Genomic DNA, 72,089 nt, shown 5'->3' with positions numbered 1-72,089 from the left:
TTGCAGGTCTACAGACAATCATGGACTACAAAGGGAAAACCAGCAACGTCGTAGACATCGATGTCTTGCTTCCGGACAAGCTAAACACCTTCTTCACCCGCTTTGAGGATAACACAGCACCACTGACGTAGCCCACTACCAAGGTCTGTGGGCTCTCCTTCTCCGTGTCCGACGTGAGTAAGACATTTAAGCGCATTAACCCTCGCAAGGCTGCCGGCCCAGACGGCATCTGTAGCCGTGTCCTCAGAGTATGAGCAGACCAGCTGGCTGGAGTGTTTACGGACATATCCAATCTCTCCCTATCCCAGTCTGCTGTCCCCACTTGCTTCAAGATGTCCACCATGTTTTAATTTTTTTATTTCACCTTTATTTAACCAGGTAGGCTAGTTGAGAACAAGTTCTCATTTGCAACTGCGACCTGGCCAAGATAAAGCCTAGCAATTCGACACATACAACAACACAGAGTTACACATGGAATAAACAAAACATACAGTCAATAATACAGTAGAACAAAAGAAAACAAAAAGTCTATATACAGTGAGTGCAAATGAGGTAAGTTAAGGCACCCAAGAAAGCAAAGGTAACTGAACTAATGACTATCGCCTTGTAGCACTCACTTCTGTCATCATGAAGTCCTTTGAGAGGCTAGTTAAGTATTATATCACCTCTACCTTACCTGCCATCCTAGACCCGCTTCAATTTGCTTACAGCACCAATAGATCCACAGACGATGTAATCGCCATTGCACTGCACACTGCCCTATCCCATCTGGACAAGAGGAATACCTATGTCCAGTGGTTGAAAGTTGCGTCACACTGCAGCACACCGTATGGGCTGCCACAGAATTCTATGGCACGTTATTTAATTGTCAGCCATTGTTGCCATTAATGCTAGTTAGTGCTAGTTTGACCACCAGAGGGCATCCTTGAGAAGCATTTGAGTTTTGTAATATTGGCTGTACTAGAGGTTTTCTTTGTTTCGGCCGTGTATGGCTCTCAATCAGGAACAGGTGTAGATCGTTGTTGCTGATTGGGAGTCATACATAGGCAGCCTGTTTTTCCTTTGGGGTTTGTGGGTGAATGTTTTCTGTCTAGGTTTGTTAATCCTGACAGGACTGTTTGGCTGTCATTCCTTGTCGTGTTTTCTTTTTGTATAGTGTTCATTCGTTTATTAAAATCCTTAATATGAACACATCCTCCGCTGCACCTTGGACTCAATCTGACGACGGCCGTTACACTATGTCTATTAAATTATTATTTTTGTCTATTTCTCTAGGCGTTGATCGGTGGTCTACGTAGCCTACTGTAGGCTACACTACTTTTTTTAATGTCAACATTTGTTCAGAACGATATGCTTGACAACAAGATAAAATGTCACTCTCAAAATGTATCAAGAAGAAATGTGGAAAATGAAATTCAAAGATTCAGAGAATGTACAGCAATATATGCATTCATCTCTCCATCTTTTCCCAATGCCAAGCCAGTATTTATTATTTGCTATGAAAATATCGCTGTTTGCAAATAATTCAATCTCAGACTAATTATGAATCTAAGCATAGAACTTTCAGTGGCCTTCCCGCCCCATATAGAGGCCCGATGCAGAAACATTGAATCGTTAACTGCAAGTTGCAAACACAGCTTTTTTCGCAGACATATTGTGTAACTTAAACGGGTTAAATCTGCAGTTAGAAGGAAGAGGGAAACAGACGTGGACATGGTGGAGAAATGTGAGGCCTTTACTAGGAAGCTTGAGTTGTTCGATTTTGATTTGTCATCTGGAAGGCTACTGCACTTCAGCACACTGAAGAAACGACAGGCAGAGGGACCAGGCCGCAGCATTGTCACAGAGGTGATGTAAGATTTCATCAAGCAGCTGAGGGACAACTTCTCCACCAGATTTGAAGACTACAGCATGCCCAAGGATATCATTGCGTTTGTACATGATCCTCTCACAGTCCGCCCAGGTAGAGAATTCTCCTACCTAGCTAAGAAAACAATACCTTCCCTGGATGAGGTTTTTTCAATTTCAATATAACCATTATTTAATAAAATGCCTCCAGCTGTCTATCACTACTGTGAATAAAAACAGAATAAGGGTCTTTTATATAATTATAATGCAGGGTTAATAAAAATATTATTCATACTTTTTCCCCCTTCCACTTGTTAAAGGTTTCAATTGATAAAGTTATTTTTTATGAATTAGTATATCTGAGTTGAACCACAATATTTGTTGTATTATTTGTCTTTTCTAGTGGATTAAACTGAAATTGCAACCAACTTTCTATGACATGTTAAAAAACTAAGATATTTTGGAAATAATTTTGTTTTAAAATAACCGAAAGTGAGCAAGAAAAAGGCCATTCTTGAACATGGGGTGAGACATTATTACTGATTTGTAAATAAAGACAGTTTGTTATTACTGGAGCGACGAACCACCCTTGCTGTCTCTGCCTAGCCAGTTCCCCTCTCTCTATTAGGATTCTCTGCTTCTAACCCTATTACAGGGCCTGAGTCACTGGCTTACTGGTGCTCTTCCATGCCGTCCCTAGGAGGGGTGCATCACTTGAGTGGGTTGAGTCACTGATGTGATCTTCCTGTCCTGGTTGGCACCCCCCTCGGATTTGTGCCATGGGGGAGATCTTCGTGGGCTATACTCAGCCTTGTCTCAGGGTAGTAAGTTGGTGGTTGAAGATATCCCTCTTGTGGTGTGGGGGCTGTGCTTTGGCAAAGTGGGTGGGGTTATATCCTGCCCGGTTGGCCATGTCCAGGGGTATCATCGGATGGGGCCACAGTGTCTCCCAACCCTTCCTGTCTCAGCCTCCAGTAATTATGCTGCAATAGTTTATGTGTCGGGGGGCTACAGTTAGTCTGTTATATCTGGAGTATTTCTCCTGTCTTATCCGGTGTCCTGTGTGAATTTAAATATGCTCCATCTAATTCTCTCTCTTTCTCTCTTTCTTTCTTTCTTTCTTTCTCGCTCTCTCTTTCTCTTTTTCTTCTCTTGGAGGACCTGAGCCCTAGGACCATGCTTCAAGACTACCTGGCCTGATGACTCCTTGCTGTCCCCAGTCCACCTGGTCGTGCTGCTGCTCCAGTTTCAACTCTTCTGCCTGCAGCTATGGAACCCTGACCTGTTCACCGGACATGCTACCTTGTCTCGGACCTGCTGTTTTCAACTCTCTCTCTCTACCACACCTGCTGTCTAACTCTGAATGATGAGCTATGAAAAGCCAACTGACATTTACTCCTGAGGTGCTGACCTGTTGCATCCTCTACAACCACTGGGATTATTATTATTTCACCCTGCTGGTCATCTATGAACATTTAAACATCTTGGCCATGTACTGTTATAATCTCCACCCAGCACAGCCAGAAGAGGACTGACCACCCCTCAGAGCCTGGTTCCTCTCTAAGTTTCTTCCCAGGTTCCTGCCTTTCTTGGGTGTGTTTCCTAGCCACCATGCTTCTACATCTGCATTGCTTGCAGTTTGGGGTTTTAGGCTGGGTTTCTGTATTGCACTTTGTGACATCAGTTGATGTAAAAAAGGGCTTTATAAATACATTTGATTGATTGATTTATTTCTGTTTTTAGAGGGAGAGAAACCAAAAGCCCACCGTCACATCATGGGTCTCCCGGTCACGTAACAACACAGTTTGCACTGTGATGCAGTGTCTTAGACCACTGCGCCAATCGGGAGGCCCCATCCTGAAAGTTTTTAATGTTGATCAATTGCCTTGCACAAAGTATCTACTGTCCTGCTAATAGCCCATAATGGCGCTGTACAACGTGGCCGGTAGGAAGTAGGCTACAGTACTACAGTAAGAGCAAAATAATCCTAACATTTCCACGCCCTAATTATAGTCTAACTAATACCCAAACGGAGATTCAGTGAAAATAAAAATCTCATTTATTTATCAAGACCAGTCCCCATGCTTGTCTCAGAGCAGCGCTGTCTTGACATCTGAATGCTGTCTTTTCCCCCTTCCACTTCAAATCAAATCAAATTTTATTTGTCACATACACATGGTTAGCAGATGGTAATGTGAGTGTAGCGAAAAGCTTGTGCTTCTACTTCCGACAATGCAGTAATATCCAACGAGTAATCTAACCTAACAATTTCACCACAATTACCTTATACACACAAGTGTAAAGGAATGAATAAGAATATGTACATTAAAAACATATGAATGAGTGATGGTATAGAACGGCATAGGCAAGATGCAGTGGATGGTATAGAGTACAGTATATACATATGAGATGAGTAATGTAGGATATGTAAACATATAAAAGCGGCATTGTTTAAAGTGGCTAGTGATACATTACATCAAGATGGCAAGATGCAGCAGATGGTATAGAGTACAGTTTATACATATGAGATGAGTAATGTAGGGTATGTAAACATTATATGAAGTGGCATTGTTTAAAGTGGCTAGTGATACATTTATTACATACATTTTTCCATTATTAAAGTGGCTGGAGTTGAGTCAGTATGTTGGTAGCAGGCACTCAATGTTAGTGATGGCTGTTTAACAGTCTGATGGCCTTGAGATAGAAGCTGTTTTTCAGTCTCTCGGTCCCTGCTTTGACGCACCAACTCAATCATCAAGTTTGCAGACTACACAACAGTAGTAGGCCTGATTACCAACAATGACGAGATAGCCTACAGGGAGGAGGTGAGGGCCCTGGGAGTGTGGTGCCAGGAAAATAACCTCTCACTCAACGTCAACAAATTGAAGGAGTTGATCGTGGACTTTAGGAAACAGCAGAGGGAGTACGCCCCTATCCACATCGATGGGACCGCAGTGGAGAAGGTGTAAAGCTACAAGTTCCTCGATGTACAATGAGGGAAAAAAGTATTTCATCCCCTGCTGATTTTGTACATTTTCCCACTAACAAAGAAATAATCAGTCTATAATTTTAATGGTAGGTTTATTTGAAAGGTGAGAGACAGAATAACAACAAAAAAATCCAGAAAAACGCAAGTCAAAAATGTTATAAATTGATTTGCATTTTAATGAGGGAAATAAGTATTTGACCCCTCTGCAAAACATGACTTAGTACTTGGTGGCAAAACCCAGAGGTCAGACGTTTCTTGTAGTTGGCCACCAGGTTTGCACACATCTCAGGAGGGATTTTGTCCCACTCCTCTTTGCAGATCTTCTCCAAGTCATTAAGGTTTCGAGGGTGACGTTTGGCAACTCGAATCTTCAGCTCCCTTCACTGATTTTCCATTGGATTAAGGTCTGGAGACTGGCTAGGTCACTCCAGGACCTTAATGTGCTTCTTCTTGAGCCACTCCTTTGTTGCCTTGGCTGTGTGTTTTGGGTCATTGTCATGCTGGAATACCCATCCACGACCCATTTTCAATGCCCTGGCTGAGGGAAGGAGGTTCTCACCCAAGATTTGATGGTACATGGCCCCGTCCATCGTCCCTTTGATGCGGTGAAGTTGTCATGTCCCCTTAACAGAAAAACACCCCCAAAGCATAATGTTTCCACCTCCATGTTTGATGGTGGGGATGGCATTCTTGGGGTCATAGGCAGCATTCCTCCTCCTCCGAACACGGCGAGTTGAGTTGATGCCAAAGAGCTCCATTTTGGTCTCATCTGACCACAACACTTTCACCCAGTTGTCCTCTGTATCATTCAGATGTTCATTGGCAAACTTCAGATGGGCATGAATATGTGCTTTCTTGAGCAGGGGGACCTTGCGGGCGCTGCAGGATTTCAGTCCTTCACGGCATAGTGTGTTACCAATTGTTTTCTTGGTGACATGGTCCCAGCTGCCTTGAGATCATTGACAAGATCATCCCGTGTAGTTCTGGGCTGATTCCTCACTGTTCTCATCATCATTGCAACTCCACGAGGTGAGATCTTGCATGGAGCCCCAGGCCGAGGGAGATTGACAGTTCTTTTGTGTTTCTTCCATTTGCGAATAATCGCACCAACTGTTGTCACCTTCTCACCAAGCTGCTTGGCGATGGTCTTGTAGCCCATTCCAGCCTTGTGTAGGTCTACAATCTTGTCCCTGACATCCTTGGGGAGCTCTTTGTTCTTGGCCATGGTGGAGAGTTTGGAATCTGATTGATTGATTGCTTCTGTGGACAGGTGTCTTTTATACAGGAAACAAACTGAGATTAGGAGCACTCCCTTTAAGAGTGTGCTCCTAATCTCAGCTCGTTACCTGTGTAAAAGACACCTGGGAGCCAGAAATCTTTCTGATTGAGAGGGGGTCAAATACTTATTTCCCTCATTAAAATGCAAATCAATTTATAACATTTTTGACATGTGTTTTTCTGGATTTTTTTGTTGTTATTCTGTCTCTCACTGTTCAAATAAACCTACCATTAAAATTATAGACTGACAATTTCTTTGTCAGTGGGCAAATGTACAAAATCAGCAGGGGATCAAATAATTTTTTCCCTCACTGTATACATCACTGACGATCTGACATGGTCCACCCACACAGACAGGAGGCCTCAGGAGGCTGACGAAATTTGGCTTGGCCCCTAAAACCCTCACAAACTTTTACAGATGCACAACTGCACTGCCCGCAACTGCAGGGCTCTCCAAAGGGTGGTGTGGTCTGACCAATGCATCACCGGGGTCAAACTACCAGCCCTGCAGAACACCTACAGCACCCGATGTCACAGGAAAGCCAAAAAGATCATCAAGGACCTCAACCACCCGAGCCGTGGCCTATTAACCCCTTTATCATCCAGAAGGCGAGGTCAGTACAGATGCATCAAATCTTGAACCAAGAGACTGAAATACAGGTTATATATCAAGGCCATCAGACTGTTAAATGGCCATCACTAGCCGGCTTCCACCCGGTTATGTAACCCTGCACCTTAGAGGCTGCTGCCCTATAGACACTGCTCCAAAAAATAAAGGGAACACTAAAATAACACATCCTAGATCTGAATGAATGAAATAATCTTATTAAATACTTTTTTCTTTACATAGTTGAATGTGCTGACAACAAAATCACACAAAAATAATCAATGGAAATCCAATTTATCAACCCATGGAGGTCTGGATTTGGAGTCACACTCAAAATTAAAGTGGAAAACCACACTACAGGCTGATCCAACTTTGATGTAATGTCCTTAAAACAAGTCAAATGAGGCTCAGTAGTGTGTGTGGCCTCCACGTGCCTGTATGACCTCCCTACAACGCCTGGGCATGCTCCTGATGAGGTGGCGGATGGTCTCCTGAGGGATCTCCTCCCAGACCTGGACTAAAGCATCCGCCAACTCCTGGACAGTCTGTGGTGCAACGTGGCGTTGGTGGATTCAGGTCTGGGGAACGGGCGGGCCAGTCCATATCATCAATGCCTTCCTCTTGCAGGAACTGCTGACACACTCCAGCCACATGAGGTCTAGCATTGTCTTGCATTAGGAGGAACCCAGGGCCAACCGCACCAGCATATGGTCTCACAAGGGGTCTGAGGATCTCATCTCGGTACCTAATGGCAGTCAGGCTACCTCTGGCGAGCACATGGAGGGCTGTGCGGCCCCCCAAAGAAATGCCACCCCACACCATGACTGACCCACCGCCAAACCGGTCATGCTGGAGGATGTTGCAGGCAGCAGAACGTTCTCCACGGCGTCTCCAGACTCTGTCACGTCTGTCACATGTGCTCAGTGTGAACCTGCTTTCATCTGTGAAGAGCACAGGGCGCCAGTGGCGAATTTGCCAATCTTGGTGTTCTCTGGCAAATGCCAAACGTCCTGCACGGTGTTGGGCTGTCAGCACAACCCCCACCTGTGGACGTTGGGCCCTCATACCACCCTCATGGAGTCTGTTTCTGACCGTTTGAGTAGACACATGCACATTTGTGGCCTGCTGGAGGTCATTTTGCAGGGCTCTGGCAGTGCTCCTCCTGCTCCTCCTTGCACAAAGGCGGCGGTAGCGGTCCTGCTGCTGGGTTGTTGCCCTCCTACGGCCTCCTCCACGTCTCCTGATGTACTGGCCTGTCTTCTGGTAGCGCCTCCATGCTCTGGACACTACGCTGACAGACACAGCAAACCTTCTTGCCACAGCTCGCATTGATGTGCCATCCTGGATGAGCTGCACTACCTGAGCCACTTGTGTGGGTTGTAGACTCCGTCTCATGCTACCACTAGAGTGAAAGCACCGCCAGCATTCAAAAGTGACCAAAACATCAGCCAGGAAGCATAGGAACTGAGAAGTGGTCTGTGGTCACCACCTGCAGAACCACTCCTTTATTGGGGGTATCTTGCTAATTGCCTATAATTTCCACCTGTTGTCTATTCCATTTGCACAACAGCATGTGAAATGTATTGTCCATCAGTGTTGCTTCCTAAGTGGACAGTTTGATTTCACAGAAGTGTGATTGACTTGGAGTTACATTGTGTTGTTTAAGTGTTCCCTTTATTTTTTTGAGCAGTGTGCATAGACTTGGAATCAGTGGTCAATTTAATAATGTAATACTAGTCACTTTAATAATGTTTAAATTATGTTTACATACTGCTTTACTCATCTCATATGTGTATACTGTATTCTATTCTACTGTATTTTAGTCAATGCCACTCTGACACTGCTCAATCTAATATTTATCTATTTCTTAATTCAATTTTTTTACTTTTAGATTTGTGTGTATTGTTGTGAACTGTTAGATACTACTGCACTGTTAGAGGCCTCAGGCTCAGACACCTCCTCACACAGCCAACACAGCTTTGTCTGGAACACACACACAAAACACTCAAGGCGTCCGCATGCTTTCCAGCCAAAACATTTCAGAAGAGTTTGTGCATATATTATGATGACATTTTGTGATGTTTTTGTAAGTTTTGAACTTCGGTAACAGTTTTTCATCTGTTTGGGCACACAAAGTTGGTAGCCGAAGTCTACACCCCTTTGTATGTGATTTGTAGGGATTCTTCAATAAAGTCTATGTTGTCATTCAATGAGGGATAACTCGTTTCATGCACATTTTTTCATTGTTAAAAACAGCACCAAACATTTAAAAAAAATGTAATGGGTAGATGGGCTTTAATAATGTAGATAGATTGTAGCTTCTATCAATGTAGTTTCGACAGATTCAAAATTAAACTTTTTTGCTAAGAGTATTATTATATTATTGTTCGATTGACTATGACTTTTCAAATCACCCAGCAGTGCTATTTGCAGAGTTAGCTCCAAGTAAATGTTGAAATTTGTCAGCCAGTACTGAATCTGCAACCAAAACCAAGACACATATGGACAGTGCTCCTTCGCACCCCAGTATCTTTACTTGCACATTGATCTTCTGCACATCTATCACTCCAGTGTTTAATTGCTCAATTGTAATTACTTCGCCACCATGGCCTATTTATTGCCTTACCTCCCTTATCTTAGCTCATTCGCACACACTGTATATAGACCTTTTTTCCTATTGTGTTATAGACTGTACGTTTGTTTATTTCATGTGTAACTCTGTGTTGTTGTTTGTGTCGCACTGCTTTGCTTTATCTTGGCCAGGTCACAGTTGTAAATGAGAACTTGTTCTCAACTGGCCTACCTGGTTAAATAAAGGTGAAATAAAAAAAATGTAAATAAAAAAATTCATCCCAAACCATCTCAATTGGGTTGAGATCGGGTGATTGTGATTGTGGAGGCCAGGTCATCTGATGCAGTACTCCATCACTCTCCTTCTTGGTCAAATAGCCCTTACACAGCCTGGAGGTGTGTTGGGTCATTGTCCTGTTGAAAAACAAATGATTGTCCCACTAAGTGCAAACCAGATGCGGCGTATGGCGGCAGAATGCTGTGGTAGCCTTGAACAAAAAAAAAATCACAGACAGTGTCACCAGCAAGGCACCCCCACACCATCACACCTCATCAATCTGCCGTTGTTCACAAAACATCTTAGTTAGATCTTAGTAAAATTTCACGACTACGATGTCCTCAGCAAAAATGTACAAATTAATGACGGATTTCTTGAGTTATCTATTTTGAGGAAGTGGCTATGGTGTCTCAAAATGGGCAAACGGTGCTATTGGAATAGAATATTGGAATAGGTCAAAGTTAATGTGTTTGTACAGAATAGGTAAAGGTTAAAGTGTTTGTATGGAATAGGTGTGTATGTGTGTGTGTGTGTGTGTGTGTGTGTGTGTGTGTGTGTGTGTGTGTGTGTGTGTGTGTGTGTGTGTGTGTGTTTTTGTGTGCCTTACCTTGAGTTTGTCATGTGCGTCCTTGGGGAGTGCTCTATGTCCTATCCTACAGAGGTGAGGATGAACTCCTGTTCTGCTTCTAGATGAGACAGTCTGTCCTCTAGACCAGCTACAGCCTCCTCAGACCCTCTACTACACTCTCTCGCAGCCACACACTTCACCTGGAGAGAGAGAGAAGAGAGAAAAGAGAAAGAATTAAAATGTGCACATCTTTGGAACCCCAGGACCAGGATTGAGAAACACTGTTCTAGACCAGCCACAACTTTCTCTGTCCTTTGGTCCTCTTCTCTGACCCTGTTCTTTGGCCCTGTCTTTTGACCCCCTGCTTTGGTCCTCTCCTCTGACCCCCTCCTTTAGTCCTCTACTCTGACCCCCTCCTTTGGTCCTCTCCTCTGACCCCCTCCTTTAGTCCTCTACTCTGACCCCCTCCTTTGGTCCTCTCCTCTGACCCCCTCCTTTGGTCCTCTCCTCTGACCCCCTCCTTTGGTCCCCACTCTGACCCCCTCCTTTGGTCCTCTCCTCTGACCCCCTCCTTTGGTCCTCTCCTCTGACCCCCTCCTTTGGTCCTCTCCTCTGACCCCCTCCTTTGGGCCTCTCCTCTGACCCCCTCCTATGGTCCTCTCCTCTGGCCACCTATTTTGGTCCTCTCTTCTGACCCCCTCCTTTGGTCCTCTCCTCTGACCCCCTCCTTTGGTCCTCTCCTCTGACCCTCTCCTTTGGTCCTCTCCTCTGACCCCCTATTTTGGTCCTCTCCTCTGAACCCCTATTTTGGTCCTCTCCTCTGACCCTCTCCTTTGGTCCTCTCCTCTGACCCCCTATTTTGGTCCTCTCCTCTGACCCCCTCCTTTTGTCCTCTCCTCTGATCCCCTCCTATGGTCCTCTACTCTGACCACTTATTTTGGTCCTCTCCTCTGACCCCCTCCTTTGGTCCTCTCCTCTGACCCCCTCCTTTGGTCCTCTCCTCTGACCCCCTCCTTTGGTCCTCTCCTCTGATCCCCTCCTATGGTCCTCTACTCTGACCACTTATTTTGGTCCTCTCCTTCTGACCCTCTCCTTTGGTCCTCTCCCTCTGACCCTCTCTTTTGGTCCTCTTCTCTGACCCCCTCCTTTCGTTCTCTCCTAGAGCCATGCACTTCACCTGGAGGGTGACAGAGTCAGAGTCAGAACAACTCTATGGCAACAGCATTATCAGTCAGAACAACTCCATGGCAACAGCATTATCAGTCAGAACAACTCTATGACAACAGCATTATCAGTCAGAACAACTCCATGGCAACAGCATTATCAGTCAGAACAACTCTATGACAACAGCATTATCAGTCAGAACAACTCTATGGCAACAGCATTATCAGTCAGAACAACTCTATGGCAACAGCATTATCAGTCAGAACAACTCTATGGCAACAGCATTATCAGTCAGAACAACTCTATGGCAACAGCATTATCAGTCAGAACAACTCTATGGCAACAGCATTATCAGTCAGAACAACTCTATGGCAACAGCATTATCAGTCAGAACAACTCTATGGCAACAGCATTATCAGTCAGAACAACTCTATGGCAACAGCATTATCAGCTGCAGTTCATTATCTAAAGCTACTAATCCAAGGCATTGTGACTATTTCATTGTGATCAATATCTCTATCGATTCAAAACTGTGGAAGAAGATTCAAGAAGAGGTTAGGCTATGCTCCCAGTTACAATAACGTTCCAGTCATAATAGACCAGAGACTGACCATCTTACCGAGAGCTAGACACACAACCTTAAACGTCTGACCTCTCTCTCTTTTCCATTTAACCCCCTTCTGAACCATTCTAGTGTCAACTCTTCTTCCCCTCCATAGTGAACTGAATCCATACTCTCAGGGTCTCTATGGGGACACATGAATCAATACAGACATGTGTGTGTATCTATCTGGGACAATACATGGAGTGTGGTAAGGGCTAATAAGGCCTGGAGCGCTCAGTCAGTACATTGACCTTGAGATAGTTCAGTCAGATAAATAAACTGAGGCCCTGACAGAGGGGTTCTTTTGTACACTGTATAATACAGCGGTCATCAAGGGTGTGTAACCCAGCACGGACACATCTGATTCAGCCACTCAGCTGATGGAGTCAGGTGTGTTAGTGCTGGGCTGGAAGAAATGCCTGCACACCATGTAGTTCTCTAGGGGCCTCATTTAGAAACCTTTTGCTACGTACAAAATATGCCCCAAAACATGCGTGTGTGTAATGCCCTGGCCATAGAGAGGGATTTTTGTTCTTTATTTTGGTTAGGCCAGGGTGTTACATTGGGTGGGCGTTCTATGTTCCTTTTTCTATGTTTTTGTATTTCTTTGTTTTGGGCCGTGTGTGTGGCTCCCAATCAGGCACAGCTGAAGCTCGTTGTTGCTGATTGGGAGTCACACATAAGGAGCATGTTTTTCCTTTGGGTTTTGTGGGTAATTGTTTCTGTTTAGAGTAATTTCCAACAGGACTGTTCTGCTGTCGTGTATTTGTTATTTTTGTAGTGTTCTCTTCATTGTAATTAAAATTCTAATGATGAACACATCCTCTGCTGCACCTTGGTCTAATTCTGACGACGGCCGTTACAGTGTGCCAGTTCACGCAAAAGTTGGCATCTATTAAAACTAAACTTGACGTGAGGATGTACTTATCCTCCCGCTAACTTTAGACCATGCATGCACACCGTTTCCAGTGGTTGAAGTATTGCATTGCAAGATGGGCAAAATCAGCCCAAAAGCCTTGAGCAGGAGTATATGGTGACACTATACATATACAGAACAAAAGGACAGGAATCCTAACTAAATATAATAACAAGATGCATTCATTTGCCGTTATCGAGAAGAGCAAGCGTTCTAAAATAACTAAAAACAGCGATCTATTTCTATCGTTTATTTAATTCACATGATCATTGCAGAATAAATTCCTCACCTTTTCTGACTGTGATGGTTTCATCCTGGTGAAATAGCTTATAGGCCTATAACAAGGTAAGATAGGCTACCATTCATCCCACCTGTCATTTAATTGGACCCACTTCACAGTAGTAAATAGATAAACTATTTCAAGCAGCCTATTTTGCTTGATCCGAAGTACCGTTTAGAACAGACAGTTCACCTTTTCCATAGACGTTTGTAGGCTACGTCTGAATACTGAAGTAGAAATTACCATCAGCATCTCTCATTATATTGTGCCCATTAGAAGGGCTATTATAATTTCAAGCTTTTTCTCTATGCAGATGACAGGGTGAGCCGTTTATAACATACAGGTGAACAGAGTTGATATTTTGCATTGAAGTGTGTAGGCTACCACTACAAGCAGACCTACTGTAGTAAAACATTTTCAGAGTAGACAATGTTTCGGAATTCATGGCAGTGCAGCATACAGGAAAAGGAGGAAGGAGCACGCCCCCATTCTCATCGACGGGGCTGTAGTGGAGCAGGTTGAGAGCTTGAAGTTCCTTGGCTTCCACATCACCAACAAACTAACATAGCCCAAGCACACCAAGACAGTCTTGAAGAGAGCACGACAAAACCTATTCCCCCTCAGGAGACTGAAAAGATTTGTCATGGGTCCTCAGATCCTCAAAAGGTTTTACAGCTGCACCATCGAGAGCATCCTGACGGGTTGCATCACAGCCTGGTATGGTAAACGCTCAGCCTCCAATCGCGAGGCACTACAGAGGGCAGTGGGTATGGCCCAGTACATCACTGGGGCCAAGCTTCCTGCCATCCAGGACCTTTATACCAGACGGTGTCAGAGGAAGGCCCTAAAAATTGTCAAAGACTCCAGTCACCCTAGTCATAGACTGTTCTCTCTGCTACTGCATGGTAAGCGGTACCGGAGCGCCAAGTCTAGGTCCAAGAGGCTTCTAAACTGCTTCTACCCCCAAACCATAAGACTCCTGAACAGCTAATCAAATGGCTACCCAGACTATTTGCATTGCCCCCCCCCCCCCCCCAATGCTGCTGCTACTCTCTGTTATTATCTTTGCATAGTCACTTTAATAATTCCTACATGTAGATATTACCTCAATTACCTCGACACCGGTGCCCCGGCACATTGACACTGTACCGGTACCGCCTGTACATAGCCCCGCTATTGTTGTTTACTGCTACTCTTTAATTATTTGTTATTCTTAGCTTGAATTTTTTTATTTTGGTATTTTCTTAAAACTGCATTGTTGGTTAAGGGCTTAAGGGAAGTAAGCATTTCACTGATAGGTCTACACTTGTTGTATTCGGCGCATGTGACAAATACGATTTGATTTGATTTGATCTACGTTCGGGAAATAGTGAATGCAAAACATTGCATTAAACAATCTGTTCAATGGTCCACAACAATTTGTCTTGGCCTAATTCCAATATTTCCAAAGTATTCAGCAAATAAGGGCCTACGGTACGTGTAGAAAGGGGCGTGTGTGTTCTGTGCTGTCCATGCATGTATGCATACCTTGTCTTCCATTTCCTGTTTGAGCAGTGTGTACTTCCTGTTGAGGTGTGAGTGTTGCTCCTGTCCTCCGCTCAGTTCCACTGTCATCCTGTTCAGCTTCCCACACAGAGCCCTCACCAGCTCCTTGTCCCCCTTGGAGAGGACCACGCAGGGCCATACCATAGATGGAGGATGGGAGAACACTATGTCCAGATAGTGTTTTATAACCCAGGCTAATGTTGGCTGAAGGGTGCTCCATTAATTCACAGAGATGTGTTCACATTTAAATCACCTAGGATGTGAACATGAACCAATTTAAACAGAAGAAAAGGAAGGAGTTCTCTTACAGCTAAAAGATTGAAGAGTTTGAATGAGGCTCATTGGACAATAGAGAGATGTGTTCAAATTGGATGAGGTGGGCCACTGCGTCTGGAGTGGACCATGAAGATGGAATTGTTTTATCACTATGGTCTGGAAATCTGTCTTCCAAGGCGTGTTCTAAGGAAGATTCCAGCCTTGTTCTAGGGGAGATTTCAACCTTGCCCTAAGGCAGATTTCAGCCTTTTTGTAAGGGACATTTCAGCCTTGTTCTAAGGTACATTTCAGCCTTGTTCTAAGGAACATTTTAGCCTTGTTCTAAGGGACATTCCAGCCTTGTTCTAAGGGACATTCCAGCCTTGTTCTAAGGAACATTTCAGCCTTATTCTAAGGTACATTTCAGCCTTGTTCTAAGGGACATTCCAGCCTTGTTCTAAGGAACATTTCAGCCTTGTTCTAAGGAACATTTTAGCCTTGTTCTAAGGGACATTCCAGCCTTGTTCTAAGGGACATTATAGCCTTGTTCTAAGGAACATTTCAGCCTTGTTCTAAGGGACATTCCAGCCTTGTTCTAAGGGACATTTTAGCCTTGTTCTAAGGGACATTCCAGCCTTGTTATAAAGAACATTTCAGCCTTGTTCTAAGAGAGATTTCAGCCTTGTTCTAAGGGAGTTCAGCTTTGTTCAAAGGGAGATTTCAGCCTTGTTCTAAGGGATTTCAGGTTTGTTCTAATGGCGATTTCAGCCTTGTTCTAAGGAAGATTTCAGCCTTGTTCTAAGTGAGTTCAGCTTTGTTCTAAGTGAGATTTAAGCTTTACTCTACAGGAGATTTAATCTTTGCTCTAAGAGAGGTTTCAGCATTGCTCTAAGAAAGATTTCAGCTTTGCTCTAAGAGAGATTTGCTCTAAGGGAGATTTAAGCTTTGCCCTAAGGGAGATTTCAGCTTTGCTCTAAGGGAGTTTTCAGCCTTGGTGTGTGTGTGTGTGTGTGTGTGTGTGTGTGTGTGTGTGTGTGTGTGTGTGTGTGTGTGTGTGTGTGTGTGTGTGTGTGTGTGTGTATTCAGGGTGCCCAAGCACCTATCTGAGCAGCCTTGCCCTGATAAGCCAGTCACACTGAAGGGAAGGGAGATAGGAGTAGTGTTTAAATATTCAGGCCTGGAGGGAGCCCCCCTGTCAATCTCTAACCTGTAGGAGCCTACTGGGTTAGCTAACCACATTAGGAGAGAGGGGAGGCTGTCCTAGATTCACCCTAGCTCAAAGCACTTTGAGGTCTGGGACTGCATGGGTAGAGGAGTAAATTGAAATGACAATAAAGGAAAAGGGAGCCGAACATTTTCCTTGAGAAATTCCCACTTCCACCTCATGGGACCAATGCCAGATAATTATTAAAAACTTTACAGTTGGGTTACTTACCTTTACTTTTTCATAAAACATTTTTGAACCACCAAGTTCCACCAAGGTTAATTACATGGACTCTTAGATGTTAAATAAAAATACTGCTGCATACAACCCCAATCCCAATGTACTTGAAAATGTATCAATTTACCAATTAGGCACATTTAGGCAGACTTGATACAAAATATTGTCCAGTATTGCCATGCTTTACTGGATCGAGCTGACACTTTGCACACACACTGCTTCCATCTAGTGGAAACATCTATATTGCGCCTAAACGGCAATATTATATTATGGCCTTTCTCTTGCATTTCAAAGATGATGGAACAAAAAATTTTTTGTTTGTATTATCTTTTACCAGATCTAATGTGTTATATTCTCCTACATTCATTTCACATTTACACAATCTTCAAAATCAAATCAAATCAAATGTATTTATATAGCCCTTCGTACATCAGCTGATATCTCAAAGTGCTGTACAGAAACCCAGCCTAACACCCCAAACAGCAAGCAATGCATGTGAAAGAAGCACGGTGGCTAGGAAAAACTCCCTAGGAAAAACTCCCTAGAAAGGCAAAAACCTAGGAAGAAACCTAGAGAGGAACCAGGCTATGAGGGGTGGCCAGTCCTCTTCTGGCTGTGCCGGGTGGATATTATAACAGAACATGGTCAAGATGTTAAAATGTTCATAAATGACCAGCATGGTCAAATAATAATAATCATAGTAGTTGTCGAGGGTGCAACAAGCACGTCCGGTGAACAGGTCAGGGTTCCATAGCCGAGGGCAGAACAGTTTAAACTGGAGCAGCAGCACGGCCAGGTGGACTGGGGACAGCAAGGAGTCATCATGCCAGGTAGTCCTGAGGCATGGTCCTAGGGCTCAGGTCCTCGGAGAGAAAGACAGAAAGAGAGAAAGAGAGAATCAGAGAGAGCATATTTAAATTCACACAGAACACCGGATAAGACAAGAGAAATACTCCAGATGTAACAGACTGACCCTAGCCCCCCGACACATAAACTACTGCAGCATAAATACTGGAGGCTGAGACAGGAGAGATCAGAAGACACTGTGGCCCCATCCGATGATACCCCCGGACAGGGCCAAACAGGCAGGATATAACCCCACCCACTTTGCCAAAGCACAGCCCCCACACCACTAGAGGGATGTCTACAACCACCAACTTACCGTCCTAGGACAAGGCCGAGTATAGCCCACAAAGATCTCCGCCATGGCACAACCCAAGGGGGGGCGCCAACCCAGACAGGAAGACCACGTCAGTGACTCAACCCACTCAAGTGACGCACCCCTCCCATGGACGGCATGGAAGAACACCAGTAAGCCAGTGACTCAGCCCCTGTAATAGGGTTAGAGGCAGTGAATCTCAGTGGAAAGAGGGGAACCGGCAAGGCAGAGACAGCAAGGGCGGTTCGTTGCTCCAGCCTTTCTGTTCACCTTCACACTCCTGGGCCAGACTATACTTAATCATAGGACCTACTGAAGAGATAAGTCTTCAGTAAAGACTTAAAGGTTGAGACTGAGTCTGCGTCTCTCACATGGGTAGGCAGACCATTCCATAAAAATGGAGCTCTATAGGAGAAAGCCCTACCTCCAGCCATTTGCTTAGAAATTTTAGGGACAATTAGGAGGCCTGCGTCTTGTGATCATAGCGTACGTGTAGGTATGTACGGCAGGACCAAATCGGAAAGATAGGTAGGAGCAAGCCCATGTAATGCTTTGTAGGTTTAGCAGTAAAACCTTGAAATCAGCCCTTGCCTTAACAGGAAGCCAGTGTAGGGAGGCTAGCACTGGAGTAATATGATAAAAAAATTTGGTTCTAGTCAGGATTCTAGCAGCCGTATTTAGCACTAACTGAAGTTTGTTTAGTGCTTTATCCGGGTAGCCGGAAAGTAGAGCATTGCAGTAGTCCAGCCTAGAAGTAACAAAAGCATGGATTAATTTTTCTGCGTCACTTTTGGACAGAAAGTTTCTGATTTTTGCAATGTTACGTAGATGGAAAAAAGCTGTCCTTGAAACAGTCTTGATATGTTCTTCAAAGGAGAGATCAGGGTCCAGAGTAACGCCGAGGTCCTTCACAGTTTTATTTGAGACGACTGTACAACCATCCAGATTAATTGTCAGATTCAACAGAAGATCTCTTTGTTTCTTGGGACCTAGAACAAGCATCTCTGTTTTGTCCGAGTTTAAAAGTAGAAAGTTTGCAGCCATCCACTTCTTTATGTCTGAAACACAGGCTTCTAGCGAGAGCAATTTTGGGGGGTCACCGAAATTTACAATTGATTTGTCAGAGGACAAACCATTCACAGAGAAAAACTGATATCTTTCCGACAGATAAGATCTAAACCAGGCCAGAACTTGTCCATGTAGACCAATTTGGGTTTCCAATCTCTCCAAAAGAATGTGGTGATCGATGGTATCAAAAGCGGCACTAAGATCTAGGAGCACGAGGACAGATGCAGAGCCTCGGTCTGACGTCATTAAAAGGTATTTTACCACCTTCACAAGTGCAGTCTCAGTGCTATGATGGGGTCTAAAACCAGACTGAAGCGTTTCGTATACATTGTTTGTCTTCAGGAAGGCAGTGATGTTTCCTTTCAAATGGTACCAAGAATATGCATATCCTTGCTTCAGGTCCTGAGCTACAGGCAGTTAGATTTGGGTATGTCATTTCAGGCGAAAATTGAAAAAAAGGGTCCGATCCTTAAGCCTAATTTCTGCTCTGAAAATTGACCCCTGACCATAAGCGCTCAGAAATATCCACAGCTATTATAAGCTAAAAAGGAGAAATGGAGAGTACAGTATACATGAACTATGAGATTAACCCCTACCTCTATCACATCCCTCTCCTTCTTACAGAGCCGTAGTGTCTCCTGTATCTCTCTGTCCTTATTGGCCCTGCCATCCTGCATCCTGGCTCTGAGACTGGCCAGCTCTCTCTGGTGCACCTCCCACTCCAGCTGCTACCCCAGGGAAGTCCTCCGCCCCACTCCTATGCAGCTCCCTATAGGTCGCCTCCTCTACGGCCAGCCTGGAGGTTAGCTGGCCGTAGTTGAAAATGCGGGGAAAACACAGAGGCAGGGAGAAAGGACTTCGGATCTTTTCCTCCAATGCCATTTTAGAAATTGTAGAAGAGATGGGCGCAATGAATCGTGGAAAGATGAATTGAGAATAAGCAAGTACCTCCTCGTGCCATGGCCTCAGTTTTCTCCTACCGACCCTGGTTCTACTCTCTGAGCCAGGCCTGCAGGACAGACTGCCGCTGGGCCTCCTCTTCCAGGGCCTCCTCCATTACCTCCTGCTTCAGGCCCAGGTTGCCCACGTCTCCGACAGCTCGACGTCTTTACGATGCACCTCCTTCCTTGCATTAGGCCAGATGCCCTAGCAACTCTGCAAGCTCCCTACACACCCCCTCAGCCTGCTGGGTGAGGTCCTTCAGCTGGGCCTGGGACAGCTCTATGTCCTTACACACCTGGGGGATGGAGAGGGAGGAGAGGAAGGGAGAGAGAAAAGAAGGAGACGAGAGTAGGAGAAGATGGAGGGAGGGAGGACAGGAAGGGAGGAGAGGGAGGAGAAGGAGGAGGAGGAAGAGGAAGAGGAGGGCAATGAGAGCAGGAGGCAAGGAGAAAGATGAGGAGGAGGAGGGCAGTGAAAGCAGGAGGCGAGGAGAAAGGCAGAGGAGGGAAGTGAAAGCAGGAGTCAAGGAGAAAGAGGAGGAGGAAGAGGAGGGCAGTGAGAGCAAGAGGCAAAAATAAAGGAGGAGGAAGAAGAGGGCAGTGAGAGCAGGAGGCGAGGAGAAAGGAGGAGGAAGAGATGAAGAGAGGAATGAGAAAATTAAGAAAGGTATGTGAAGAGGACAAACACCAGATTGAACATAGATAGTAAAAAGCCAGGTCTCAGTTCAGCTCAGTATTAAGGATATAGTCCAGGTTTGTTTAAGGCAGATTGCTTCTCATTGCCTTTGCTGATACCACTCTAAGCCTGCTGTCTAGCCTACGAGGGACTGACTCCGCAAGGCTTTGTCCCAGCTCAGAGCTCTACGTCTAATCAGTTAATTGAGCACTTAATTCTTTGCATCCTAATTTATTATTTTAGAGGAGAAATTATTTGGGGTATTCATTCACATCACATAGTCAGAGAGCCAGGTGTGAGTCAGTCAGTCAGTCAGCTGCTGCTGATGGGAAGAGAGTTTGGAGGTGACAGACTCATTTAGCAGGAACAACAGGGAGGTGACTTTCACACTAATAATGACTGGATGACTGACTACAGCTAATCACTTGTTAACCTTTTTAACAGTCACTGAGAGGAGTACATTTTATCACCTTTCAACTCGCCAACACGTCACCCACAATAGATACTTTCAAGTATCTTTACATACCTCTCACAGTACATCTCACTGCCACTGTCCTCAGTTCCTCCATCTCCCTCTCCATCCTCTTACACTTGGCCCTCCACCGTGGGCCCTCTCCGCAGAACCCTGATCAGGGCATGGGCCCTCTCCGCAGCACCCTGAGCAGGGCATGGGCCCTCTCCGGCGCACCCTGAGCAGGGCATGGGCCCTCTCCGAAGCACCCTGAGCAGGGCATGGGCCCTCTCCGCAGCACCCTGAGCAGGGCATGGGCCCTCTCCGCAGCACCCTGTGCCGGGCATGGAAAACAGATATTTCTGTATACTGTTAAACAGTATACAGTGCATTCGTAAAGTATTCAGACCCCAAGAAATTTTCAAAATTTTGTTAGGTTCCTGCCTTATTTTAAAATTAGATTAAATTGTTTTTTTTCCCTCATCAATCTACACAGAATACCCCATAATGACCAAGCAAAAACATTTTTTTTTTACATTTGTGCTAATTTACAAAAAACATGTAAACAGAAATATCACATTTACATAAGTATTCAGACGATTTACTCAGTACTTTGTTGAAGCACCTTTGGCAGTGATTACAACATCAAGTCTTCTTGGGTATGATGCTACAAGCTTGGCACACCTGTATTTGGTGAGTTTCTCCCATTCTTCTCTGCAGATCCTCTCAAGCTCTGTCAGTTTGGATGGGGAGCGTCGCTGCACAGCTATTTTCAGGTCTCTCCAGAGATGTTCGATTGGGTTAAAGTCCGGGCTCTGGCTGGGCCACTCAAGGACATTCAGAAACTTGTCCAAAAGCCACTCCTGCATTGTCTTGGCTGTGTGCTTAGGGTCACTGTCATGTTGGAAGGGGAACCTTCACCCCAGTCTGAGGTCCTGAGCGCTCTGGAGCAGGTTTTCATCAAAGATCTCTCTGTACTTTGTTCCGTTCATCTTTCCCTCAAATGGAGTATTGTGTGTAGATTAATGATGAAAAAAAATATTTAATCATTTTTAGAATAAGGCTGTAACGTAACAAAATGTGGAAAAAGTCAAGGGTTCTGAATGCTTTCCAAATGCACTGTATATAAATGTATATACTATATATACACACAACTGTTCAAAAGTTTTGAGTCACTTAGAAATGTCCTTGTTTTTTTAAGAAAAAAAAAATGTTGTCCATTAAAATAACACCAAATTGATCATCAAATTGAACATTGTTAATGTTGTAAATTACTATTGTAACTGGAAATGGCTGATTTTTTACAGAATATCTACATAGGCGTACAGAGGCCCATTATCAGCAACCATCACTCCTGTGTTCCAATGGCATGTTGTGTTAGCTAATCCAAGTTTATAATTTTAAGAGGCTAATTGATCATTAGAAAACCCTTTTGCAATTATGTTAAAACAGCAAAAATATTTTGTTCTGATTAAAGAAGCAATAAAACTGGCCTTCTTTAGACTAGTTGAGTATCTGGAGCATCAGCATTTGTGGGTTCGATTACAGACTCAGAATGGCCAGAAACAAATAACTTTCTTCTGAAACTCGTCAGTCTATTCTTGTTCTGAGAAATGAACGCTATTCCATGCAAGAAATTGACAAGAAACTGAAGATCTCATACAACTCTGTGTACTACTCCCTTCAGAGCGCAAACTGGCTCTAACCCGAATAGAAGGAGGAGTGGGAGGCCACGGTGCACAACTGAGCAAGAGGACAAGTACATTGGAGTGTCTAGTTTGAGAAACAGACGTCTCACAAGTCCTCAACTGACAGCTTCATGAAATAGTACACGCAAAACACCAATCTCAAAGTCGACAGTGAAGAGGCGACTCTGTGATGCTGGCCTTCTAGGCAGAGTTCCTCTGTCCAGTGTCTGTGTTCTTCTGCCCATCTTAATATTTAATTTTTATTGGCCAGTCTGACATATGTATTTTTCTTTGCATCTCTGCCTAGAAGGCACATTCATGAGATCCCTTTAGGAAGAAAGTACCTCAGCTCTTGTGTGGTGTCTGGTCAGAAAACCTTTGGCTTTGAAAAGGAAGGAAGTTGAATACAGAATACATGACTAAGGAAGAATTCACATGCACACACTTCAAAGCGTTCCAGGGCTCTACAGTGCTAGCATTTTGGGGGAATATGCATCTAAACATGTTGCTGCGCTACCTGGAATTATAATTTGGGAGCACAAGTGCCCCTAAATAAATTAAATAATAATCACCAAGGTAATAATTATTGTAATTTATTCGCTGTCCCACAGCCTCAGTAGTATCCAAACAGAAAGAAAGGAAAAGGGAGAGCTTCTTCAGGACATGAGCTCCAAAGTAGTTAGGATTCATATAGGGCCAATTTTAAAAATAAATTTTTCTGGTGCTCCTAAACCCTGTATTTTGTAATTGGTGGCAATTATTATTATTAAAAGGAGCAATCTGCAATTACTACATACATTTTTTGACTTATAAATTAATAATATAAACCCATTGATTCCTGAAGAGTATAACTTATAAATGCCCCATGGACTTAGTGCCATGGACTTAGTACCCCATCAGAAGCAAATATATAAAATACTGTTTTTCCAATGTTTGTAAACAAAATAAATGTAAACAAACACTGTATAGCCTCAAAACATGGCTAAAACTATAACTTTCATATTATGATGGTCAGTCCCTGCATCCATAGTTCTGTCTTCAGCTTTTTACCGAAACAGTGGCGACGATGATGCTTTGTTATCAATTTCAACAGCAGATTGATGCCTTATTGCCTCAAATTTTTCAATCTGGTTCTAAATGTATTTGTGTTCTCTTAGATTTTTCAATTTAGGAGCACATATGCTCATTGTAAAAAATGTCACTGTAGAGCTCTGCATTTGCACACACACACACACACACACACACACACACACACACACACCACACACACACACACACACACACACACACACACCTTAATCTTCTCAATCTCTGATCTCAGCAGTTTGTTCTTGAGGGCCTCCTCAGTGTCCAGGGCCTGAGCATCCTGTCTCATCAGGGAACACACAAAGACACACACACATACAGAGTAATGAATGATACATACACACATCCCATCCTGCAGCACTCTACATGTAGTATGTACCACATTCAAACTACATGAGTCTTTAGGTCAGTTGATAAGCGAACACAGGAGGAGAATATGACTAATGATGTTACAGTAGCTAGCGGCAGGTAGCCTAGTGGTTAGAGCGTTGGGCCAGTAACCAAAAGGTTGCTGCATCGGTTCCCCAAGCTGACAAGGTAAAAATCTGTCGTTCTGCCCATGAACACGGTAGTTAACCCACTGTTCCCTGGTAGGCCATCATTGTATATAAGAATTTGTTCTTAACTGACTTGCCTAGTTATAAAGGTTACATTCCATCTCCTCTCAAATAGATCTTTGGGTTTCTAATAGGGCTTAGCATCCAATCCCACACACTCCTGTTACTGGTCTGTCCTGTGAAGGCTTAGTGATGTATTACTGGCTTGTAAGACACCGTCCATCATTTCCATCCATTCATATCATCACTCTAAGTCGAGTAGACCCACCGGATTGGAGCCTCAGAATCAAACTAACCAGGACCTCTCCCTTCAGTAGTAAAAGAGATGATTTCCATCTTCCTTTCCTCTTTTATTTAGCCTTAATTTGGGAAAAAATGACATTATTTCCCATAGCCCCGAGGGCAGCCTGGATTCTCAATTGAAGAAGCTCCCTGCTCAGTGGATAAAGATACACATGACTTAAACACCTCTCGTGTCACTGCTTCTCTCAGTGGAGAGGAGAGAGGAGGGGATGGCTAGAGTTGAAACTCAGCTAAACGCTGCATCCCGGTGGTAGCTTTCTGAACTGGTCGTAAAGAACAAAATAATCAAATCATGACATGGATAATTGCAAGTGGGATGAGTTGATGTGAGAACAGCTAACGTGGTTTGTGTTAATGATAAGAGCAGTGGTGGAAAAAGCACTTAATTGTAATACTTGAGTAAAAGTAAAGACGCCTTAATAGAAAATGACAAGTAAAAGTGAAAGTCACCCAGTGAGTACTTGAGTAAAAGTCTAAAAGTATTTGGTTTTAAATATATTTAATTATCAAAAGTAAATGGAATTGCTAAAATGTACTTAAGTATCAAAAGTACAAGTAAAAATAATTTCAAATTCCTTATATAAAGCAAACCAGATGGCACAATTTTCTTGTATTTATTGTTGACGGATAGCCAGGGGCACACTCCAACACTCAGACATAATTTACAAACAAAGCATTTGTGTTTAATGAGTCTGCCAGATCAGAGGCAGTAGGGATGACCAGGGATGTTCTCTTGATAAGTTTGTGAATTGGACCATTTTCCTGTCAAAATGTAACTTACTTTTGGGTGTCAGAGAAAATATATGGAGTAAAAAGTACATTATTTTCTTTAGGAATGTAGTGAAGTAAAAGTAGGCAAAAATATAAATAGTAAAGTAAAGTACAAAAAACACTTCAAGTGGTGCTTTAAACAATTTTTACTTAAGAACCATACACCACTGTATAAGAGGGTGAGATGGGGTTAATATTGGAGAATGGTGGAGGTGGAGTTGGTGGGACGGTGCGATGTGGGATGAATGAGGGTTATGTCAGGGAATGTTAGCAGAGGTTTACTGTGTGTGGGTATGTATTAGCTAGCGAGTAGGTGGTGGTGGTGTGAGGATGATAACTATAATGAAGGTTCCGTTAGAGAAGGGTAGAAGAGGTGGGGTGGGTGTGGGCATGTATTAACCAAAGAGAGAGGGATGGGACTGGGAGAAGTGTCACCTCCTGCAGTTTGTCAGACATGTTCCCACACTGTTCTGGTCGTCTCGCTGACACGCTCTGTCGCTCCGAACTCATCTCCCTCTCAATCTCCTGCAGACACTTCTCCACATGAGGCGACACCTGGAGGGCGACGGGGGGGGGGGGGGGGGGGGGGGGTCACTGTAGGTTACAGCACTAAGCTTTCATCTTCAGAGTGCAGCAGCTAAGGTTAGAGTCATGTTTTATGGTAACTTATGTAATGTGGAAGTAAAGTATTTAAAGTGATGTAGATAACTCACTGAGTCCTGTCTCTGAAGTCGACAGCAGCTTTGAGTGATTCTCCATGACTCAGACCTTAGAAAGAGAAAAATAGAAATGAATGAATGAATACACACACAACATATTTGCACAGTCTACCTGTTCCTCCTGAGGATCTCTGTCCATGTCATCTCCCAGTCTCAGCTGGTCACTGCGCAGGTCTCTGAATGACTGGTGTAGGACGAGGGCCTGAGAAGGAGGTGAGGGGCACAGGGAGTACAATCACTACTTGAAACATCGACAAGGACTGAATAATGCTGTTATAACACAGGCATAACTGTTTTAAACTGTCACTGTGAAAATGGACCCAAAGGGCCCTCTACTGGTTAAAGTCTCTAACTGCACTACAATGGTGAGTTGAACGTTTTAAAGATAGCATAGCTTTGACAGGTCTTACATCCTATTCTGGCAGACTGGGGTCTCTGCAGCGGACTGTAACCGATCTGGCCCTCCTCCTATCTCCTCCTCCAGCAGACTCAGCGCTCCCACAGACCTTCAGGAGAGACGTGGGGTCAAAGCGCTGGCCCTCTACACAAACCTACACAGATATGTAATAAACTATGTAACTGTTTTAGAACTGTAGCCCACCACCATCTCTTGACCATCTGACAGAGGAGCAAGGTGTACGGGTACAGTTGCTTATAGTGTTGGACAACTGACTAGATGTTTTTTATAGTTGAGATCAAGTTTATAACTTCCCTGCCTGGGCTGATAAGACAGTGGATTGATCAGTCAGATGGAACAGAGTAAATAGGCATTTTAACGTCATAGATTTAGCCGGTGGTAACTTGTGGAATAGACACCAGCAGGAATGCGCTTTTAACCAATCAACATTCAGGATTAGACCCACCCATTGTATAAAGCTTCATAGACATTATACATTGTATTGGACAGACATGATTGTTCTCACCTGATCCATAGCCAGCCTCCAGGTCGCTGGTGTGCAGGGTGGAGGCTGACACCCTACGGGCTCCTGAGGACCTACGCAGCCTCTGGCTCCTCCAGATTCTCCTCTTAGCTTAGGGACAGAGACGGAGAGGGAAGATGAGCTTGAAATGGGTCTAATTGACTCAACAACCAAAAACTCATATCTAAGTTTAGCTTTCTTAATGAACCAGAACATCTTTAGTTATTTCTTCTTTTTTTGTCAAAGTTAGCTGGCTAACTCATTGATTCTGCTTTGTAGTATACCCCTCTGGGAAGAGAAGACTAGCCTACCTGTAGTGCTTCCCAGTGGGTTAATTTTCTCTGAGATGCCTGCAGCATCAGGACCTGTGCTCACAGTTTAAGGTTTGCATCCCGTCCTCATGACCGTGATCTTGATTTTAGCTCCAAACAGAGGCATGCATTGAAGAAGAATTATGCGGTTCTCTTTTTTATGTTCGATACTCAAACAATTATTCTCTGGTATGTCAACTTGAACTGGCCGCCAAGAAGAGGAAAATAAATTACCGCCGTGTTAATGACGTTGGGAGTTGTAGTTTTTAAACTCACAGCAGTGATGGAATTATTTTTGAATAAAATGCCTGAGCACTACATTTTCCAAAACTTGCTTCGGGGACATGTATTTTGCGCCACTGGGACTACTCTTTCGATTAGAGCACAGGTGTCAAACTCATTCCACAAAGGGCAGAGTGTCTGCGGGTTTTTCGCTCTTCCCTTGCACTTTATTGATGAATTAAGGTCACTAATTAGTAAGGACCTCCCCACACCTGGTTTTCTAGGGCTTAATTGAAAGGAAAAAACCTGCAGAGGCCCTGCAGAGGCCCTCCCTCCTCGCCGCCCGGATGTACTCCAGATTGCGGTGGTCAGTCCAGATGAGTAAAGGGTGTTTAGCCCCCTCAAGCCAGTGTCTCCACGCCTTCAGAGCCTTGACAACAGCCAACAGCTCCCGGTCCCCCACATCATAGTTTCGCTCCGCCGGGCTGAACTTCTTCGAAAGGAATGCACAGGGGCAGAGCTTTGGTGGTGTGCCCGAGCGCTGAGAGAGCACGGCTCCTATCCCAGCCTCGGACGCGTCCACCTCCACTATGAACGCCAAAGAGGGATCCGGATGAGCCAGCACGGGAGCCGAGGTAAACAGAGCCTTCAGGTGACCAAAAGCCCTGTCCGCCTCAGCTGACCACTGCAGCCGCACCGGTCCCCCCTTCAGCAGTGAGGTAATGGGAGCTGCTACCTGACCAAAACCCCCGATAAACCTCCGGTAGTAGTTGGCAAACCCTAGAAACAGCTGCACTTCCTTTACCGTGGTGGGAGTCGGCCAATTATGCACGGCTGAAATGCGGTCACTCTCCATCTCCACCCCTGACGTGGAAATGCGGTACCCTAGGAAGGAGACGGACTGTTGGAAGAACAGACATTTCTCAGCCTTGACGTACAGGTCATGCTCCAACAGTCGACCAAGCACCCTGCGCACCAGGGACACATGCTCGGCGCGTGTAGCGGAGTATATCAGAATGTCGTCGATATACACCACTACACCCTGCCCGTGCAGGTCCCGGAAAATCTCGTCAACAAAGGCCTGGAAGACTGATGGAGCATTCATCAACCCATACGGCATGACGAGGTACTCATAGTGCCCAGAGGTGGTACTAAATGCCGTCTTCCACTCGTCCCCCTCCCGGATACGCAGCAGGTTGTAAGCGCTTCCTGAGATCCAATTTTGTGAAGAAGCGCGCCCCGTGCATTGACTCGATCGCACTGGTGATGAGAGGCAGCGGGTAGCTATACCTCACAGTGAGCTGATTGATACCTCGATAGTCAATACACGGGCGCAGACCCCCATCCTTCTTCACAAAAAAGAAACTCGAGGAGGCAGGTGAAGTGGAGGGCCGAATGTATTCCTGCCCCAGGGATTCGGCAACATATGTTTCCATAGCCACCATCTCCTCCTGTGACAGAGGATACACGTCACTCCTGGGAAGTGCTGCGTCTACCAGGAGATTTATCGCACAATCCCTCCATCGATGAGGTGGTAATTTAGTCGCCGTCTTCTTACAGAAGGCGAGAGCCAAATCGGCATATTCTGAGGGGATGCGCACGGTGGAGACCTGGTCTGGGCTTTCCACCATAGTCGCACCGATGGAAACCCCCACACACCTCCCTGAGCACTCTCGTGACCACCCCTTGAGAGCCCTCTGTTGCCACGAAATAGTGGGGTCATGACAGGCCAACCAGGGCAGGCCCAGCACCACGGGAAACATAGGAGAATCAATAAGGAAGAGACTGATTCTCTCCTTATGACCCTCCTGCGTAACCATGTCTAGTGGAGCGGTGGCCTCCCTAATCAGCCCTGACCCTAATGGTCAACTATCTAGGGCATGCACAGGGAAGGGCATATCCACAGAAACAAGAGGGATCCCTAAACTATGGGCAAATGAACGGTCAACAAAATTCCCATGGTTCACACTCCGTTGGCTAATAGGTTTTACCTTCCAATTCCTCTACTGAAAGTGAACCATACCACGTGGTTAACTTTTAGACTATCGATACTGACAGAATAAGAACAAGTCTTTGATATTAATTATTAGTCTGCAGCTAAGTAAATTATATCATTGGACGCGAAGACCAACGAAACAACCATTCGATGACGACATTAATGAATGTCGCTCTGAAAGATGCATTCTAACCGAGAGAGAGAGAGAGAACGCGGACAAAACTTCCCAACAGAACCGAACTCTCCAACAAGAATCAGAACGACACACTGAGCGTAAATATATATTGATTGCAATTGTTCCCGAATGAGTGAGCCTTCAATTGTCAATTGTTAATATTAATGAACCCTGTGTAACTTCTCAGCCGACCTTTTATGATCCATTGTTCAACAGGCCGACCTGCCTGTTTAGCCAGTAGGGCACATTCCGATACCAATCCTTTGTGACGATAATTACTGTTTGTATGTTTTTCTGTTAATTACTTAGTGTAGTAAATAAATGATTTTAAGACAATTGATGTATGGATGATTTTAGTAAAGACTGGGTTCGTGCAGATACAACAATTTACGACGTTTTGGAATGAGACTGGACTAGAGGTAAATACACCATTTAAACTAGAAGATAATCGACCTATACTATAATAGAATATAATATTATAGTACAGGAAAGTTATATTAGGAAAATTATAGCTTTGTAATCTGAATATTCTCCTTGGTGCCCCGATCTCCTAGTTAATTACAATTAAACGATTAATCAGTTTAATCGCGTGATAATAATTACAGGGAGCTAATTGATAAACATATCTTCCGTTTAATGGTACCCCCAAAGACACGACATACTCCTTCGGGAGCGCTGGTCGAATCCCGCTGGGACCGGGTGAAGGAGGGGTGGACAGTGGGACCTGCTGTAGTGGGGCTGGTGGAGGTCCTGGAAAACCTCCTCCTCTCTCCCAACGATCCATCGTCTGCAGCACGCGATCCATGGCGGTGCCCAGACGTTGCAACATGGTTGCGTACTGCTGAACGCGCTCCTCCACTGCAACACTGCTCCTGTTGACTCCATTCTTAAGGTGAGTGATTCTGTAAGGGTCCTGTGTGTAGCTGGTGTAGAGAGTCAGGTGCAGGACAGCAGATATGAGTAGAACAACACCAGGTCTGTAAGGTCCTGTGTGTAGCTGGTGTAGAGAGTCAGGTGCAGGACAGCAGATATGAGTAGAACAACACCAGGTCTGTAAGGTTCCTGTGTGTAGCTGGTGTAGAGAGTCAGGTGCAGGACAGCAGATATGAGTAGAACAACACCAGGTCTGTAAGGTCCTGTGTGTAGCTGGTGTAGAGAGTCAGGCGCAGGACAGCAGATATGAGTAGAACAACACCAGGTCTGTAAGGGTCCTGTGTGTAGCTGGTGTAGAGAGTCAGGCGCAGGACAGCAGATATGAGTAGAACAACACCAGGTCTGTAAGGTCCTGTGTGTAGCTGGTGTAGAGAGTCAGGCGCAGGACAGCAGATATGAGTAGAACAACACCAGGTCTGTAAGGTCCTGTGTGTAGCTGGTGTAGAGAGTCAGGCGCAGGACAGCAGATATGAGTAGAACAACACCAGGTCTGTAAGGGTCCTGTGTGTAGCTGGTGTAGAGAGTCAGGCGCAGGACAGCAGATATGAGTAGAACAACACCAGGTCTGTAAGGTCCTGTGTGTAGCTGGTGTAGAGAGTCAGGCGCAGGACAGCAGATATGAGTAGAACAACACCAGGTCTGTAAGGGTCCTGTGTGTAGCTGGTGTAGAGAGTCAGGTGCAGGACAGCAGATATGAGTAGAACAACACCAGGTCTGTAAAGGTCCTGTGTGTAGCTGGTGTAGAGAGTCAGGCGCAGGACAGCAGATATGAGTAGAACAACACCAGGTCTGTAAGGTCCTGTGTGTAGCTGGTGTAGAGAGTCAGGCGCAGGACAGCAGATATGAGTAGAACAACACCAGGTCTGTAAGGTCCTGTGTGTAGCTGGTGTAGAGAGTCAGGTGCAGGACAGCAGATATGAGTAGAACAACACCAGGTCTGTAAGGGTCCTGTGTGTAGCTGGTGTAGAGAGTCAGGCGCAGGACAGCAGATATGAGTAGAACAACACCAGGTCTGTAAGGTCCTGTGTGTAGCTGGTGTAGAGAGTCAGGTGCAGGACAGCAGATATGAGTAGAACAACACCAGGTCTGTAAGGGTCCTGTGTGTAGCTGGTGTAGAGAGTCAGGTGCAGGACAGCAGATATGAGTAGAACAACACCAGGTCTGTAAGGGTCCTGTGTGTAGCTGGTGTAGAGAGTCAGGCGCAGGACAGCAGATATGAGTAGAACAACACCAGGTCTGTAAGGGTCCTGTGTGTAGCTGGTGTAGAGAGTCAGGCGCAGGACAGCAGATATGAGTAGAACAACACCAGGTCTGTAAGGTCCTGTGTGTAGCTGGTGTAGAGAGTCAGGCGCAGGACAGCAGATATGAGTAGAACAACACCAGGTCTGTAAAGGTCCTGTGTGTAGCTGGTGTAGAGAGTCAGGCGCAGGACAGCAGATATGAGTAGAACAACACCAGGTCTGTAAGGTCCTGTGTGTAGCTGGTGTAGAGAGTCAGGCGCAGGACAGCAGATATGAGTAGAACAACACCAGGTCTGTAAGGGTCCTGTGTGTAGCTGGTGTAGAGAGTCAGGCGCAGGACAGCAGATATGAGTAGAACAACACCAGGTCTGTAAGGTCCTGTGTGTAGCTGGTGTAGAGAGTCAGGCGCAGGACAGCAGATATGAGTAGAACAACACCAGGTCTGTAAGGGTCCTGTGTGTAGCTGGTGTAGAGAGTCAGGCGCAGGACAGCAGATATGAGTAGAACAACACCAGGTCTGTAAGGTTCCTGTGTGTAGCTGGTGTAGAGAGTCAGGCGCAGGACAGCAGATATGAGTAGAACAACACCAGGTCTGTAAGGTTCCTGTGTGTAGCTGGTGTAGAGAGTCAGGTGCAGGACAGCAGATATGAGTAGAACAACACCAGGTCTGTAAGGGTCCTGTGTGTAGCTGGTGTAGAGAGTCAGGCGCAGGACAGCAGATATGAGTAGAACAACACCAGGTCTGTAAGGTCCTGTGTGTAGCTGGTGTAGAGAGTCAGGCGCAGGACAGCAGAATTGACTAATCAACGTACTTTACTCAAAAAGACAATTATACAAAGTAAACTCACGAGCCCACAAAGACGGACCGAATTACAATAAACAATCACTCACAAACACAACATGGGGGAACAGAGGGTTAAATAAATAACAAGTCACTGGTTGAGTGAAGCCAGGGGTGTAAGACAAAGACAAACAAATGGAAAATGAAAAGTAGATCGGCGGTGGCTAGAAAGCTGGTGACGTCGACCGCCGAACGCCGCCTGAACAGGGAGAGGGACAGTTTGACACCCCTGCATTACAGCCAAGCTGTCTAGGGGGTTACTGATAATAAAGAATACAAGAAATACAATTTTGACTTTGTTTATTTTATGTAGGGTATTAGGGCTGGTATCTATAGCCTAAAACATGATTATAACTTGACAATATACTAGTTTAATTGAATAATAATACTGATTAGCAACACATTTCACTGTTAAGCCTATATTTTAAATTGATTAATGATTTTAACGTTATGTTTTTATATAGCTTCATGATGTTAGGAAGTTGGATTTATAGGATACATTTCATAAAATAGCCTACATTCCATAAACGAGTTAAAGAAAATCCAAAATCTTTCATTCTCCTGCCTGACACAAGAGTGCCTCAGAAGTCCACCGTGAAACTCTACTCCTGAAGCAAGACCACCTCCACACCGCAAAGTATCCCCAAGCATCTCCTCTCACCGCTCTCTCAAACGGTCAGTATTATTGCGCTAGGACAAGTTCATGTGCTGAAGTTTATGACATAAAGAAAGTAGCGGGCTTCAACTTCAATTTGCCACGGGCGTCCGGTGAGAAGGAAGCCGTCAGAATCTCAGCGTTATCAATAGGCGCATCATTGGGGATACTTAAAAAAAAAAAGAGATGACTGAAAACGACAGACACAGCTTGCAGGTGATAACATGGGCGCTGTTTACCCTCGTCACGTTACCGATCGAAACCTTGGTTGACTTCGACTCCTGTCCCACTGTTTGTGATTGCTCAGAACGGAAGACCTACACAATCTCCTGCTTTGACATTGATGTCATTCCCACATTTCCTGCAAGCACAGATACCCTGTAAGTATCTGTTTACATTAATGTCCCTTTGTTGTATGGATTGATATCGGATTAATGTGTGTGTGTGCGTGCGTGTGATTATTTATTTATTTATAGGCGTTCATTCAGTCGATTGTGATGGCTCATGTAGGCTATGGGTGATGCTCTCTGTAATGAGTTGATCCTGTAACGAATCTTGTCTGAGTGAGCCAAGGGCCTCTTTTCTGCCTGTTTATCAGACAGTCTTGGTCCTTGGAGCTTTGAGTGTGTGTGTTTTGATGGAACATTGTGAAAATGTACGCAGATGCTCTGCTAAATGACTAAAATTGAAAAATGTAAATATGCCTACATGCATGATGATGAGAACAGGAACGGCTATGAAAATGACAGTGTAAAACGTTTTGAAACAGAGGCATCCATTGAAGAAAAATTATGAAGTTATCTCTTTTTTATGTTCTATACTCAAACAATTCTACAAATGCATATAGACAAAACTAAAACATCATGAATTAACAATTTTAGGATAAATATTGCAAGTGCACAAATCAGTTTCTTCCAATAAGCATTATAAAATGGTATTGTTTGTCATCAGAACAAACATCTCCAAAATGCTGTGACCCTGAACGTCTGTCTGGGCTCGAGGGAGAGAGAGAGCGAGAGAGAGAAAGAGAGAGAGAGAGAGAGAGAGAGAGAGAGAGATAAATAAATATCGCAGAACACAGATCCCAAGATCAGTGGGCTTTGGGTAAAGAGTCAGGATTTGGAGATCTCTGGCACTGGGCGCCGTTTTTAAATGGCACCCTATTCCCCATAGCGTGTTACTGTTGACCAGATGGATTTCTGCCAAAAGTAGTGGACTAGACTTATATAAGGAACAGAGTGCCATTTCGGACACAGCCCTGGTTCTGACCCAGGTGAGAACCAAAGGGTGAACAGTAAGAATGTCCAATTGTCATATTTGAGTAAAAGTAAAGAAAATTACTTAATAGAAAATTACTCAACTAAAAGTTCAAGTTACCCAGTAAACACTACTTTAGTAAAAGTCTAAAATATTTTCAAATTCCTTATATTAAGCAAACCAGAAAACACGATTTTCTGTTTTTTTTTCATTTACGCATCGTCAGAGGCACACTCCAACACTCAGACATCATTTACAAACGAAGCATGTGTGTTTAGATCAGAGGCAGTAGGGATGACCAAGGATGTTCTCTTGATAAGTGAGTGAATTGGACCATTTTCAGGTCCTGCTAAGCATTCAAAATTGAAGGAGTACTTTTGGGTGTCAGGGAAAATGTATGCAGTAAAAAGTACATTATTTTCATTAGGAATGTAGTGAAGTAAAAGTTGTAAAAAATATTATTAAAGTATTTTTACTTGAGCACTATACACCACTGTAAAAGTACCATTGTCTGGAGATTCACTCATAAGCAGCAGATGTCACAACACTGAGTAGGAGGACTCTGGTAGGCTTACAGAAAAATAAATCAACACAGTTTTTTTCGGTTGGGAAGGACCTATTCCAGTATGTTCCATTACATAGCAACATGAGGAGTCTGTAAGTTCACATGATGTCCCATGATGTCAGGGTTGCCAACAAAGGACCCTGAGAATTAAGGGGGAATGGGATTTCTTGTGATTTATTTTTTATTGAATCTTTATTTAACTAAGTCAGTTAAGTACGAATTCTTATTTACAATGACGGCCTAGGAACAGTGGGTTAACTGCCTTGTTCAAGGGCAGAACGACTCGGCTCGGGGATTCGATCTAGCAACATTTCAGGTAATGGCCCAATGCTCTAACGACTAGGCTACCTGCCACCCCAAAATGATGGAGAGACTGCCATCAGGTTCTGAGAGTGGTGGATGTTTCAAGACATCCACTATGGGACCCAGAGGGTTTTCTGGTTATATACACTGCTCAAAAAAATAAAGGGAACACTTAAACAACAAAATGTAACTCCAAGTCAATCTCACTTCTGTGAAATCAAACTGAACACTTAGGAAGTAACACTGATTGACAATAAATTTCACTTGCTGTTGTGCAAATGGAATAGACAACAGGTGGAAAATATAGGCAATTAGCAAGACACCCCCAATAAAGGAGTGGTTCTGCAGGTGGGGACCACAGACCACTTCTCAGTTCCTATGCTTCCTGGCTGATGTTTTGGTCACTTTTGAATGCTGGTGGTGCTTTCACTCTAGTGGTAGCATGAGACAGAGTCTACAACCCACACAAGTGGCTCAGGTAGTGCAGCTCATCCAGGATGGCACATCAATGCGAGCTGTGGCAAGAAGGTTTGCTTTGTCTGTCAGCGTAGTGTCCAGAGCATGGAGGCACTACCAGGAGACAGGCCAGTACATCAGGAGACGTGGAGGAGGCCGTAGGAGGGCAACAACCCAGCAGCAGGACCGCTACCCCCGCCTTTGTGCAAGGAGGAGCAGGAGAAGCACTACCAGAGCCCTGCAAAATGACCTCCAGCAGGCCACAAATGTGCATGTGTCTGCTCAAACGGTCAGAAACAGACTCCATGAGGGTGGTATGAGGGCCCGACGTCCACAGGTGTGGGTTGTGCTTACAGCCCAACACCGTGCAGGGCGTTTGGCATTTGCCAGAGAACACCAAGATTGGCAAATTCGCCACTGGCACCCTGTGCTCTTCACAGATGAAAGCAGGTTCACACTGAGCACGTGACAGACGTGACAGAGTCTGGAGACGCCGTGGAGAACGTTCTACTGCCTGCAACATCCTCCAGCATGACCGGTTTGGCGGTGGGTCAGTCATGGTGTGGGGTGGCATTTCTTTGGGGGGCCACACAGCCCTCCATGTGCTCGCCAGAGGTAGCCTGACTGCCATTAGGTACCGAGATGAGATCCTCACACCCCTTGTGAGACCATATGCTGGTGCGGTTGGCCCTGGGTTCCTCCTAATGCAAGACAATGCTAGACCTCATGTGGCTGGAGTGTGTCAGCAGTTCCTGCAAGAGGAAGGCATTGATGCTATGGACTGGCCCGCCCGTTCCCCAGACCTGAATCCAATTGAGCACATCTGGGACATCATGTCTCGCTCCATCCACCAATGCCACGTTGCACCACAGACTGTCCAGGAGTTGGCGGATGCTTTAGTCCAGGTCTGGGAGGAGATCCCTCAGGAGACCATCTGCCACCTCATCAGGAGCATGCCCAGGCATTGTAGGGAGGTCATACAGTCACGTGGAGGCCACACACACTACTGAGCCTCATTTTTACTTGTTTTAAGGACATTACATCAAAGTTGGATCAGCCTGTAGTGTGGTTTTCCACTTTAATTTTGAGTGTGACTCCAAATCCAGACCTCCATGGGTTGATAAATTGGATTTCCATTGATTATTTTTGTGTGATTTTGTTGTCAACACATTCAACTATGTAAAGAAAAAAGTATTTAATAAGATTATTTATTTCATTCAGATCTAGGATGTGTTGTTTAAGTGTTCCCTTTATTTTTTTGAGCAGTATATATTTTTTTTTTAAGAGAAAATTATGTCACGTGATCAGGTTAAATTCATCATAAATTACTGCTGCATTCTGTACTCTCTCTTGGCCAATAGGGACAGGGGCATCTGTGTATGGGCACGGGTAGGCTTCAGAGAGGTCATGGTGGGTCTACAGCCCTCCTCCGGCTGTGGAGGTTCAAAACGTGTGATAATGCACATTCTCCTTCTGTTTGTTCAACCTACTGGGAACATTCCATTGCCCACCCTACAACCGGACCTCCCCCCTCCCTCATCCACCGTCTCTTCTCCCAGGACACCCATCACATGGTATTAGCCCCCAATCAGTGCCCCAATTCATCTGCCCAGACGCATCCGTGATGCCACCGCATTCTTCATCCTCACATAGTTTGCCCAGCACCCACCAGGAAACAAAAGAAAAGGAAAAATATCTCCCCAAAATATCTCAAGTCCAAAACAACCCAGCTCGAAATAGCCATCTGGCATCCTGTATTTTAGGGATGTTCTGATAGTTGAGGTGTGAAGGTGTTGTACTGTACTGACTGTGGAACAACAGTGGAGCTGACCTGAGCCTAGGGCAAGGTCCCTGTCGCTTTGTGTTAACACAGTGGCTAGATATCTCTCTCTCTGTCTCTTTGTCTCTTTCTCTCTGTGTCTGTCTCTCTCTGTGTGTGTGTTTCACAAGCAGACTACCATAGTCCCTGTGCCCAAGATGTCCAAGGTAACCTGTCTAAATGACGTTCACATCTATATCTTTGAAGGGCCGGTCATGCCTCACATCAACACCATTATACCAGAAACCCTAGACCCACTGCAATTTGCATACCGCCCCAACAGATCCACAGATGGCGCAATCTCTATTGCACTCCACACTGCCCTTTCCTACCTGGAGAAGAGGAACACCTATGTGAGAATGCTGTTCATTGACTACTACTCAGCATTCAACACCATACTGGCCTCAAAGCTCAACACTAAGCTAATGACCCTGGAACTGAAAACCCTCTGCAACTGGACTTCCTGACGGGCCGCCCCCAGGTGGTGAGGGTAGGCAACAACACATACGACAAGTTGACTCTCAACACGATGCCCCTCAGGGGTGCGTGTTTAGTCCCCTACTGAACTTCCTGTTCACCCACGACTGCATGGACAAAGAAGCTGATCGTAGAATACAGGAAACGGAGCGCTGAGCACACCCCCATCTACATCGACAGGGCTGTAGTAGAGTGGGTCGAGAGCTTCAACTTCCTCTGTGTCCACATCACTAAGAATCTATCATGGTCTAAACACACCAACACAGTCGTGAAGAAGGCACGACAACACCTCTTCCCCCTCAGAAGGCTGAAAAGATTCAGCACGTGTCCTCACATCCTCAAAATGTTCTACAGATGCACCATTAGGAGCATCCTGACTGGTTGCATCACCGCCTGGTATGGGAACTGCTCGGCAAGGTGCTACAGAGGGTAGTGCATACGGCCCAGTACATCACTGGAGCCGAGCTCCCTGCCATCCAGGACCTCAGAGGAAGGCCCTAAAAATTGTCAAAGACTCCAGCTACCCAAGTCATAGACTCTTCTCTCAGCTAGCGCAACGCAAGTCTGGATCAACAGGACCCTGAACAGCTTCCACCCCCAAGCCATAAGACTTCTAAATAGTTAGTCTGGGTAGCTATTTGGTTCATTATTTAACTATCTGCATTGACTCTTTTTGAACTAACTGTTTTTGTCTCATCACATATGCTGCTGCTACTCTTTATTATCTATCACTTTATTCCTAGTTTTTTGTACGTATCTACACTACCGATCAAAAGTTTTAGAACACCTACTCATTCAAGGGTTTTGGCAGCAATTCGACCATGAAGGCCTGATTCAAACAGTCTGAACTGTTGATATTGAGATGTGTCTGTTACTTGAACTCTGTGAAGCATTTATTTGGGCTGCAATTTCTGAGGCTGGTAACTATACCTCTGTAGCAGAGGTAACTCTCGGTCTTCCATTACTGTGGTGGTCCTCATGAGAGCCAGTTTCATCATAGTGCATGATGGTTTTTGCAACTGCACTTGAAGAAACGTTCAAAGTTCTTGACATTTTCTGTGTTGACTGACCTTCATGTCTTAAAATAATGATGGACTGTTGTTTCTCTTTGCTTCTTTGAGCTGTTCTTGCCATAATATGGACTTGATCTTTTACCAAATAGGGCTATCTTCTGTATACCCCCCTACCTTGTCACAACACAACTGAATGGCTCAAATGCATTAAGAAGGAAATCAATTCCACAAATTAACTTTTAAGAAAGCACACCTGTTAATTGAAATGCTTTCCAGGTGACTACCTCATGAAGCTGGTTGAGAAAATGCCAAGAGTGTGCAAAGCTGTCATCAAGAGTGACACTGAAGAATGTCAAATATAAAATATATTTTGATTTGTTTAACACTTTCTTTGGTTACTACATGATTCCATATGTGTTATTTCATAGTTTTGATGTCTTCACTATTATTCTACAATGTAGAAAATAGTAAAAATAAAGCAAAACCCTTGAATGAGTAGGTGTTCTAAAACTAAAACTTCTCACCGATAGTGCACCTCAAGTACCTCTGCACATCGAGTCGGTACTAGTAACCTGTGTATATAGCCAAGTTATCATTACTCATTTTGTATTATTATTATGTGTTTTACTTTTCTATTATTTCTCAATTGTCTGTATTGTTGGGAAGGGCCTGTAAGTAGGCATTTCACTATTAGTCTACACCTGTTGTTTACCAAACATTTGACAAATATCATTTTATTTGAATGATTTGTTCTCTCTCTCTCTCTGTAGTGCTGCTGGTTACATACACAAGGTTGACATATCAGCTCAGTGTATAAGGACAATAGATATGGCAATTTCATTTCTTGTAGTGCGTACCGTATCTTTGTGAGTGGATATGTAGATGGGTGTGCCAGAGTGGTGTGTGTGTGTGTGCTGTAATGGCCCAACAGCGTGATGGTGTATGGTGACAAGGGTCTACTCTGTGTCCCTCTGTTGGAATTCATCAAAGAGCTGCCACGTACTACTCTACCATTGACGAATCACCTGACTAACTGCTAGCTCTCAGCTCTATATTAGCAGTGGTGTAAAGTACTTAATAAATATTACTTTAAAGTATTTTTACTTAAGTCGTTTTTTTGTGGTATCTGTACTTTACTTTACTATTCATATTTTTGCCTACTTTTACTTCATTACAATCCAAAAGAAAATAATGTACTTTTTACTCCATACATTTTCCCTGACACCCAAAAGTACTCGTTACATTTTGAATGCTTAGCAGGATGGGACAATTCACGCACTTATCAAGACAACATGCCTGGTCATCCCTACTGCCTCTGATCTGGCTGACTGACTAAACACAAAACTTCCTTTGTAAATTATGTTGCATTGTTGACGTGTGTCCCTGGCTATCCGTGAATTCAAAAAACAAGAAAATGCTGCAGCCTGGTTTGCTTAATATAAGGAATTTAAAATTATTTATACTTTTAATTTTACTATAGATACTCAAGTACATTTTGCAATGACATTTACTCTTGATACTTAAGTATATTTAAAACCAAATACTTTTAGTTCCATCAATGCGGAGAAATGCAGGTGTTCCGAGCAGACACAGGAAGCAGTTCCATGGAGGATGCTGCCCCATTACTGAGTCAGAAGTCTAAAGTGGATCTCTCTCTTTTCATTGGCTGAAACTTATGCTAGGTCCAACAGCTCTCTCAACTACCTCCACTACGATTAACTATTGCCCTCCCCCCAACAATAACAAAAAACACCTATGGATTGATATTCATAACAATACCACCAGTGGTGATTTCTAGTAATAAACCATTATAACTCAAGCGTTTTTATGTTCCCGCTAGCCCCCAGGCCGTAGGTGTACGTTAGCAGGGCCAGACCTTGTTTGGTTTGGCTCAGGGCTGAGAGGTTAGGTCCAGGTCCACTCCTACACACTCAGAACCGGCGTTATGTTTTCCCTTCATGTTCCTGTGACAGGGTTTACACCATACACTTCAAAGAGTTATTTCATCCAGACAGCAATGCACTGCATGGGGATAGAACCTAGTTACCAGAAATATATCCACCTATCAATGTTGGGTCAGAGCTGACCTGACCAGAGCTGACCTGGCAGACGCTGTAAGTTGAGGATTTTGTTCGATTCGATAGTTAATGTGTAATACCAAATTACCAACAATTGTGAAAGCAATGGATAGGCTGTTGAGGGCCTCATACCCTCACTTGCCCTCTCTTTGTCTCCAGTCCATCTCTACAGCTCTCGTTCTTATGGCTTTTTTTGGAAGGGGGGGGCTAACTCAATATAATAACTAAAACCAAATCCAAACTGTTGACAACTGATAATGTACCTACATTCATACTGTTTGTTGACTGTGTCCAGCTCGCTAACAATCATGTTTATTGACTGTGTCCAGCTCGCTAACAATCACGCTTATTGACTGTGTCCAGATCGCTAACAATCACCGAAATGAAAGCTAGATTATTTGTTACTTTTAATTCTTACTTTGTTAGGTATTTTTCTTAGCTGCATTGTTGGTTAAGGGCTTGTAGGTAAGCATTTCACTGAAAGGTCTACATCTGTTGTACTCGGCACGTGACAAATAACATTTTGATTTGATTTAGACAGTCAGGGAGCATTGAAAATCCCCCAAACTTTTGATAGAGGACTATTATTAGCACATTTTCTCGTTGAAGATTGAATACGGCCTCCGGGGTAAAATTAGTTTGACACCCCTGTCCTAGAGGAATCCATGTCTTCAGTGATCGTCGGTCTGCTTTTCAACTCCTAGAGGAATCCATGTCTTCAGTGATCTTGGGTCTGCTTTTTAACTCTAAGATTTGCATCATGCACAGTTTACCTTACACACTGTAAGGTGGATGAGTGTCTCCAGGGCAGGCATGTAACCCCTGCACACTGACTGAACTAAACCAGCACAAGGAGACCTCAGGATCTCAACATTACATCCAGGGATTTGGATAAATTAGTACAGAATGCATAACTGGCCGAAATGGGTATGTATCTTATCAGTTGTTACAGATATGATAGAGACTCTGGAGGAGGAAGGTCCAATGCTTTTCTTATGAATGGGGTTAAAACAACTACATGTTGATCTGTACACTTCACATAAATCTGTAAACTGTACATAAATCTGTAAACTTTATGTTGATCTGTAAACTTAATCCTCTATCTTCTCTTCCAGATGGCTTCTGGAGACGCGTCTGAAATCAGTGCCAGGAGATGTCTTCTCCAACCTGGTAAACATATCAAGGATGTGAGTGAATCACAATCAGCACGATCACATTCACCAGCTTCTCGTTAAAGTCCTAAGGCTTTGTATTTAAATTCCTGTGAATCACACAATCATCAGGATGATACACTTGTTTCTCACTGTTATTCCCTACCTTTGGCTCTCACTTCTGCTCTTCTCTTTCTCTCTCTAGTTCTCTTCTCTCTCCCCCCCCCTCTCTCTCTCTCGCTTCTCTCCCCCCTCTCTTCTCTCTTCCCCACCTCTCTCTCTTCTCTCTCTCGCACCTCTCTTCCCCTCTCTCTTTTCTGTTCTCACCACTCTCTCTCTTTTCTCTTCCCCCCCTCTCCTCTCTTCCCCTCTCTCTTCTGTCTTCACCACTCTCTATCTCTCCTCTCTTCCCCCTCTCTTCTCTCTCTCTTCCCCTCTTTCCTCTCTTCCCTACTCTTTCTATCTCTCTCTTTTCTCTTCTCTCTTTCGCTCTCTCCTCTCTCTCTCTTCCCCCCTCTCTCTCTCTCTCTTCTCTCTTCCCCCCCTATCTCTCTCGTCCCTTTCCTTTTTCATCATCAGTATGATCACATGTTTCTTGTTAAAGCCACAAAGCTCTATAAAGCTATATTTAAATTCCAGCGACTTACTAAACCACCTGTTGCATGTCTCTTATTCTCCAGAGGGGGAAAAACATCAGATCCAAGCCTCTCTCTCTCTCTCTCCATCTGATCTGTTTTCTGTTTGGTATCACTGCTGTCTGCTAATCACAGTTAATGCCATCCTAGAATAGGAATGTCGGCATTCCCACCGCAAGGGCCTAGGCATCAGCAAGGTATTCAGTAGAGCTGTTCTATGGATTGGTGCTTTTTTAGGATTTTAGTTTTTGGTCAAAAAAGACTGTAAAATCAACAGAAATTCAGCTGAAAATAATTTTGGACATCTGTTCCCAAGTATGAAAAAAATATACAATAATAGACAGTGTCTGAATTTAATCAAAGTATGTAATTGAAAATAACAATCATTTCAATCTCTTTTTTTGGGCTTAGTTGTGGTCATTTTGCAGTGTACACATTTTGATCATTACAGTATGTTCCTGCCGCGGCTGAATCTAGTTGCCTACCCCTGGTTTAGTTATTGTGGTAAAATATACACTAGGTACATAAAGGTGGAAAGGGGCATCACCAAGCTAAAACGCAAGATGAAAATGAGAAACCAAGTCATTTTTTAGACACTTAATCTGAAAATAAACATTCTGCCAAGCCTTGATCTCAGCCTGTGAGGCCAATGGCAATGTCCAAGTCAGCTACGAGGAAAGAGAGAGAAAGCAAAGAGTATTATTTTCTTCTGCCTCAGCCAGTACATAGTAGCCTGGTGCTTCTATATTGGCAAATAGGATACTGTAATGGAGACACTTTTTCATCTGTAATCAGTTTTTGAGATCAACCCCCTTAATTAGGGAGCAGTGAAATATCATTGATTAGCTACTATCTACTATACTATAGTCTACTGAACTTTAAACACTAAGCCTGCTTTCTCCCAGTGAACAGACTGATTCCATTTATCATATAGATTCAGTCTAAGTCTCTGTTTATTTTATATGCCATTAAATCACGCTAACTACACACTAGTTACTCAGTAATAACAAATGAAACTAATACTGATGACTAAGGTGAAAATGTTGCATACTGTACATACCTGTTAATTGATTGTATTTAGAGGCTATGTGAGAGGTGGGTAGTTGAGTAGATTGGACATTAGAATGGAGTCAACAGACAGTAGATTGGACATTAGAATGGAGTCAACAGACAGTAGATTGGACATTAGAATGGAGTCAACAGACTGTAGATTGGACATTAGAATGGAGTCAACAGACAGTAGATTGGAGTCAACAGACAGTAGATTGGACATTAGAATGGAGTCAACAGACAATAGATTGGACATTAGAATGGAGTCAACAGACAGTAGATTGGAGTCAACAGACAATAGATTGGACATTAGAATGGAGTCAACAGACAGTAGATTGGAGTCAACAGACAGTAGATTGGACATTAGAATGGAGTCAACAGACAATAGATTGGACATTAGAATGGAGTCAACAGACAGTAGATTGGACATTAGAATGGAGTCAACAGACAGTAGATTGGACATTAGAATGGAGTCAACAGACAGTAGATTGGACATTAGAATGGAATCAACAGACAGTAGATTGGACATTAGAATGGAGTCAACAGACAGTAGATTGGACATTAGAATGGAGTCAACAGACAGTAGATTGGACATTAGAATGGAGTCAACAGACAGTAGATTGGACATTAGAATGGAGTCAACAGACAGTAGATTGGACATTAGAATGGAGTCAGCAGACTGTAGATTGGACATTAGAATGGAGTCAACAGACAGTAGATTGGACATGTGTGGCCATTAGAATGGAATCAACAGACAGTAGATTGGCCATATTAAAGTATTGTTTTTTTCCCAGATATATATCAGTGGATCTGACGCTGAAGAGGCTGGAGAGGCATTCATTCTATAACCTGAAGAAAATCACCCACATGTGAGTGACTTACTAATGTAATATAGGCCATTTAGCAGATGCTTTGATCCAAAGTGCCTAAAGTTATGCGTGCATACATTTTTACGTATTGGTTGCCCCAGGAAACGAACCCACAATCCTGGTGTTGCAAGCACCATGCTCTACCAACTATGCTCTAACAACTGAGTCATACAGGACCACCATTACCAATGGGTAAATTCTCTTGATTTCCATCACTGGCTATAACATGAAGTGTATTTCCCCTTGACAAAATGCCAGTTTGTAGGCATTTGAGTATAGTTGTATCAACTAAATTATTATTAAGTAACTGGTTCCACAGACTTGTTTTAGTTTACGCAACTTTTTGGTCAAAGTGTTACCAGGACTTTACATTTTTAGTTGTCCCAAACTTTCAGTCAACTTAAAATGTGTTCACTCAATTAGGCTCATGTTCATTCAACTAGAAAGTATTATTTATGGCATCTTACCTATAAAAAAAGTATTTGGAGCTAATTACACACACAGCACTTTTAACATACAACTTCACATACATGATTACATTTTGCATGTTAATTGAAACAGTTATTATTATTCAACATGCCCTCACCTGGGATTTGTACTCACAATCTCTTGATTGATGTCATTCTGATCTTCCTGCTACGTGTTAATTATCAATAATCTGACAATTCAATGTTCATCAATGGTTTAATTGATTTATTTAAGCAATTTTAGTTTTTTCTGTATAACTGTCTGATGTTGACAGGGAATATTACTCTGCTTTAATGTTACTCCTTGATAAATCAAATCGTTTTTCTTGACTACTTTTAACGGAGTTGAGATTTATTTCGAAGTGCAAAGTGTAGCAATACGGCTGAAATCAGTTTTCGAGACTGACATGGTGGCATAGCAGGAAGATTAGAATGCTGTAAACCAAAAGGTTGTGAGTTCAAATCCCAGGTCAGGACATCTTGAATACTAATTACTGTATAAATGAATATGCACAATGTCAATGTGTGTCAAATATGTAAGTTGAAATCTTTGTGTGTTAAAAGCAGTGTGTGTTTAACTAGTTCCACAGCCATTTTGTTGGGGTAAATGCCCAAATAATCATTTCTACTTGAATGAACATATCAGACAAATTGAGCAAGAACAAGTTTGGGCCGACACATTTTTTTATTCAGTTAACACAGACCGAAAAGTTGAGAAAGAAAAGGATGTGGAACCAGTTACTTCAAACTTCCTGGCGTTGACAATGTCACGGATCCCTCTTGAACTGTGTCATTGCGCACACCTGGTCCCCATTCCCACTGATTGTATCTGTATAAGTGTGCCCTTTGTTTCACCATTGGGCTGTCGGTTATTGTTCCAATGTCCGTTGGTCGTGTGAGTACCTGTGCTATGTTTTGGCTTTCGTGCCATTGTGGAGTGCGCAGATGATTACAGGTCTCGTCCCGTGTGATAATCATTGTGCGCTAGTGTTATTTATTCAAGGTTCTCCTCGCTCTTTTGGTTTGGGGTTCAACCCTGTGTTTTGTATACGTGTTTGGTCTTCGTCTGCGTGCCTTTACATGGCACCCTGTAATTTGGGAAAATAAAAACCCCTATTACGCATTCCTGCACCTGTCGCCCGATCCCTTCATACCAGCGTGACAGACAACTTAGATGGAAAGCTACTGAGGATGATAGCTGACTCTATAACCACTCCTATCTGTCATATCTTTAATCTGAGCCTAGAGGAGAGTTTTTGTCCTCAGGCCTGGAGGAAAGCCAAAGTAATTCCGCTACCCAAGAGTGGTAAAGCGGCGTATACTGGTTCTAACAGCAGACCTATGTGGAGATTTGGAAGATTATACTCCTGGTCTTTCCCACAGACAGACACGTACCTTGCCCTGTTCTGTCAGCACTCAGCAGGTTTAGGCCACACGGGTGTAATCGGTATCCCTGGGTTAGGGTGTGTGTGTGTGTGTGAACCTAAAGTAGAGTCCTGACCTTTAGACAACATGAAGGGAAGTTGGGAATGAATCAAACCCTTGTATCAACTCAATGTATGTGATACACAGTATGTTCTGTGATGCAAAGGTATGCTAAATTACTGAGCAACGCAAAGAATGTATTAGCACTTATAGGTATACTTTAGGATTCCATCTACTTCCCCAGAGTCAGATGAACTTGTGGAAACCATTTTTATGTCTGTGTCCAGTATGAATGAAATTAGAGGTAGTTTTGCAAGCCATTGCTAACTAGCATTTGTGCAATGGCTAGACGTCTATGTGCATCTTGCTAGCGTTAGCGCAACTACCTTCAACTTATTTCTTACTGGACACAGAGACATAAATATCCTAAAAAATGGTATCCACAAGTTCATCTGACTCTTTGCCAAAATCCCAAAGTATCCCTGTAATCCTAAAATACACAGAAATACATCTCAAACTGGAAAACATTATGTTTACCTTGTCGTTCACTTTCAAGTGTGTGTGTGTGTAGCTACCCCTTTCCTGCAGTCAAATGATCTAGTGGCCTCATGGGTGGAATGTTACAAGCATTTTGCTACACACACACAATAACATCTGCTAAATGTGTGTATGTGCCCAATAACATTTGATTCATTAATAGTTTTCATAATTAGTACACTTTTTTTTTACGCTGAAAACCTGGTGACAAATGTTTTGTAATATTTTTCAGTCTTCTGTGATGTATAGAAAGTGTAATATTAATATGCAAACTCAAAATTGAATGCATTTTAAATCTGTATCTGAAGTGGTACAGGTGTCTTCTTTTTTTAAAGCCCATAACCATGTGTGTGAGGTGTATACCTTTGTTTCAAAGTATGTAGGTAAGTAGGTAACACTCTGTGCACACTGCAGTAAAAGGTTAAGCATTTTCTGTTTTCCATTTCAGAGAGATCCGGAATGCGAGGAGTCTGTCATACATAGACCCAGAAGCATTTAAAAACCTTCCAAACCTGAAATACCTGTGAGCACTTTTAGACATCATATACAATGTATTAAAAGCATCATTCTGACAGCATTGAAAACGCTATTGTGAGTCCTCCTAACCACTGACAATGCTACTTTAACACAAGATGCAAGAGATGAGACTTGTCTTCAAATATTTGGCTTGGACAAAGGACCCATAATTGATCAATTATATATATATTTAAGTCTTTTTTTTTGTTGGTTCCTTCTAGGGGTATTTTCAATACTGGCCTCACCATCTTTCCTGATCTCACCAACATTCACTCAGATGACATGAACTTCATACTGTAAGAAAACTAGTAGGCAGAACTTTTGTTATTTGTCACTCAGGTCTTACAAGTCTATTACAATCCACCAACCATAGTATTCTATATCTAAAATCCCATACTCAAAACCTCCTTTCTTCAGTAATAGGGAGGGTTTTCCAACCCAACATGCCTTGGCTAGTCTGGTGTCAGTGGTTACTGTAGTACCTGGAGATGTACTTAGCTGTTTCCCACTCTGACAACGTTTTCTATATTTGCGACGCCACCTCAATTCCTCTTGTTTCTCCCCACAGTGAGATCACTGATCATCCTTACATCTCTGAGGTCCCAGCCAACTCATTCCGCGGTATTACCAACCAAGTGCTGACAGTGTGAGTACACGGCCCTAGCTCTAGTGTTTCACTGGTGTTGTCACTATAAGGGATAGGCCATTACATTACCCTCACTTGCAGTCTCAGAGTGTGCTGTGGCCAGCCCAGAGAGGATTTCCCTAACGTCTACCGGCGAGAAACTACCATTACATTAGATGCCAAAGCTATGGGCACATTGGTCACATTGGAAAAGAGATTCATGAGACCACAAGCTTGGTTTTGAAGGGGAGAAAATAATATCGAAAATGTTGTAGTGATTTTGATCACTAAATTGCATACACAGGCAAATCCCTCAGCACAAAAGTATGCATGTTGTTCACCACCTACTGTAGCATTGTCATTACTGATTTTAATATGACCTGTACAACCAGAAACACATTGAAAGTTAGTCAGTGGGTTGGTGCTTAATAACTCAATTACCCAGTGATTACTTCAGTAAAAATGTCACCTTTATGAATATTTTCTAATGTTGTTATTCTCTTACAGGATGTTGTACAGTAACGGCTTCACAGACATCCAACATCATGCTTTCAACGGGACCAAACTGGATGCTGTGTAAGTCATTTAGCTGATATCATTAACACAGTAGAATGGAATAGACTATGGAATGTAATAGAATGTAGAATATACAATATAGAATAGTCCCAGTCAGTATTAGATAGAACGTTGCAGCCCTGCCTGCCTGTGGGGAAAACAACCTGTTGCTTTCTAGGTTACCCCATTGGCTCACAGCAAATACTTGACCATGCAGTTTTCTTGATGTCTGCTTGTTTTAGCCAATTACAAATCTTAATTTAATAAAAGTACAACATGTCTAAAGATTACTTTTCAACATTGCCTGCTCCAGAGTTTTCTCACTACTTAGAAAAACATCATATTGTAGGGCTTCCCTCACGCCCCTTTTCATGACGGTGCTAGCAGCCAGGTGAATGAATGAGGGCTAGCTAGTTACCGACCAGAACATTAAGCTAGCCAAGACAAACAATGCAAACAAATGGACTATACAGCTACAAGTAGTGAGTGGAGTTACAAACGGACTATACTAAACAAGTTAAATGTCTTACCTGTGATAAAATGTTTTCCACACACAGAGCTACGTGTAGCCTACTTGGACATCCGGCTCCCCACATTTCCCACTCTCCCACATCGGATATCCTGAAGCCACAGGGCTCTTCTCGCAGGCTCTATTTTCCTACATGGGAGCATTGGGAACCTTTCCTGTAGGTCTGGATTTTTGACCTGGTTACAAATACCTTAAACAACACAGCAGCTTTTCGTTTTGTTATCTCTGTGTAACAAAATTATGTTACTTAATATTTTGACTTGAGTAAACCATTTTTGATGTCTGGCATGTATATTTCCTTACTCAAAATTACACTTACCCTACACAAGCAGTAGGATCACTGCTACATCTGAACTAGTTCTCTCAGATCACGGCTACATCTGAACTAGTTCTCTCAGATCACGGCTACATCTGAACTAGTTCTCTCAGACGTGCTTAGAGCGAGATTAACCCCAGCCTTGATTAGGAAGCTCTAGTTGTCATGGGATAAAAAGGATATTTTAGGAGGGTGATTTCAGGAAGTCCGCATCAAAGCATCAAATTACCTCTATTTCCCTATCCTGGGTACCAGTCTCTTTAGAACTCTGTGTTGTTGTCTGTGTCACACTGCTTTGCTTTATCTTGGTCAGGTCGCAGTTGTAAATGAGAACTTGTTCTCAACTAGCCTACCTGGTTAAATAAAGGTGCATTTTTTTTTTTTTTTTTTTTTTTAAGAACAGGTGTGTCAAACGCATTCCACGGAGGGCCTAGTGTCGAGGTTTTGGTTTAAATTATTAATTAGTGACCTTAATTCATCAACCAAGTACAAGGGAGGAGACACCCGCAGACACTCAGCCTTCTGTGGAATAAGTTTGACACCTGTGCTTTAGATAATCCACTGCATGTACTCCTGTGCCAAAGATACTGGCCTTTCTGCTATCTTCAAATATCAACAGTCTATCATTAATGAGCTCGAGGAGAACAGTGGATATGATCCTGATTTGATGACCCTCACAGCTATCCTCCAAGCACAACGATTATGCAAATATTGGAACTCTATCACTTTTTCTCTCTCCACAGAACACCTTGGTATCCAGTTGCTAAGCAACCATTTTTTGTTAGTCCAGAGGAAACCAGTCTGACAAAAGTTGCTAGTTTAAGGTTAAATTCCCAAACTAAATACATACTGCAATTCCAACCACAGAATGTCTTAGTTTTTAGCCTGAAAATACAACAACTTGCCTAGCTAAGGAGTGTAATGTTAGCTAAAGAGACTGATACTCAGACTACTATTTACCAAGGGAGAAAAGCACTATAAAGGGTCTCGTTTTTAAATGTAGATTTCATCTTACTGGGGACTGACCTGGATTTGCATTCAATTAAGTTTTAATAATACATTATTTTATATGTAGAGCACTTCTCATTAAATGCAGAAATCACAAAGCTCTGAAATGGGGATAAATCCAAGCACTGCTTTCTGTGTCACAATTTCAACTCCCCTCTTCCTTTTGGGCACCTCTCTGTTCCCTTTCCAGTCAGGATATGAAACATTAATATGTCTCTGACCCTCTCATCCCTCTATCCCTCCATTTAACCATTTACCCCAAGTCAACCCTAGCTGGTCCTTATGTAGTTGTAATTAAACCAATGGGCAGTCACTTTAGTCAGTCTTACCACACTGCTGTTTGTGTTGGCAGGAGCGCGCTCAGAGAGAGAACTGATCCTGGAGTGTGTGTGTGTGCGTTTGTGTGCCACTGTGTGTATAGATGTCTGTGTGTGAGTTGATCCCTGAGTCTGTAATACCAAGACCAACACTCCCCCCACACATTTATTATCATGTAGGGATTCTACAATATGTTTCTGAAGTACCTTCTCCGATGGCTAATTTAAAACAACACTCAGGATAAGATCTGATCCATCCGAAGTCAGTGTTGCTTCAGAAAGCGGTGAAAATATTAGGTGTTTTTGAGCTATCAGGATGATTACAGTGATTGAAGTGTGTCGGTTACATTCTTGTGTGTGTGTGTGTGTGTGTGTTCTCTCTCCAGGTACCTCCATAGAAACAGGCGTCTGACCAGGATGGATGAAAGGATGTTTTCTGGCACTGTCAGTGGCCCAATGCTTCTGTGAGTATTAATTAGTCCTTTATTTAACCAAGGAAATCCCATTCCTTTTTTATTTAACCAGGGAAATCCCATTCCTTTTTTATTTAACCAGGGAAATCCCATTCCTTTATTTAACCAGGGAAGTACCTTTCCTTTATTTAACCAGTTCATTCGTTTTTATTTAATCAGGGAAGTCACATTGAGAATGATATTTCTTTTTCAGGTGTGCGCTGGACAAATGTATTTCTCACTGCATTGCCCAACACTTTCAGTTAATATCTGATGTTAGTCGCTCAAACACATTTGACAGATTGGTGGACTGGTACAAATGTCATGTACAGTTGAAGTGAGAAGTTTACATACACCTTAGCCAAATACATTTAAACTCAGTTTTTCCTAGTAAAAATTCACTGTCTTAGGTCAGTTAGGATCACCACTTTATTTTAAGAATGTGAAATGTCAGAATAATAGTAGAGAGAATGATTTATTTCAGCTTTTATTTCTTTCATCACATTCCCAGTGGGTCAGAAGTTTACATACACTCAATTAGTATTTGTCAGCATTGCCTTTAAATTGTTTAACTTGGGTCAAACGTTTCAGGTAGCCTTCCACAAGCTTCCCACAATAAGTTGGGTGAATTTTGGCCCATTCCTCCTGACAGAGCTGGTGTAACTGAGTCAGGTTTGTAGGCCTCCTTGCTCGCACATGCTTTTTCAGTTCTGCCCACAAATGTTCTATGGGATTGAGGTCAGGGCTTTGTGATGGCCACTCCAATACCTTGACTTTGTTGTCCTTAAGCCATTTTGCAACAACCTTTGAAGTATGCTTGGGGTCATTGTCCATTTGGAAGACCCGTTTGCGACCAAGCTTTAGCTTCCTGACTGATGTCTTGAGATGTTGCTTCAATATATCCACATAACTTTCCTCCCTCATGATGCCATCAATTTTATGAAGTGCACCAGTCCCTCCTGCAGCAAGGCACCACCACAACATGATGCTGCCTCCCCCGTGCTTCACGGTCGGGATGGTATTCTTAGGCTTGCAAGCCTCCCCCTTTTTCCTCCAAACATAACGATGGTCATTATGGACAAACAGTTATATTTTTGTTTCATCAGACCAGAGGACATTTCTCCAAAAAGTACAATCTTTGTCCTCATGTGCAGTTTCAAACCGTAGTCTGGACTCGTTTTACCGTGGATATAGATACTTTTGTTCCGGTTTCCTCCAGCATCTTCACAAGGTCCTTTGCTGTTGTTCTGGGATTGATTTGCACTTTTCGCACCAAAGTACGTTCATCTCTAGGAGACAGAACGCGCCTCCTTCCTGAGCGGTATGATGGCTGCATGGTCCCATGGTGTTTATACTTGCGTACTATTGTTTGTACAGATGGACGTGGTACCTTCAGGCGTTTGGAAATTGCTCCCAAGGATGAACCAGACTTGTGGAGGTCTAAAATTGTTTTTCTGAGGTCTTGGCTGATTTCTTTAGATTTTCACATGATGTAAAGCAAAGAGGCACTGAGTTTGAAGGTAGGCCTTGAAATACATCCACAGGTACACCTCCAATTGACTCAGAAGATGTCAATTAGCCTATCAGAAGCTTCTAAACGCCATGACATAATTTTCTTGAATTTTCCAAGCTCTTTAAAGGCACAGTCAACTTATCGTATGTAAAATTCTGACCCACTGGAATTGTGATACAGTGAATTATAAGTGAAATAATCTGTTTGTAAGCAATTGTTGGAAAAATGACTTGTGTCATGCACAAAGTAGATGTCCTAACTGACTTGCCAAAACTATAGTTTGATTAACAATACATTTGTGGAGTGGTTGAAAAATGAGTTTTAATGACTCCAACCTAAGTGTATGTAAACTTCCAACCTAAACTGTATCCAATGTTCCAGTTTTAAATGTCAACTATTTTACATTTTTTGTTAAAAGAAATTAAGATCCATTAATGTTGGATTAATCAAGAGAGTTATACAATATGTGGTTTGTTTTGAACTTTTACAGCAAAAGTTTATATTGCAGTATAATATAATCAGATTATTATTAGTCAATATCTAAATTAGTAAAAAAAGAAATAAAAAACATGAATTTCCTGATTTACAATGTCATTTCCTAACTGCCATGAATAATTAATGGTTAAGTTATATTTTTTTGTCCCTCCATTTTCCTATTCATAAATACGGAGGAGGAGGAGAAACATGTCTGTGAGAAACACAATAGATCAGCTTAAAGGCCCAGTGCAGTCAAAAACGAGATTTCTTTCCTGTGTTTTATATATATTTCCACACTGAGGTTGGAATAATATTGTGAAAATGATGATAATCAAATTAAATTGTATTAGTCACATGTGCCGAATACAACAGGTGTAGACCTTACAGTGAAATGCTTACTTACAAGCCCCTTACCAACAATGTAGTTTAGAAATACAAAATAGAATAATTGAGTTAATATGTACATGTAGGTGGAGTTATTAATAAAGTGACTATGCATAGATAATAACAGAGTAGCAGCGGCGTAAAAGGGGGGGGGGGCAATGCAAATAGTCTGGGTAGCCATTTGATTAGATGTTCAGGAGTCCTATGGCTTGGGGGAAGAAGCTGTTTAGAAGCCTCTTGGACCTAGACTTGGCGCTCCGGTACCGCTTGCCGTGCAGTAGCAGAGAGAACAGTCTAAGACAAGGGTGGCTGGAGTTTTTGACAATTTTTAGGGCCTTCCTCTGACACCGCCTGATTTTGAGGTCCTGGATGGCAGGAAGCTTGGCCCCAGTGATGTACTGGGCCACACACACTGCCATCTGTAGTGCCTTGCAGTCGAAGGCTGAGCAGTTGCCATACCAGGCAGTGATGCAACCAGTCAGGATGCTCTCGATGGTGCAACTGTAGAACCTTTTGAGGATTTGAGGACCCATGCCAAGTCTTTTCAGTCTTCTGAGGGGGAATAGGTTTTGTCGTGCCCTCTTCACGACTGTCTTGGTGTGCTTGGACCATGTTGGTGGTGTTGGTGATGTGGACACCAAGGAACTTGAAGCTCTCAACCTGCTCCAATACAGACCTGTCGATGGGAATGGGAGCGTGCTCTGTCCTCCTTTTCCTGTAGTCCACAATAATCTCCTTTGTCTTGATCACGTTGAGGGAAAGGTTGTTGTCCTGGCACCACACGGCCAGGTGTCTGACCACCGCCCTATAGGCTGTCTAGTCATTGTCGGTGATCAGGCCTACCACTGTTATGTCATTGGCAAACTTAATGATGGTGTTGGAGTCAGTTTGACCGTGCAGTCATGAGTGAACAGGGAGTACAGGAGGGGACTGAGCACGTACCCCTGAGGGGACCCTGTGTTGAGGATCAGCGTGGCGGATGTGTTGTTACCTACCCTTACCACTTGGGGATGACCTGTCAGGAATTCTAGGATCCAGTTGCAGAGGGAGGTGTTTGGTCCCAGGGTCCTTAGCTTATTGATGAGCTTTCAGGTTACTATGGTGTTGAATACTGAGCTGTAGTTAATGAATAGCATTCTCACATAGGTGTTCCTTTTGTCCAGGTGGGAAAGGGCAGTGTGGAGTGCAATAGAGATTGCATCATCTGTGGATCTGTTGGGGCGGTATGCAAATTGGAGTGGGTCTAGGGTTTCTGGGATAATGGTGTTGATGTGGGCCATGACCAGCCTTTGAAAGCACTTAATGGCTACAGACATGAGTGCTACGGGTCGGTAGTCATTTAGGCAGGTTACCTTAGTGATCTTGGGACAGGGACAATGGTGGTCTGCTTAAAATATGTTGGTATTACAGACTCGGACAGGGAGAGGTTGAAAATATCAGTGAAGACACTTTCCAGTTGGTCAGCACCTGCTCGCAGTGCACATCCTGTTAATCCATCTGGCCCTACGGCCTTGTGAATGTTGACCTGTATAAATATTTTACTCACATCGGGTGCGAAGAGCGTGATGACACAGTCATCCCGAACAGCTGGTGCTCTCATGCATGTTTCAGTGTTATTTTCCTCGAAGCGAGCATAGAATAAGTTTAGCTCATCTGGTAGGCTCGTGTCACTGGGCAGCTCTCAGCTGTGCTTCTCTTTGTAGTCTATAATGGTTTGCATGCCCTGCCACATCCAACGAGCATCAGAGCCGGTGTAGTACGACTCGATCTTAGTCCTGTATATAAACTTTGACTGTTTGATGGTTCGTCAGCAGGCATAGCGGGATTTCTTATTTGCTTCCTGGTTCAAGTCCTGCTCCTTGAAAGCAGCAGCTCTAGCCTTTAGCTCAGTGCGGATGTTGCCTGTAATCTATGGCTTCTGGTTGGGGTATGTACGTACGGTCACTGTGGGGACGACGTCATCGACGCACTTATTGATGAAGCCAATGACTGATGTGGTGTACTCCATCATGCCATAGGAAGAATCCCGGAACATATTCCAGTCTGTGCTAGCAAAACAGTCCTTTAGTTTAGCATCTGCTTCAGTTGACCACTTTATTGACCGAGTCACTGGTGCTTCCTGCTTTAATTTTTGCTTGTAAGCAGGAATCAGGAGGGTATAATTATTGTCAGATTTGCCAAATGGAGGGAGAGCATAGTATGCATCTCTGTGTGTGGCGTAAAGGTGGTCCAGAGTTTTTTTCCCTCTGGTTGTATATTTAACATGCTGATAGAAATTCGGTAAGACCAATTTAAGTTTCCCTGCATTAAAGTCCCCGGACACTAGGAGCGCCGCCTCTGGATGAGCGTTTTCCTGTTTACTTATGGCGGAATACAGCTCATTGAGTGCGGTCTTAGTGCCAGCATCAGTCTGTGGTGGTATGTAGACAGCTATGAAAAATACAGATAAACTCTCTAGGTAGATAGTATGGTCTACAGCTTATCATGAGATACTCTACCTCAGCCGAGCAAAACCTTGAGAATTCCTTAGATAGCTAACTATCTAGTTAGGTGTCATATCCCTAATTAATAAATAAGACATTTTCGTATTTTCTCAGACCCAGTCCGGTCAAGGCACACTTGCCATGCTTATAACGTTAACTTGGGGCAACAGGGTTAGGTAGCTGGCTAGCTTGTTTAGTTCTTTATCTAGCTAGCTGGCTAGTTCATGATCTGAAGTTCGATTTCAATAGTATAACAACAAGTGGTTGCCTAGCTAAGAATATTACAAATGATTGTCAGGTATACTCAGGGAGTCAGGAAGCAGGTGCAGAAGTAGAGTTTTATAACAATGATGCAAGGCAGATTAACAAAACAAGGGATGCTATTGAACATGAAAGCAAACCAATACTGCCTGTTGACTGAGGCTACTGAGGGATATATAAAGGGATGGTAATCAAGGTGATGATGAGATCCAGGTGTGCGTAATGATGGGGAGCAGGTGTACGTAATAAAGGTTGCCAGGGCCGGTGGTTAGTAGACCGGCGACATCGAGCTCTGGAGAGAGGGAGCGGGAGTAGGCATGACAATGATTGCAGTTTATTTTTTTCTCAACACCCGCCTCCTTAATCCAGAAGCCAGCCGCACCAATGTGTCGGAGGAAGCACTGTTCAACTGACGACCAAGGTCAGCCTGCAGGCACCTGGCAAGCGATAAGGAGTCGCGAGAGCGTGATGAGCCAAGTAAAGGCCCCCAGGCCAAACCCTCCCCAAACCCGGACGACATTGGGCCAATTGTGTGCCGCCCTATGGAACTCCGGATCACGGTCGGTTGTGATACAGCCCGAGATCGAACCTAGGTCTGTAGTGATGACTCAAGCACTGTGATGCAGTGCCTTAGACCGCTGCGCCACTCGGGAAGCCCCATGATTGCAGTTTCTGGTATTTTGGACGCAGTATTTGCAGCATACTGCAGTCAGATTGCAGTACACTGTTGTATGACTGTAGTTAGAGTGCAGTATAACAGCGTATGCTGCAAATACCACTTTTCTTTACTGCAGTAATGTTGCAGTGTAACTGCAGTTACAGTGCAGGATAACTGCAGATCAAATGCAGTACACTGCAGTTATTCTGCAATTATTGCATCCAAAATACCACAGTCGACTACAGTTACTGCACTTTTACTGCGCTATCAAAACTGCAATAGCTACCCCAGAAGTTGCTAAAAACATCTGTATCAAAGATGTTTGTGAGGGACTTTATCATACAGCAAACGGAAGTCAATGTAGTAGGGAGAAAGCCTATCTCCAGTTTCAAAACGGTCATCACTGTTGACAAAATGCTTGATTGTTATTCTGTATTTTGCCTAGCTAGGATAAAACAAGTGCAACTGCGTGGGAAGTTGGGATGTGGCTGGCTGGCAGGCAGCAGCAGCATGATCGCCATCCTTTTTCTGCCTCTGAGATGGTTGCATGTCGGGGAGAATGGTGGACTACATAGCCCTCTCAGGACTAAGGCCTTGTTTCAAGTACTTCAGAAATCCTTCTTCCCTTCCTTCCGTGACATAATCACTGACCTGGATTGGTGAAAGTAATAATTATACCCATCTAATCACTTATCTCTATGTTTACTTAAGAAAGGAAGGATGGGTGACTATTTCTATTCTATAAATATTGGAGCAGGGCCCATGTCCTAGGCCTGGCTGAGTGGTGAGGTCAACCACATGAGGTCATGGCTTAAACATCTCTGATTGACAATCGGCCAGTCTTCGACCCACACTGTTATTCTCCAGTGCTGCTCTGTGTCGTCTGTGTGTGTGTGTGTGTGTGTGAGAGAGAGTCTGATTTATTTGATGCGTTGTTTGGCTTACCTTTTTATTGTAATATTGTTAAGTCATTTAACTCGTATGCTAGAAGAGGAAACATCTTGTTAATGTTCTGTCCCTCACCCACGTTCCAGCCTTATTCTAAAATCGATTAAATTAATACAAAAATACCATCACTCAATACCCCATAATTACAAAGCGAGAACAGGTTTTTCAAAATGCTTGCAAATGTATTACAAATAAACATGAATACCTTATTTACATAAGTCTTCAGACCCTTTGCTATGAGACTCGAAATTGAGCTCAGGTGCATCCTGTTTCCATTGATCATCCTTGAGATGTTTCTACAACTTGATTGGAGTCCACCTGTGGTAAATTCAATTGATTGGCCATGATTTGGAAAGGCACACATTTGTCTAAATAAGGTCCCACAGTTGACAGTGCATGTCAGAGCAAAAAACAAGCCATGAGGTTGAAGGAATTGTCCGTAGAGCTCCAAGACAGGATTGTGTCGAGGCAAGGATCTGGTGAAGGATACCAAAAAATGTCTGCATTGAATGTCCCCAAGAACACAGTGGCCTCCATTTTTAAATGGAAAAAGATTGGAACCACCAAGACTCTTCCTAACTGAGCAGTTTGGCCTGGCCAACCTGAGCAGTCGGGGGAGAAGGGCTTTGGTCAGGGAGGTGATCAAGAACCCGATGGTCACTCTGACAGAGCTCCAGAGTTCCTCTGTGGAGATGGGAGAACCTTCCAGAAGGACAACCATCTCTGCAGCACTCCACCAATCAGGCCTTTGTGGTAGAGTGGCCAGATGGAAGCCACTCCTCAGTAAAAGGCACATGACAGCCCGCTTAGAGTTTGCGAAAAGGCACCTAAAGGACTCTCAGACCATGAGAAACAAGATTCTCTGGTCTGATGAAACCAAGATTGAACTCTTTGGCCTGAGTACCAAGCGTCACGTCTGGAGGAAACCTGGCACTATCCCTACTGTGAAGCACGGTGGTGAAAGTGTCATGCTGTGGGGATGTATTTCAGCAGCAGGGACTGGGAGACTAGTCAAGCTCATGGGAAATAGGAATGGAGCAAAGTACAGAGAGATCCTTGATGAAAACCTGCTCAAGAGACCTCAAACTGGGGTGAAGGTTCACCTTCCAATAGGACAACAACCCTAAGCACACAGCCAAAACAACGCAGGAGTAACTTAGGGACAAGTCTCTGAATGTCCTTGAGTTGCCCAGCCGACCCCACACTTGAACCCGATTGAACATCTCTGGAGAGACGCTCCCCATCCAAACTGACAGAGCTTGAGAGGATCTGCAGAGAATGTGAGAAACTCCCCAAATAAATGTGTGCCAAGCTTGTAGCGTCATATCCAAGAAGACTCAAGGCTGTAAACGCTGCCGAAGGTGCTTTAACAAAGTACTGAGTACTTACAGTATGTAAATGTGATATTTCAGTTTCATTATTGGGTATTGTGTATAGATTGAAGAGGGGGAAAAAACTATTTAGTCCATTTTAGAATAAGGCTGTAACGTAACAAAATATGGAAAAAGTCAAGGGGTCTGAATATTTTCTGAATGCGCTGTATGTAGTGGTAATCACACAGGATGCTTTAGGAGAAATGGATGTAACGTAGCTGTGAATATCCCAGTGAGATTCTGTCTTTGTCATGGCGACGGTGGACAATGAAAAACAGCATGTTTAATTAGTTAAAGACGATGGAAGAGTAGTGGACACTATTGCAGGAACCAGATGTAGGTTTGGTATTTTGCATTCCATTTCAGAGATGTCACTAGTCTAACAATTGGCGAATAAATAAGCATTTGGCAAAAATGTTTATCCCAGATTTGGAGGTTTGGCAAAACATGTAGCCATGCATATCAAAACAACTAAAAGGGGAGGAGGTGTTGCTGTCATAAACAGGGCAAACATAAACTATCACTTGGTGTAATCTGCTTTAGTGAAGTTTATGAACCATCTTGGCCTATGATTCCGAATACCATTCCAGCACTTTTACGCACAAACACACATTGACACACACAAACTGACTCATGCACACACACACCGACACACACGCTGGCACACAGGCACCCACACTGACAGACACGTGACACACACACACTCTCCCATGTTAGAGGGGACCAAATATGTGTGACCCCAGCTATATAAACTCTATGACCCTGTGTGACCTCCAGCTGTCATCTCAATTTCCTGGCAGTGGTGTGAACTGTTATTTACTGTTAATGAACTCTGTATGAACTCTACTTGTCCTCTGTGTATGAACTATTGTGAACTGTTATGACCTCTTAATAACTCTCTATGAACCCTGCATGTCAGGAGTAGAGGTTGACCGATTCATCGGAATGGCCGATTTAATTAGGGCCGATTTCAAGTTTTCATAACAATCGGTAATCGGCATTTTTGGACGCCGATTATGGCTGATTACATTGCACTCCACGAGGAGACTGCGTGGCAGGCTGACTACCTGTTACGCGAGTGCAGCAAGGAGCCAAGGTAAGTTGCTAGCTAGCATTCAACTTATCTTATTAAAAAAATTATCAATCTTAACATAATCACTAGTTAACTACACATGGTTGATATTACTCATTTATCTAGCTTGTCCTGCATTGCAAATAATTGATGCGGTGCCTGTTAATTTCTCATTGAATCACAACCTACTTCGCCAAAAGGGTGATAATGAAACAAGCGTATTCGCGAAAAAAGCACTGTCGTTGCACCAATGTGTACCTAACCATAAACATCAATGCCTTTCTTAAAATCAATACACAAGTATATATTTTTAAACCTGCATATTTAGTTAATATTACCTGCTAACATGAATTTCTTTTAACTAGGGAAATTGTGTCACTTCTCTTGCGTTCTGTGCAAGCAGAGTCAGGGTATATGCAGCAGTTTGGGCCGCCTGGCCCATTGCGAACTGTGTGAAAACCATTTCTTCCTAACAAAGACCGTAATTCATTTGCCAGAATTGTACATAATTATGACATAACATTGAAGGTTGTGCAATGTAACAGCAATATTTAGACTTAAGGATGCCACCTGTTAGATAAAATACGGAACGGTTCCGTATTTTACTGAAAGAATAAACGTTTTGTTTTCGAAATGATAGTTTCCGGATTTGACCATATTAATGACCTAAGGCTCGTATTTCTGTGTGTTTATTATGATTAAGTCTATGATTTGATAGAGCAGTCTGACTGAGCAGTGGTAGGCAGCAGCAGGCTCGTAAGCATTCATTCAAATTGCACTTTCCTGCATTTGCCAGCAGCTCTTCGCTATGCTTCAAGCATTGCGCTGTTTATGACTTCAAGCCTATCAACTCCCGAGATTAGGCTGGCAATACTATAGTGCCTATGAGAACATCCAATAGTCAAAGGTATATGAAATACAAATGGTATAGAGAGAAATAGTCCTGTAATTCCTACAATAACTACAACCTAAAACTTTTTACCTGGGAATATTGAAGGCTCATGTTAAAAGGAACCACCAGCTTTCCTGTGTTCATGTTCTGAGCAAGGAACTTATTAAACGTTTTTTTTACATTGCACTTTTACTTTCTTCTCCAACACTGGGTTTCTGCATTATTTAATCCAAATTGAACATGTTTCATTATTTATTTGAGACTAAATTGATTTTATTATGTATTATATTAAGTTCAAATAAGTGTTAATTTAATATTGTTGTAATTGTCATAATAATGACTATATATATATATATATATATATATATATATATATATATATAAAGATATATATCTTATAAGTCAATTAATCAGTATCAGCTTTTTTTGGTCCTCCAATAGTCGGTATCGGCGTTGAAAAATCATAATCGGTCGACCTCTAGTCAGGACCCCCTTTATGAGCCCTCAGTAACCTCCAGCTGTCGTGTCTGTCTTCCCTAACAGTGACGTGTCCCTGACGGCCGTGTCGTCCCTCCCCACGGCAGGGCTGGAGTCTCTCAGGGAGCTGATGGCCCGCAGCGCCTGGAACCTCAAGAAGCTTCCGCCAATCAAAACCTTCAAACACCTGACCACCGCTGACCTCACCTACCCCTCTCACTGCTGCGGCTTCAAGAACCTCAAGAAGAAACGAGGGTGAGTTAGAATAGAGATTCTATTATAGAGGCTATGTCATACATTTTAGAGGCTATTTATACAGAACATTTGAATAAAACCTATACAAAGTATACAAATGTTCTGTGTAAATAGAAAGTAAGCATTTCACTGTTGTATTCAGCGCATGTAACAAATACAATTTTATTTGAATAGCCTCTACAATATATTATATGGATTATACATGTTTTATATTTTAGTCTAAATATATTTATCTTTTTAGAGGCTATTCATACAGAACATTTGTATTTAACCTTTTATAAACTGTATAGTTTATACATATTATGTTAACAGACCATAAATGTCTACATTATAGTTTTCTTGGGAAGTGTTATTATATGATACAAGATCAGTACTTGTTGCATTTACAACTTGTCTAAGTCCTGTCATCTGTGGCTCGACTGCATTCTTTGTATGGAATGTTGGCATATTGGCAGTTAATTTGAAAATGCACGTAATCATTGCAGTAAAACTGGCTGGCTGGCTAGCTAGCTAATAAACTTACTGTGCACAATATCTTCAAATTCATTGTTTTACACAATATCTTATCACAGCACTGAGTGACCAACTCCCTTATCAAAATGGCTAACCTTTTATACCGTCATAAAAAGGTTCATGTCCATTCTAATTCCTAACTCTATGCGAGTTCATTTATATGGGAGATGTGAAAGGCCTTAGCCTGGTCCCAGACCTGTTTGTGCTTTCTTGCCAACAACTATGGTCATTGTCATTCCAAACATGATAACAACTATATAAATTGACTATACAGCACAAACAGATCTGGGACCAGGCTAGAAAGGCTTGCAACGTGTGTTTGGTGATGTTTTTGTTGAGTTGCTGTTTGTGTGGTTAACACATGATAATTTGTTATTCTGTCTAGGAGTTTGTAAATAAATAACACTTGGATCCTTAAACTGTAGACACATGAACCAGTAAACTTGATGATAATGATGGTTTGGTAAATGAAAAGCAAATTATAGAGTGAAGTAGGCTTACAACCCTGGTACTGTAGTGTAGTAGTGTGTATTGTAGACTTACCAACCCTGGTAGTGTAGTAGTGTGTATTGTAGACTTACCAACCCAGGTAGTGTAGTAGTGTGTATTGTAGACTTACCAACCCAGGTAGTGTAGTAGTGTGTATTGTAGACTTACCAACCCTGGTACTGTAGTGTGTATTGTAGGCTTACCAACCCTGGTACTGTAGTGTAGTAGTGTGTATTGTAGACTTACCAACCCTGGTACTGTACTGTAGTAGTGTGTATTGAAGACTTACCCACCCTGGTACTGTAGTGTAGTGTGTATTGTAGACTTACCAACCCTGGTACTGTAGTGTAGTAGTGTGTATTGTAGACTTACCAACCCTGGTACTGTAGTGTAGTAGTGTGCATTGTAGACTTACCAACCCTGGTACTGTACTGTACTGTAGTAGTGTGTATTGTGGACTTGCCACCCTGGTACTGTACTGTAGTAGTGTGTATTGTAGACTTACCAACCCTGGTACTGTAGTGTAGTAGTGTGTATTGTAGACTTACCAACCCTGGTACTGTACTGTAGTAGTGTGTATTGTAGACTTACCAAGCCAGGTACTGTAGTGTAGTAGTGTGTATTGTTGACTTACCAACCCTGGTACTGTAGTGTAGTAGTGTGTATTGTAGACTTATCAACCCTGGTACTGTACTGTAGTAGTGTGTATTGTTGACTTACCAACCCTGGTACTATACTGTAGTGTAGTAGTGTGTATTGTAGACTTACCAACCCTGGTACTGTACTGTAGTAGTGTGTATTGTAGACTTACCAACCCTGGTGCTGTAGTGTACTGTAGTAGTGTGTATTGTAGACTTACCAACCCTGGTACTATATTGTAGTGTAGTAGTGTGTATTGTAGACTTACCAACCCTGGTACTATACTGTACTGTAGTGTAGTAATGTGTATTGTAGACTTACCAACTCTGGTACTGTACTGTAGTAGTGTGTATTGTAGACTTACCAACCCTGGTACTGTAGTGTACTGTAGTAGTGTGTATTGTGGACTTGCCACCCTGGTACTGTACTGTAGTAGTGTGTATTGTAGACTTACCAACCCTGGTACTGTACTGTAGTGTAGGAGTGTGTATTGTAGACTTACCAACCCTGGTACTGTACTGTAGTGTAGTAGTGTGTATGGTAGACTTACCAACCCTGGTAGTGTAGTAGTGTGTATTGTAGACTTACCAACCCAGGTAGTGTAGTAGTGTGTATTGTAGACTTACCAACCCTGGTACTGTAGTGTAGTAGTGTGTATTGTAGGCTTACCAACCCTGGTACTGTAGTGTAGTAGTGTGTATTGTAGACTTACCAACCCTGGTACTGTACTGTAGTAGTGTGTATTGTAGACTTACCAACCCTGGTACTGTAGTGTAGTAGTGTGTATTGTAGACTTACCAACCCTGGTACTGTAGTGTAGTAGTGTGTATTGTAGACTTACCAACCCTGGTACTGTAGTGTAGTAGTGTGTATTGTAGACTTACCAACCCTGGTACTGTAGTGTAGTAGTGTGTATTGTAGACTTACCAACCCTGGTACTGTAGTGTAGTAGTGTGTATTGTAGACTTACCAAGCCAGGTACTGTAGTGTAGTAGTGTGTATTGTTGACTTACCAACCCTGGTACTATACTGTAGTGTAGTAGTGTGTATTGTAGACTTACCAACCCTGGTACTGTAGTGTAGTAGTGTGTATTGTAGACTTACCAACCCTGGTACTGTAGTGTACTGTAGTAGTGTGTATTGTAGACTTACCAACCCTGGTACTGTACTGTAGTAGTGTGTATTGTAGACTTACCAACCCTGGTACTATATTGTAGTGTAGTAGTGTGTATTGTAGACTTACCAACCCTGGTACTATACTGTACTGTAGTGTAGTAATGTGTATTGTAGACTTACCAACTCTGGTACTGTACTGTAGTAGTGTGTATTGTAGACTTACCAACCCTGGTACTGTAGTGTACTGTAGTAGTGTGTATTGTGGACTTGCCACCCTGGTACTGTACTGTAGTAGTGTGTATTGTAGACTTACCAACCCTGGTACTGTACTGTAGTGTAGGAGTGTGTATTGTAGACTTACCAACCCTGGTACTATACTGTAGTGTAGTAGTGTGTATTGTAGACTTACCAACCCTGGTACTGTAGTGCAGTAGTGTGTATTGTAGACTTACCAACCCTGGTACTGTACTGTAGTGTAGTAGTGTGTATTGTAGGCTTACCAACCCTGGTACTATACTGTAGTGTAGTAGTGTGTATTGTAGACCTACCAACCCTGGTACTATACTGTAGTAGTGTGTATTGTAGACTTACCAACCCTGGTACTGTAGTGTAGTGTGTATTGTAGACTTACCAACCCTGGTACTGTACTGTACTGTAGTAGTGTGTATTGTAGACTTACCAACCCTGGTACTGTACTGTAGTGTAGTAGTGTGTATTGTAGACTTACCAACCCTGGTACTGCACTGTAGTGTAGTAGTGTGTATTGTAGACTTACCATCCCTGGTACTGTACTGTAGTGTAGTAGTGTGTATTGTAGACTTACCAACCCTGGTACTGTACTGTAGTAGTGTGTATTGTTGACTTACCAACCCTGGTACTGTAGTGTAGTAGTGTGTATTGTAGACTTATCAACCCTGGTACTGTACTGTAGTAGTGTGTATTGTTGACTTACCAACCCTGGTACTATACTGTAGTGTAGTAGTGTGTATTGTAGACTTACCAACCCTGGTACTGTACTGTAGTAGTGTGTATTGTAGACTTACCAACCCTGGTACTGTAGTGTACTGTAGTAGTGTGTATTGTAGACTTACCAACCCTGGTACTATATTGTAGTGTAGTAGTGTGTATTGTAGACTTACCAACCCTGGTACTATACTGTACTGTAGTGCAGTAGTGTGTATTGTAGACTTACCAACCCTGGTACTATACTGTACTGTAGTAATGTGTATTGTAGACTTACCAACTCTGGTACTGTACTGTAGTAGTGTGTATTGTAGACTTACCAACCCTGGTACTGTAGTGTACTGTAGTAGTGTGTATTGTGGACTTACCAACCCTGGTACTATACTGTAGTGTAGTAGTGTGTATTGTAGACTTACCAACCCTGGTACTGTAGTGTAGTAGTGTGTATTGTAGGCTTACCAACCCTGGTACTGTAGTGTAGTAGTGTGTATTGTAGACTTACCAACCCTGGTACTGTAGTGTAGTAGTGTGTATTGTAGACTTACCAACCCTGGTACTGTAGTGTAGTAGTGTGCATTGTAGACTTACCAACCCTGGTACTGTACTGTACTGTAGTAGTGTGTATTGTGGACTTGCCACCCTGGTACTGTACTGTAGTAGTGTGTATTGTAGACTTACCAACCCTGGTACTGTAGTGTAGTAGTGTGTATTGTAGACTTACCAACCCTGGTACTGTACTGTAGTAGTGTGTATTGTAGACTTACCAAGCCATGTACTGTAGTGTAGTAGTGTGTATTGTTGACTTACCAACCCTGGTACTGTAGTGTAGTAGTGTGTATTGTAGACTTATCAACCCTGGTACTGTACTGTAGTAGTGTGTATTGTTGACTTACCAACCCTGGTACTATACTGTAGTGTAGTAGTGTGTATTGTAGACTTACCAACCCTGGTACTGTACTGTAGTAGTGTGTATTGTAGACTTACCAACCCTGGTACTGTAGTGTACTGTAGTAGTGTGTATTGTAGACTTACCAACCCTGGTACTGTACTGTAGTAGTGTGTATTGTAGACTTACCAACCCTGGTACTATATTGTAGTGTAGTAGTGTGTATTGTAGACTTACCAACCCTGGTACTATACTGTACTGTAGTGTAGTAGTGTGTATTGTAGACTTACCAACCCTGGTACTATACTGTACTGTAGTGTAGTAATGTGTATTGTAGACTTACCAACTCTGGTACTGTACTGTAGTAGTGTGTATTGTAGACTTACCAACCCTGGTACTGTAGTGTACTGTAGTAGTGTGTATTGTGGACTTGCCACCCTGGTACTGTACTGTAGTAGTGTGTATTGTAGACTTACCAACCCTGGTACTGTACTGTAGTGTAGGAGTGTGTATTGTAGACTTACCAACCCTGGTACTATACTGTAGTGTAGTAGTGTGTATTGTAGACTTACCAACCCTGGTACTGTAGTGCAGTAGTGTGTATTGTAGACTTACCAACCCTGGTACTGTACTGTAGTGCAGTAGTGTGTATTGTAGGCTTACCAACCCTGGTACTATACTGTAGTGTAGTAGTGTGTATTGTAGACCTACCAACCCTGGTACTATACTGTAGTAGTGTGTATTGTAGACTTACCAACCCTGGTACTGTAGTGTAGTGTGTATTGTAGACTTACCAACCCTGGTACTGTACTGTACTGTAGTAGTGTGTATTGTAGACTTACCAACCCTGGTACTGTACTGTAGTGTAGTAGTGTGTATTGTAGACTTACCAACCCTGGTACTGTACTGTAGTGTAGTAGTGTGTATTGTAGACTTACCATCCCTGGTACTGTACTGTAGTGTAGTAGTGTGTATTGTAGACTTACCATCCCTGGTACTGTACTGTATTGTGCATTGAGTAAAGTTACAGTATGATGAATGGCTGTTCAATGGCACAGCTGTACTACTTCAGTGTGGATGTTATTGGCGTGAATTCAACTCTGACGCGTTTACCTACACTTTTTTATTATGCAGCTTTAATTACTGTCAGTCAACACTGTTATTGTAGGAAGGCCAACGTCTGAGCAAGACTAATGACCCTCTCAAAATATTCATACGTTTTTCTTATTTAACTGGGTATATAATTAATATGATTGCCGGACCCAGGAGTGTATGAAGAGGTATTTTGCATTTATTTGTTTTCACTCAACTTCAACTTACCGACATTCACCATTTTTAATGTTGCAACTTACAATGTCCGTCACATACTCAACTGATTCTTTCACATACAATAATTATTGCTCACAAAAACACATTCATCTATCAATCAAATTTGATCTCAATCAAACTGTATTCAGAAAGCCCTTCGTCAAAGTCACGCGTCACAAAAGGCTTTTTCAGTAACCCGGCCTGGATATTGCAGATACCTGGAGTACATCATCTGTAACCTGACAGCATTCTACGACCAGCAGCAGAAGAGGTCCGTAGGTCCTCTCACAGTCCCATCCCTTCAGGGAGACCCCACTGCAGACACAGCCGACCAGGAGCCCAGTGAGGGGGGCTTCAGAGATACCCAGGGAGACCCCTGGAAAGACTTCCACAGCAGCCTCAACTACCACGCCTACTTCGGTGGGCAGCCGGACGATGACGTGGGCTTCGGGGAGACGCTGAAGGTAAGAGGGGATCACCTGTTTGAATCCCAGCACTGACTGTGGGAAAATCTGGTGGGGGGTGGGCCGGAAACCAGAGGGTATCTGGTGGGGGGTGGGCCGGAAACCAGAGGGTATCTTTAATACTTAAAAGTTACATATCACTAAAATTTAGACTTGAAATCTTTTGGACATCAGAGCAACCTTGAGGGAATCATATTTGAGTCAGAAAAGGATGTTCATATAATAGGTAAGATATACAAAACCTCGCAGAGAGCATATCCAACTGACAATCTCTCAGAAAAAAATATGAACTATTGGAACCAAGACTTAAAAATAACTTGTTAGCACAAGATGGACAGACAGTTGGAGCATATCTAACCAAATTACAGTTAAAGAAAATGTACGCTTAATCTAGTATAAACTAATGTTTAGAATGTATTATACAAGAGACAAAATTCACAAATGTCCTAAGTGTAAAACTAGTATGATCCATGCTTTCTGGGAATGCTTTAAGGTCTGGAAGTTGTGGGTGGAGCTAGAAAGTTGGCTGTCAGAAGTATTACAATATAAACATACTTTTATTCTGGACATTTCAAGACATACGTAGACACTGGGGACGGGAGTGTGAGCAGGTGTAGTGAGATACGTATACTAAAAACTTGGAAAGCAATCAATCTGCCATCATTAACATAATTTAAGGCCAAATGGAAAACAATAATGCAGGCACAAGGGATGGGAATGTGACCAGGCACTAGGGACGGGAGTGTGACCAGGCACTAGGGACGGGAGTGTGACCAGGCACTAGGGGCGGGAGTGTGACCAGGCACAAGGGACGGGAGTGTGACCAGGCACAAGGGACGGGAGTGTGACCAGGCACAAGGGACGGGAGTGTGACCAGGCACAAGGGACGGGAGTGTGACCAGGCACAAGGGACGGGAGTGTGACCAGGCACAAGGGACGGGAGTGTGACCAGGCACAAGGGACGGGAGTGTGACCAGGCACAAGGGACGGGAGTGTGACCAGGCACAAGGGACGGGAGTGTGACCGGGCACAAGGGACGGGAGTGTGACCGGGCACGCACTGGGGACGGGAGCGTGACCGGGCACGCACTGGGGACGGGAGCGTGACCGGGCAGGCACTGGGGACGGGAGCGTGACCGGGCAGGCACTGGGGACGGGAGCGTGACCGGGCAGGCACTGGGGACGGGAGCGTGACCGGGCACGCACTGGGGACGGGAGCGTGACCGGGCAGGCACTGGGGACGGGAGCGTGACCGGGCACGCACTGGGGACGGGAGCGTGACCGGGCACGCACTGGGGACGGGAGCGTGACCGGGCACGCACTGGGGACGGGAGCGTGACCGGGCAGGCACTGGGGACGGGAGCGTGAGCGGGCAGGCACTGGGGACGGGAGCGTGACCGGGCACGCACTGGGGACGGGAGTGTGAGCATGCGGGTCTGGGCAGATGAGATGTAGCCATTGTGTGCATCTGTAAGTTGTTCGTATGTATAACTTTGTATGTGGAGTGGAAAGGAATGAAAAATCAAATATATATATTTTTTAATTTCTTTGATACCATGTCCTGCCGTTGTGCACTTGAGCAAGGCAATTGTCTCATCTTACAGAACCCGCAGGAGGACACCAGCCAGGACTTTGACAATCGCTATGACTACGTGGTCTGTGAGGAGGGCGAGGAGGTGACCTGCGCCCCTGCACCCGACGATTTCAACCCGTGCGAGGACATCATGGGCTTCAGCTTCCTGCGTGTGTCTGTGTGGTTTGTGTCTCTGCTGGCTGTAGTAGGTAACATGGTGGTGCTACTGGTCCTCCTCACCTCCCACTACAAGCTCTCCGTCTCACGCTTCCTCATGTGTCACCTGGCCTTCGCTGACCTCTGCATGGGGATATATCTCCTCCTCATCGCCTCAGTGGACCTTCACACCCAGGCGGAGTACTACAACCACGCCATCGACTGGCAGACGGGGCCGGGCTGCGGGTTGGCGGGGTTCTTCACGGTGTTCGCCAGCGAGCTGTCGGTGTATACGCTGACGGTGATTACACTAGAGAGGTGGTACGCAATAACGTTCGCCATGAGGCTGGACAGGAAGTTGCGTCTGCCACACGCCACTGCTGTGATGCTGGCTGGATGGTTGTTCTGCCTCCTCCTAGCGATGCTCCCCCTAGTGGGTGTTAGCAGCTACCAGAAGGTCAGTATTGATTAATTGATTGGTTGATTGAAGGATCCATCCCCCCAAAAATCTTTGTTTTCTTTCTTTATGTATTAATTGATTGATGTATTGATTGGTGATTTATTTGATCTTTATCTATCAGGTCAGTATCTGCCTGCCCATGGATACCCAGTCCACCATGGCCCAGGTCTACATTGTCTCAGTCTTGATCCTAAACATCCTGGCATTCCTGGTGATCTGTACCTGTTACATGAAGATCTACTACGCCGTGCACAACCCTTACTACTGCTCAGGGTCTAAAGACACCAACATTGCCAAACGCATGGCCATCCTCATCTTCACTGACTTCCTGTGTATGGCGCCCATCTCGTTTTACGCCATGTCGGCCGTTGTTGACCGGCCGCTTATCACCGTGTCCAACTCTAAGATCCTACTGGTGCTCTTCTACCCTCTCAACTCCTGTGCCAACCCCTTCCTGTACGCCATCTTCACCAAGGCTTTTAGGGGGGATGTCTTTATCCTGCTCAGTAAGGTGGGGCTGTGCCAGCGTCGGGCGCAGCTCTTCAGAGGGCAAGCAGTCAGTTCAAAGGGTAGCAGTAGGGTGTGCCAGGGGGGTAAAAAGAGAGACACTGACAGGAAGAGGACAGGAGGACCAGAGGAGGTACCCATTCACCTGCAGGAGTATTCTGGGTCTGGTCACACATACATTCAGCCGGCCTCACAACAGCCCAGTCCTGAGGAAAGCCATAGCCTGGAAACGTGAGCCCTAACTCAGCCGGGGGGATCAGAGAGGACCACGGTGGTCCCAGTGGCGGTTTGATTGGTTAGGGGAGAGGAGCCACAGTGTTGCAGCTGGATGTTAGAAGTGAACTGTTGGGATACTTTACAGCAATCTAGTATTTTCTCTGCACTTTTACACGTGTTTGAATGTTTTCATCATTTCGGCTGTGATATTGTTTTTGCAATTAATCTGTTGCGGAATATTATGTGTCGGTGAGATATTCTTGTCAATTGCACCGAAACTTCTTTAGGATATGATATCCTGTTTGGGCACTTCTGTTGTTGTTTATTCTAAAGATTAAGTGGGTGTTGAAACTGTTGCTAAATATCAGTTTCATCAGAAAGCTAAGTTTATTTACATGTTTGATTAAACTTGAGATGAACCAGAGTTGGGTCCAAAAAATAATAATCTCTGGTGGATTATGGTTATCATTGATATATCACATTTATTAAATTGATTAATCATACATACCAGACCAAAAATTATATATTTTT

The 72,089-nt window shown here is 43.5% G+C and overlaps 1 protein-coding gene across 1 annotated transcript; it reads left to right on the top strand.

Moving 5' to 3' along the window:
* The first annotated feature begins 33,238 nt into the window (after nt 1-33,238).
* Nucleotides 33,239-71,783, top strand: LOC100136379 (thyrotropin receptor). Its single transcript, XM_014206059.3, has 12 exons — nt 33,239-33,436; nt 42,140-42,211; nt 44,655-44,729; nt 47,607-47,681; nt 47,896-47,970; nt 48,243-48,320; nt 48,807-48,875; nt 51,411-51,488; nt 62,081-62,269; nt 68,398-68,647; nt 70,251-70,832; nt 70,957-71,783. Exons 1-12 carry the CDS (start codon nt 33,243-33,245, stop codon nt 71,575-71,577), a joined length of 2,358 nt encoding a protein of 785 aa, XP_014061534.3. The 5' UTR covers nt 33,239-33,242; the 3' UTR covers nt 71,578-71,783.
* Nucleotides 71,784-72,089: the final 306 nt, after the last annotated feature.

The sequence above is a fragment of the Salmo salar genome, chromosome 06, assembly GCF_965601325.2.
Source record: "Salmo salar chromosome 06, fSalSal1, whole genome shotgun sequence".
NCBI classification, from domain to species: domain Eukaryota; kingdom Metazoa; phylum Chordata; class Actinopteri; order Salmoniformes; family Salmonidae; genus Salmo; species Salmo salar.
This window is presented reverse-complemented; position numbering and strand designations above follow the sequence as displayed.

What these genes read in the sequence shown, in the direction of transcription:
- LOC100136379 (XM_014206059.3), top strand. Translation starts at nt 33,243, where the DNA reads ATGACTGAAAACGACAGACACAGCTTGCAGGTGATAACATGGGCGCTG. An exon ending in CTGAAGAAAATCACCCACAT is followed by an intron (nt 44,730 to 47,606) that starts GTGAGTGACTTA and finishes TTTCCATTTCAG; the next exon opens with AGAGATCCGGAATGCGAGGA. An exon ending in GTGTTAGCAGCTACCAGAAG is followed by an intron (nt 70,833 to 70,956) that starts GTCAGTATTGAT and finishes TTTATCTATCAG; the next exon opens with GTCAGTATCTGCCTGCCCAT.